The following is a 72,089-nucleotide window of genomic DNA, read 5'->3' as shown; positions in this document are numbered from 1 at the left end:
AACTAATTATTATTGAAATTTATTTGAAGTTTATATATATTTATACGCATGTGTTGATGCTTATGTTGTGGTTGCAGGGTTTATAAGCCTAACGAAGAACGAAGAAGTATAGTCATTGTGCACTTTAGGATCTAATCAAGGTTATGTATGATGTGTCTACATCGTGTCTACTTCGTGTCTTCATGCATCAATGTGCATGCTTTGTGTTTTCTTTGTGTCTTCATACATTCATATGTATAGTTTGCATTCAAATGCATACTACATGTGTGACTCTTTATAGAATAGAATGAAGTAATCTTATAAGTAAAAATTTGAATGGGATCTAGTAGTCAATTTTGTTATATAAGGTGAAACAAATATGAAAACAATTATTGCTTGAGGACAAGAAAATTCAAGAGGGGCGGACTTGTCATGAGCCCAAATTTAAGGATATATAAATATTTGAATAACATATTATACAATGATAATAATTAAGAATAATAAAGAATAAATAATAATATATTATTGATATAATTATAATAATATGTTACTAAGATAATAAGGTAATATAAAAGGTCAAATCATTATTAATAAATGAAATAATAATGTTGTTATCATACACTACGATATTATATTATAATTATAATATGATAATAGCATTAAAATATAATAAATTAAAGATTAATAATATTAGTAAAGTAATCAAGATTTGTGAATATCACACAACACAGATATATATATATATATATATATATATATATATATATATATATATATATATATATATATATATATATATATATATATATATATATATATATATATATATATATATATATATATATATATATATATATGATTTAATAATAATAAAAACAATGTTATTAATGAATTATGTGCACTATTATTAAATATTGGACATATAAATATATACTAATTATATTATTGTACATTATGGATTGAAAAAATATGTGGTAAAATATAATACAATACACATTATGATATTAAGCTTGATGGTATAAATATATAAGTTATATTACCATTAATATTAATGAAACTACAATAACATACGATTATTCATAACAGTCATATTGTTTATCCATTCACAAATAGTGGTTAATGATATTGAAGTGGCACCTTCTTATTGTGGCTCTTTGGAACATATATTTACTAAGCTGATTGGCTATCCAAAATATAGATTTGGAGAAATACATTACATGAAGCAAGATCTACTCTGGAACAAGGTAAGCCAACATTTAGAAATAAATAATCAACTGATATCTTCAGCCGTAATAAGGAGAGACCATAGCATTAGTGCAGAGATAAATGGAAACTTCAAGCAGAAGAAGATACCTCACATTCATAGACAATGCGAACATATATTGTTTGAGACCAATCGAACTATATTAGAGGAGGTGATTGGGATTCAAAAATACATAAAATGTATAGTTCAAGAGGCAACTCCGATCAATGAGAAGAAGATTATCAAAATCATCATGAGAATAATATAAATAGAAGGAAAGTTGTAGAAAATGATGGACCCCCAATTTGGGTTCATTACAGTCTTAGTTAGGGTTATCACCCCTAACTTACCTCTAAGATATTCAAATACATCTTTAGGTAATGGTTTTGTGAAGATGTCAGTAGTTTGTTCTTTTGTATTGATATATTCCATCTTCACTTGCTTGTCTTCCACCAATTCTCTTACATAGTGATACTTGATTGCAATATGCTTTGTTTTGGCATGCATCATAGGGTTCTTTGATATGTTGATAGAATTTGTGTTATCACAATAAAGTATCAAAGGTTCAGTTATTTCTTCCTTCATTCCTTTCAATACACAATATTGGTACAATTTATAGCAGCAACAACATACTTAGCTTCTGCTATGGATTGTGATGTACCAATTTTCTTATTACTAGTCCAAGTGACTAATCTTTTTCCTAAGAAAAGTGCTCCTCCATTGGTGCTTTTTCTATCATCAATGTTACCTTCCCAAACTGCATTAGTGTAGGCCTTCAAATCAAATATTTTAGTCCTCTTGTAGTACAAACCAAAATCATCTGTACCTTTTAGATACCTCATTATTCTCTTGACAACCATAAGATGATTTTCTCTTGGGTTTGCAAAAAATCTTGCCACTATTCCAATAGATAAAGCAATATTTGGTCTACTATGTACAATATATTGTAGCTTTCCAATCATGGATTTGTACACTATCTAGTTTACTTCAGCTAAATCATCATCCTTAGATAACTTATGTCATGTTTCCATTGGTGTACTCACTAGTTTTGATTCATCTAAACCAAATTTTTTGAGTATTTCCTTGATATATTTTGATTGGGTTACAAATATACCATGTTTTAATTGATGTACTTGTAATCCAACAAAAAAATTGATTTCTCCAAACATTGACATCTCAAATTCATGTTTCATCTAATCAATGAAATCTTTTCATAGAGCATCTTTTCCTCCAAATATTATATCATCAACAAAGATCTCAGATATCAAAACATCTTTACCTTTCTCTTCCTTAATATACAAATTGTTGTTGTCAACTATTTTCTCAAATCCTATCTTGACAAGATATTTGTGAAGTCTCTCATACCGTGCTCTAGGTGATTGTTTCAAACCATAGAGTGCTTTATGTAGTTTACAAACCATATCCCTATTGTTCTCATCAACAAATCCCTCTGGTTGTTCAATATAGACTTCCTGTTCCAATATACCATTCAAAAAAGAAGACTTTACATCCATCTGATAGACTTTGAAACCTTTATATACATCATATGCAAGTAAAGTTCTTACTCCTTCCATTCTAGCAATAGGGGAAAATGTTTCCCCATAGTCTAATCCTTCTTCTTGAGCATAACCCTTACATACTAGTCTGGCTTTGTTTCTAGTAATCTCACCATTCTCATCTAGCTTGTTTCTGAATACCCACTTGGTGTCAATCACATTCTTGTCAAGTGGTCTGGGAACTAAACTCCAAGTTTTGTTCTTCTTTATTTGATCAATCTCTTCTTCCATAGCTTTATACCAGTCACCATCATGTAATGCATCATACACTATCTTAGGTTCAAATTTTCTTAACAAACATGATTCATTTCTTAGTCTATTACTTATCATTGGTCTTGCATCTTTGTCACCAATTATCTATTTAGCAGGGTGATGTCTCTTCACATATTTGGATAATCTTGGTTCTATCCTTGTTTCCATGTTTGATCTTTCAGATTTAGGGTCACTATGCACATCGTTGTCAAGAAGTTCTACATCTCTTTCATGTGTACTAATTTCAGAGTTAGAATGTGCATTTTCTTCATTCTGCAACTCAGCTTCTGAATGTAGCTTGGCATTCACTGGTTGTGACTCGGCTGAAATTGAAATTTGTTGTTGAATCCCAATTTGATTGATAGCATCCTTGTCAACGGGCATTCCTTCATAAGAATAAACAAAGTTTATGTATTCATCTAATCTCTTTGCTCCTTCAACTTGGACTTCTGTATGCTCATCAAATTTTACATTTGCACTTTCCACAATTTTGTTAGTGTTAGTATTTAAACACTTATATGCTTTACTTCTAGTGGAGTAACCAAGGAATACGCCTTCATCACTTTTTGCATCAAATTTTCCATTTCTAGTATCTTTAAGGATAAAGCATTTGCAACCAAATACTTTGAAATGCTTTACATTGGGTGAGTGACCATACCATAATTCAAAAGGTGTTGCATTTGTACCTTTCTTGACTTGTACTTGGTTCAATGTGTGAATAGCTACACTTACAACTTCTCTCCAATATTTTAGAGTAATAGTCTTTTCCATCATCAATGTTCTGGCATAGTCAATCACAGATCTATTTCTTCTCTCAGCAATTCCATTTTGTGGGGGAGTTCTAGGAGCTGATGTTTGTCTCTTGATTCCTTTGTCATTGCAAAATATCTCAAATTCATTTGATGTGAATTCTCCACCTCTATCTGATCTCAGGCATTTCAAACTCTTTCATTTTTCCTTTTCAACTCTAGCCACATATCACTTAAACATTTGAAAAGAATCAAATTTTTTTTTTAAGAACATAACAGTCATCATCCTGGAATAGTCATCAACAAACAACATTATATATTTATCTCCTTTATAGCTTTGCACTTCTATTGGACCACATAAATAAGTATGGAATAACTCAAGTACTTCTTTAGATGTATAGTTTTTATTCTTGAAACTTGACTTCATCTTTCCTTGCTAACATTGTTTGCACATGATGTTGTCAAGCTTCTTCAGTTTAGGTAGACCTATGACTTTTTTTATTTTGCTGATATTGACAAGATTATCAAAATTGACATGACATAGCCTTCTATGCCATAACCACACATCATCAAATTTTGCAACAAAACAAGAAGAATTTTCCATATCAAGATAAAATAGATTACTTCTTGTTTGATCTCCTTTTCCTATCAATTTACCATTAGTATCATATATTATTGCAGTTTTGTTTCCAAATTCTACTTTGCACCCTACATTGCCTAACTATGAAACACTCAACAAATTGTAGTTTAGTCCTTCAACATAGTATGCATTATCACATGAAATTTTCTCTATAAGCTTAATGGAACCTTTTCCTTTGATTTGACATGGAGCATCATTTCCAAATCTAACACTATTTCCATCATACCGAGTAAAGTTAACAAACTTACTTTTGTCTTCAATCATGTGATGTGAGCACCCACTGTCTATGATCCATCTGTCATTCTTGTTCATACATGTTACCAGTGATATAGGATCTTCTTCATCAGACTGGTCCTTCATGGCTACATAAACAACTTCATCATCATTATCATCGGAATCCTCTTCAACAATACAACACTTCTTGCCTTTTTCTTTGTAATCTCTCTTATCATCTTCTCTTCTATTTTTGTACTTTCTGCCTTGCTTGTAATCCTTTTTCTGTGTACACCTTGCAGCAATATGTCCTACTTCATTGCAATTGAAACAAATGATAGGCAGCTTACCCTTGAATTTTCCTTTGCCTCTGTGAAATCTTCTAGCCAGTAATGCTTCCAATTGTTCCACATCTTCCTCATCAGTGCTACTATCACTAGATACATATTTCATCTTTCTTCCCTTCTTTGATTTCACTTGTATAGTATCTTTTAGTGATAGCTTGGCCTTGAAAGTAGATTCAACATTCTCAGGTCTATAGTTGTTAAAGTTAGATAACTCAAATGCAATGAGTCTACCTACTATACCTTCAAAACTTAGATTATTTCTTGGTACACATCTTAGCTCTTGTATAGCTAATACTCTAATAGCATAGATAGGGAGCAAGGTTATTAAGAACTTACTATTAATAGTATCATCATCTAATTGACTATTCAAACATCTTATTGCACTTACCACTTCCTTTATTCTAGAGGCATACTGAGCAACATTCTCACTTTCTTCCATTTTCATGTCATCAAACTTTCCTCTGAGGCTTTCTCTTTTTTCTCTTTGGATGTTTTGATCTCCTCCATAAATTTTTGACAGGGCTTTCCACATCTTGAATGCAATGTTACATCATTTGATATCATCAAATTCAGCGTAGTTGAGTGTAGAAGCAATCTCCAGCATTGTCTGATTGTGTTCTTGTTTGTTCTTCAAATCTTCTGTAGTAAGAGTACTAGTTGGATCAACATGTTCAGTAACAATTGAATTTTGGGCATAATCACCTATGGATCCAAGATGCAGCTTCATCAAACTTTTTCATGCAACAAAGTTGTCTTTGTTGAGCTTGAGAACTTCTCTCTTAGGCATTTTGATCTTTTTTGCTTCAAGTTCCTTTAAACTAAATCAGCAACAAGGCTCTGATACCAATTGTTGGAAATTTTTTAGAATAAGTGAGGGGGGGGGGTGTGGTGAATCAATTATCCGAGGTCTAAATGCCCTAATAATACTTTTTCACTAATTATAGTGAGCCCATTAAACTATTCATCCATCCAAGCTTAAAACAACCATCTTAGCAAGTTACAACAAATCAACGTGTAGGAATAAAACATGCAAGATCAACACATTACACAATGATTTACTTGGAAACCCAATTTAGGAAAAACCACTAGTAACATTCTACTCAATTTTCACTCTTTTGAAGTGATGCCCTATTAAAGGCTTACAACACACTATTAAATGTGACCTTGTTAGAGGATTTCATCATACTGTTAGGAATGGGCCTAGTCAAAGGACTTTGAAACATTCACTTGGAATGTCACCCTGTTAAAGGATTTACAACATGGCTATTAAACCAACCTAAGTCCATAGGATTTATAGTAACTGTTACAATTGCTAGAGAGTAACAATAAGGGCTTTTGATCTGATACAACTCACAAGATATCTTGCAAATTTTAGATCATACTTCAATTCAATCCTTTTCTTGGCTTTAATCACTGTAGCTTTGATAGCTTGTCTTCCTCTCAAGCTTCATCTCCTTAAGTCTTCTTGCTCATCATACCAATGCAATCATCTCTGTGGTCACCTATCAAAATAGAGTTTTTGTGCTCTCTTCCTCCTTAGTATCTTCTTCAGCACTTCATGCTTTCATACTTGACCAACCTTTTTCTTTGTGACCTTATGACTCCTTAAATAGAAATCTAGAATAATTTTCCCACTTGATTCTCCTTCTCCAATTTTAGGGTTTCAATAGATTAGGTAGGATACAATGTATCTATCCCATATCTCATTTTTATCTAGAAACTTCATCTAGAATCTAGTTGTATTCACTCAAAAATATTTTACATAGAGTTATGTGCTACCAGATCATCATTCTTATCTTCTATCTGATTCACAAACTTCTAGATAACAACCATGTTGGCTCAAATCTGGTGAATCTTTGACTTTTCAAATAATGTAATAGCTTGGCACTTATTAGCTTTTTGATGCTCAGCACATAAACATAACTCGGTACTTGATCTTTACTCGGCACTTGATCTTCACTCGGCACTTGATCTTCACTCGGCTCCTATTGAAAATTTGGTTAGCTTGAACTAGCTTTCTTAGCTCCCTCTGATGAATTTAATCAAGCTTTACAGATAGTCATATTATGACTTCTTCTTCTACAGTTTCTAAGTGTAGCCAACCTCTTCATCTTCAAGTATATTGTCATTGATACATCACTTTATCATTGTCTTAACTGATCTTTGCACTTCCTTACAAAACCATAACTCAACCTTTCCCTTAGGTTCTTTTGTTACATCTTATTGATTCTTCATCAATCAACTAAGTGATAGTGCTTGAATCTTATAAGCAATTGCCATTCTAGCAAATAGCAGGTTTGACATCAGTGACAAAATAATGATTGAACACATTCTATAGAAACAATATCTTTCATACAATGATCTTTTTCATTCAGATTAAAACAAACTCTTCTAGAAATAATAACATCTCTATTAAGGGAGGGATCTCCCCTCATAAATCTTCTTCTATAGGAGGAAATAGTTACACTCTTTTTACTTAATATTCTTTTATCATTTTGTCTAAGGTTAAATTTCATCCCATTACTTGTGTCAAGATGTCACATGTAATTGTTTATGTCCCTAAAGTGGTATAAAATATGGAGTTCTACTAACAACATGGTTTTTTGGTAGGTTTATATACATGGTTGGATTTCTAGTGCATGAAAACCTCTTGCCTCACATGATATAGAGATCTACCCATGTTGCAAAGTTTTTTATTGCTTCATTTTCTTCTCTTGAAGATCTTGAATTAATTCTAAATAAGTTGTGGGTTTGGGGAAAACACCCCCTTTCTGCGAAACCTTGGATAATGTTTTTCAACCCTCCCATTCATTTTTGGAAGATTTCTTGTTTTGAGGTTTATGGTAACTTCCTTAGTTAGTTCCTTAAGGTAGATGTACATATAGAGACCTTAGGCCATACTAATTTTTTCTACATTTTTGTTGATATAGATAATTCTCACCCACTTTCTCATAATATGGTGCTCATTTTTAGGTATTGGCCATGGACCCAAGCACTAGATTATGAGTGTCTCCCTTTATGTTATTGTTGTTATTTTTTCTACTAGTCGCATGACCACTAATTATTCTCTTCTATGTCACAAAAGTGATGCAACTTGGTGGAAGGTTACAAGTAATGACCACCTAACAATTTGTATTGTTGACACTTTTTCTAGGTCCTCATCTAAAGACTCATATACTAGTGATGAAGTTGATACCCTTGAGGAGAATCATGTTGAAGCTTGTACTATTGATAATTTTTAGTCTCTTAAGGCTAGTGTACAATTTGATCATGCTATGTCCCAAGTGATTTTCCCTCGTAATGTTTCTTTGTCCTATTTCCTAGGGATATATCTTCTCCTAGTACCTCTACCACTACTTTGGAATATGATCCTATCATTCATTGGTGTAGGAAAAACTCTCACCTTCCATCTATTACAACATGATTTTGGCACATCATGTTTATCTTAAAGTCTTTGTTCTTTCTTTTGTTTTGTTTTATGCTCTTGTTAGCACTTATTCACCTATTAACTTCTTGATGAGCTTTAGTTTGTACTGAGTCAACCCACTTATTCTTGTCTACTTTACTAATAAAAAATAGTAATGCATCCATTTCCTCAAAACTTGAACTATAGTATAAAATATTGATCATATGTAGAATACATTTTCTTGGTGACATTAAAATTCTCACTAAAATAGGCATTGATCTTACCTTTTTGACTTAAATACTGCATCTTATGTTTTTCCTAGCATTATAATCTAGCTAAAATATCTAATTGAAATTTGGGATTTCTATAAAATATTTCTCTATGATTTTATTCTTTAACATGCCAAACATTTTGTAGCTCCTATAGTCCACTTCAACTCCTTTCTCACTCTTCTTATTGTCTTCATTTCATGTACATATGCAGTACTAAAAACCTTAATAAGTTTTATATAAAAATAATTGCTAAACCATGAAATGATCTTACTTCTATAATACTCCTTGTTTTAGGTCATTCAATAATAACATTCAATTTCTCTAGATTCATCTTAAGACTCTCATATAAGATATAAAATCATATATACACCTACATTTCTTCAAATTAGTCAACAAATTCTCCTAAAGCTTCTTAAAAGATCTCCAAAATATGCATCAAGTGTTGCTTAATTATATTTCTAAAAAATAAAATTTAATCTAAATAAACAAAAATAAAGTCACACAAAATTTATATTAATACCTCATTCACTTGTCACATAATGCACTCAGTATTGTTAGAACGATTAGAATAACTAAGACATGGGATGAATCAGTTATTTGAAGGTCTAGATGTACCAATTCAATATTTAACAACTTCAAACAACCTATTCAAACTTGTAATTACACTTGGCCAATATATAAACATAACTTTTTCTTTATTATTAGCTATATGTTCAATATATACCAACTCACAGAAATATAAAATAGTAAATAGCATGCATTATGAAAATAAGATTCACACAATTGTAACACCAGGATTTAACATGGAAACCCAATTTGGAAAAAACCACCAAGTAAAATGCTACCACTTTTCACTCTTCTAAAGTGAGCTTGATTAAGAGCCAACCCTGTTAAAGGTTAAAAAACACATTGTTAGGTGTGACCCTATTAAAGAATTTAATAACACTATTAGGAGTGGCCTTGTTAGAGAAATTTGGGTCATTCCATTAGAATGGCACCTTGATTAAAGGATTGCAAATGACAGTTAGGTCAACCTTGATTAAAGGATTTTACTACCAAAATGATTAGAAAGTAACAACTAGGTTTGATATGTTAAGATACAACTCACTTTGTAATTTTAGATCTCCATTTGGCTCATTTATGGTTTATTGATTGGACTTCATTATATTCTTCATCTCTGATCTACTTGACAACCCTTTAAGAAGTCACACTTCACTAACTTTCTTAAATTTCCTCTTCTACTCTATTCTTCACATGTCCTCAAATTTTCCAATCAGAAACCATAAAACATCTCTTGTCCCTCCTTAAATATGTATCTTTGGTATTTTTCCTCTTAAACATCACCGTCAATCTTAGGATTTGATCAGATTCATTAAATATGTTCTTCATTTTTTCCTTCTTCTCCTTGAATCCTCACCTTAGATTTCTAAACAAACACAAATCTTGCACTAAATATGCCATCTCATCATTCCTTAGTATCCACTTATTTTGACCAATCTAAACGTTCAACTTTGTCAGCCTTAAAACTTAGTTCTTTCACAAACTATTTTTTTTTGACACTCGATCATCACTATGTTCTTTCATGTGGTCATCATTTTGTAGCTCAATATCTATTTTTTCATCATGTTTAGCTTATACTATCTCACTCAATCTTCACTATGCTCACTCACTACATTTTCTTGTTCATATTGCTTAGCCATAACTATCACTCAGCTAATACTTTTTTCTCAACTATCTCTTAAGTTCCTTAATCATTCACTTCAACTTCTTCATTGACCTTGTAAATTGGTACTTGGTAAAGCTTAGTGTTGTACTCAATAGCTCCACTATACTTCAACTCAACTATCATCTTCATTTCATAAGATTAGTAAACAACACACTATCTTGTCAAAGAATAACTGGTCAAGTGTGAATTGTAGTTCCATCATGCTTAACTCTTGTTTTCTCAACAACTTGACTATCTCACCTTACTATCTCTTCTTTTCAAATCCTCTTTAGCAATCAGCTAATACGAGAGTCTAAATTGTTAGTAAATGGCTTACCAGTAAGGTTTGACATCAATAACAACATAACAATTGTTCCAATTATAGTTTCCAACAATCTCCCTCTTTTTCATTGATGGTAACACCTTTAGTTACCATGAAAATGCAAAATAATTTCTCATTATTTTCACTCTATCAGCTCCCTCTATAATTTTTATAAGATCTTGATTAATGTCCTTAGTTTCATTCTTATCCTCATCCATACAACCTTCAATATGCTTCCTCTTTGTATCCTTCATAGTGCTCCCTCTTTGACATCACTCCTTGTAATTTTTGTGGTAACTGTCATACATATTCTTTCTCTTTAGATATTGGACAGTAATTATGATACATAACTACTTCATTGACAACAATTCCAAATATATCATCTATTTTATACACATTATCTTCTCTTTGTCACTTTTTCACTGATCTTTAAATAATCACTCCCTCTATCATCTTGACTTACAATCTCATCTTCTCATGATTTTCTTCATATGTTCACAACCTTAGTAAAATCCTAAATTATGACCTCCTACATCAATGTGTAAGGTATTCTGATCATAACAATTGATGATCCTCCACTTGTACTCTTTTTATTGTCAATATTTCCATCCTAATCAGAATCTGTATAAACTTTTATCTCAAACTTCTCATTCTTCTTGTACCATAATCCATAGTCCTATGTTCCTTTTAGATATCACAATATCCTTTTCATAAACATTAGGTGATTCTCCTTAGGATTTTCAAAATATATTACAACAATACCAATAGCTAATGTAATATCAGGTCTGTTGTGAACAACATATTGTAATTTTCCAATCATTGATCTATACAATGTTTGATTTACTTTAGTAGACTCATCATTCTTTGAAATTTTATGTCTAGTATCCATAGGTATTCCAACTAGTCTTGAATCTTCTATTCTAAAGATCTATAAGATCTCCTTGATAGACTTTGATTATGTAATTTAGATACCTTTCTTTATTTGATAAACTTACAAACCAAAAAAGAATTTAATCTTTTGGAACATAGACATCTCAAATTCTATCTTCGTCTAATTATAAAATAATTTGCACAAAAATATGATATCAATAAAAAATATTTTAGCTAACAATATATTGATTTTAGATTCACATTTCAAATACAGATTGCTATTATTATTAGTTCTTGAAATTTTTTTTTCCACCAAATAAGTATGTAAACTTTCATACCATGCTCTAGGGGCTTGTTTCAAACCATATAATACTTTGTGTCATTTATATACCATGATTTTCTTCTTAGAGTCAGCAAATCCTTTAGGTTGTTCAATGTAGACTTCTTCTAAGATTCCATTAAGAAATGCATATTTTACATCCATTTGATATACCTTAAATCCTTTGTAAGAAGCATATGGAAGAAAATTTCTTACTCCTAATATTGCAACTAGGGAAAAAATTTCTCCACAATAAATTCCTCCCTCTTGTTCATATCCCTTACAAACTAGTCTTTCATTGTTCCTTGTGATTTCACCTTTCTCTTTCAACTCATTTTTGAATACCCACTTTGTTCTAGTCACATTCTTATCCTTTGGCCTTGGTACCAATGTCCATGTTTTGTTCTTCTTTATTTGATCAATTTCCTCATTCATTTGTTTAATCTAATTTTCATTCTCCAAAGCATATTTGACTATTCTTGGCTCAAACTCACATAGTAAACATGTATCTTTATTCAACTTATTCCTTTTCATGATTCCTAAATCTTTGTATGGTGTATGGTGTCTTCTTCCATATTTTGCTAAGATAGGTTTAGATCTTCTCACTTCTTGAGGTAATTTTCTCAACTCACATTTCTCATTCTCTTCAAGTATCTTTGGTTGTAAGTCATCATTCTCTATCTAGTGATTGACTTCTTCACTATGCAACTTAGCTCCTATAATCGATGTTTGCATCATGTTGAGACTTGGCAAAGCCTGTCTCTTGATTCTCAGTAGTGCTATTCTGTTGATGTTCAATAGTTACTATCTATTCATAAATCACTCTACCATAATTCTAGTCCATGTAATGTACTTGGTTCTCCTTCATATATGTAAATAGAGTTTCATTTATATTTAGGTTCTTTCTTGCATTCATCTTCATTCTTTTCTACAAATTCATCAACTCTAACATTTGTACTTTCCATAATTTTGTTAGTGTTAAATTTCAAACACTTGTATGCCTTTCATTTAGTGGAATATCCTAGGAATATAACTTCATCACTCTTTGCATCAAATTTTCCTCTTCTTGCATCTATTAGTATGTAACACTCTCTTATTAAACTTTAAAATATTTGACATTAGGTGCATAAGGCCATACCATAGTTCAAAGGGGGTTTTGTTTGTACCTTTCTTGACATGAACTTAGTCCAATGTATAGACTACAGTACTTATAGCTTCTCTCCAATATTTTTTTGAAACATTCTTTTCCATCTTCAATCTCCTTGCACAATCCATGATTGCCATATTCCTTGTTTCAACTATCCCATTCTATTGTGGAGTCCTTGGTGTTGACATTTGTCTCTTTATTCCTTTGCCATTATAGAATATGTTGAACTCATTTGATATGAATTCACCTCCTTTATCTAATTACAAGCACTTTAGAGTCTTTCATGTTTCCTTTTTAACTTTAGCCAAGTACCACTTAAACATTTGAAAAAAATAACATTTTTCTTCAAGAAACATTAGATTCATCATTCTAGATAAATCATCAACAAATAAGATAAATTACTTGTCACCAAAATAAATTTTCACTCTAGTAGGACCAAATAGACCAATATGGACCAACTCAAAAATATCATTAGAAGAGTAGGTCTTTCTCTTGAAACTAGACCTATTCATTTTTCCCATTTGACATTGTTTGCACATCTCTTTATCAATTTTTCTCAATCTTGGTAATCCTATAACTCTTTTCATTTTACTAATGCTTACCAAATTATCAAAGTTCACATGACATAGCAACTTATTCCATAACCAAACATCTTCAAATTTTGAAAATAAAAAAGTATTGTTAGATAGGTCTAGATAGAACAAGTGACCTCTTGTTTGTTCTCCACTTCCAATTAGTTAACTAGTAACATCATAGATCTTTTCTTTCTTGTTTTGGAATTTTTAACTTAGTAGCCTAAGATTTTCAACAATGTCACACTCATCAAATTGTATTTCAAGCCATCAACTCAATATAGAATTGTCACATTTGATCTTATCATTCAATATAATTGATCCTTTACCTTTCACATAACATGGTGCATCATTTCCAAACTCAACACTACTTCCATTATAATGTTCTAGATTTTTAAACTTACTTATATCACCATCATATGATGTGAGAAACCACTATCAATTATCTATCTTTCATTCTTATTCACATGTGAGATTAGAGAAGTTTTCTCATCTTCATTAGATTCGTCTTTCATTGCAACATAAACAACTTCATCATCATTTTCATCAAAATCACTATTAAAACCATCCTCTTCAACAATGTAAGAATATTTCTTACCTTTCCCTTGTAGTCTTTGTTACCTTAGTTGTCTCTACTCTCTCTTCTTCCTCGATATTTTATTTCTTTCCTTTCCTCCTTCTCATCTATGTTGAGACATCTTGCAGAAATATGACCAACTTTTTTACATGTAAAATAGATTATAGGAAGTTTGCCTTTATATTTTCCTTTTCCTACTGGTAACCTTATTTTCAATAATGCTTGATCTTTGATTCACTATCACTATCCACAAGTTTAGTCTTTTTATTTATTTTAGATCCATCAAGGGTTAGTTGAGATTTGAAAGAAGATTCAATAGTAGCAGGTGTATAATTATCAAAATTTAACAATTCAAATGTAGTGAGTCTAAAAATTAGACTATCCAAGGTCAGATCATTACTAGGTGTACATCTCAGGTCTTAAATTTCAAAGATAGGAAGTGAAGTCCTCAATACCTTTCTTATCATAGTTGATGAGAGCCATTTTATAATCTATTTTTATGCCACATTTGAATCCATTTCATGTACCTTCATGTTCACTTGCATGTTATATATATATATATATATATTCATCTCATACGACCACTTTATGTTGTATGTGATTTAATATATGTAAGTACTATTTAATATATTTTTGGGATTAAAATATAAAAAATATATTATTTATTATTTTTCTATTAACAGTTATACTCAGCCTTGGAAAATCAAGCTTGCAACATAGAAAATATGAGAACTTTTTGCTACAGGAACATTCTACTATAGGAACATTCTTCTCTTCCCATCTTCTTCTTCACTAGAATCTTCTATCTAAACAATTGTTCCTGTCATCTACCAACTCAGTCCCTTTTACAACCATGTGCATTTATTTAATTGTCCACTCCAACATTTCATATATTATTATTTCTATAGACCTCATGCATAGAGTGATTTGATTATCGAATTATTTCAAAAACTTTATTGAGGATTATGGAAAAGAATGCATTTATTACCTTTGTGGAGGATCTAAACATATTCTAATATCCTATTGTTATTTTCTGTTATAAAAAATGTCTTTAGTAGATGCCTGGTATCCAAGATGTTGTGTAGATTATTAAGACATATATTTTCTTATTAATAGCCATAGTTATAAAAAAAATATTTTATTATGTGACCAACAAACAATATATTATGTAAACCAATTATTTTCAGCTTGTTGGCCGTGTTTAGAAATAAATTATCTATTTTCATATTATTTTTTATAAGATGCAATAATATAAGAAGCATATGTAAACATTTGAATGTAATTCCTTTGTATCAAATTGCTCAGAAATAAAATCATTGTGTTGATTGGTTCTAACATAGTTCTGTGAGTTTTATCTCTATCAATTGATTGGCAAGAAGGGCACCTTCTCTCCAACAATTGATGGACAATAAATACTCTGTAAACTATACTTGTGTGTTTTGGTTTTAATTCATTATGTTCTATATTATTTTATTTATATGCTTGGCATGTGTTAATAATTGATATTAGTTTATTGAGTTTTATGATATTATATTTCTATGCTTGTTGTTTGTTAATGATTTGTGTTTCATAGATCTAGATAATATGGCTTTCACATTTGACTATTATTTCAAAAACTACCATAATTTTTGTCTACAGAATCTTAATCATTGAATAGAGAGTTAAACAAATTGTGCATTAAGGAATTATTTTATCACATTAACCATTCATACCTTACAGACATTTATGGTCTATAAATTAGTTTTATTTGGATTTTTTAGTTTTAGTTTCTGAATTATAAGATCTATTAAAAGTATCATTGCCAAAAAATGATAGTTCATGTCACCAAGAAGTGACAGTTCCTATCATCGGAATTGCTTTAGTTTGCTGCAAGTTTATTTTTGTGTATTTTAGATATATTCATAATCACTTAGTTCACAACCTCCACCCCTTTATTTTATATTACCCAGATACCTTTTGCAAACTTACACCATGGATTGACACAAATATACTAGGCTGAAAATCATTCTAAGTATTAAATATTTCTAATTATTTTTTGCAGTGTTGGCCTACAATTTTGCCACTATTATTGGAGAAAGGTGTCAAAGACATTGCATGAGTTGAGTTATGAATGGTGTACCTTAGGGAGTGTCTAATCAAGTGTTGACCTTCCTCGATCTTGTACTTAAGGTTTGGCTTACAATAGTAAATCATATAGATGCATTGTTTTAGAGTTTACAAGTAGGGCTTTAGAAGTCAGATTTAATTTTATGTTATCATTTATTGTTGTGAGTAATTTGTAAAACATAAAAGGTAAATTCAAAGAAAAATGTTTAAAATGATGCATTTTCAAGGTAGCTCCAACACATCACATTTTGGTGAAAAATGCTCCAAAAATGAAAAGTTCAAAGGGAACACAAGAAGCAAAATCAAAAAAATGATTTTTTACCCCTTGACCCCACTTTCAAATTAAAAAACATAAGAATAAATTGATGGAGGAATTGTGCCAACCAAAGGTGATGTTTTATACCCATTCTACTTAATAAATGCAACTTAGATGATCTCCATTATCATATGTACGTACAACCTCTATATTGAACTAGAGAAAATCATTGATGAATTTTTAGGACAATGTAAGTTTGAGAATGATTTTTCAACTTCATTTTATTCTTTTTATTATAGGAAAGATGATAAATGCATATTCCTAAACAACCAAGAGAGCATGGTGAGTGAAGTACAAGATATCTATGAGCTTCACCATGATAATTATGTAAGTGAACATGTCTTCCTTGTAACTAATGAATCACCAACTCAAGAAGATCAAGGTGTAAATTATGATGGTAACACACTTACATTACAAAGATACCATTTTCCTTCAAATAGTATGTGCAATGCATAGAATCATACTACTCACAACAACCACTATATCCATCATTGTTGTCTTTATTTTATCCATCTTACGTATTCATGCCCACTTTATATCCTCAAAAATTCTTGACATTATCTCATTCACATCCTATATTACACACTATGTCATATAAATCAAGGGAATCTTTATTTTCCCCTAATACATTTAATAATAAGGTGTTTATAACTACATATAATATTGGATCTTCAAGAATCCCTTTAGCATTTGATAATGTGCTTGTAATTGTCATCATTGGAATGTTTTGATGCACTTAAAGGATATTATTTTGGTTTAATTGACTTAGAAGAAAAATATAATTTATTGAATGATTATCAATTATGTTCTTCTTTTCTACTTAGTGAATAAAAAATGCACACAACTAAGCTCATACTTCAAATTGAGTCAATTTTAAAAGTAGAACTCATAAATATGTGCATTAACATTACTCATACACTAAGTAATATTAAATCATATGCATTCCTCATTCTAAAAATATTTTGTCAGATCCTCCAAGACATATATTTTATTACTTTTATCCATATCCATATCAATATTTGGAGGCTTATGGTTAAAATGTGTATTCCTCATATCCTTGTTGATTTGGGACCATTGATAATTGATTAAGCACAATTCTAAGGGATTATGTGTATTAAGGGAAAATAAAATATGTGTCGAGAGATTTTTGGAAGCATAAATATTGATGATATTCCTATGGAGGAGTATTTTAGAGATGTTACTATGATGATATGTAACATTCATGACTAAGTTTGTCATTGATGTCAACAGAGTAGTTTTTTGTGGCATCTGATAGAAGAACAATGAAAAGATCAAGTTGGTACAGAAGGCTATTTGAGTATTCAAACTATATGAGGTTGTGAGAGGTACATCTAAATATCTACTATATGTAGTTAATGTTGGAAGAAGAAATGATTAGTCAAGAAGAAGTTATGTAATTTTTGGTAATGTATGTTCTAAGATAGAGTTTACAGAGGCATGTTTTGGTAAACTTGTTATATCTATTACCAGAGTTGTTATTTTGTGAAGCAAGGTTGAGGATATGTAGAAAACATGTTGGTGATCACATGGCTAAGTTTTTTCATCATAATATTGTGTGTACAAAAATTTATTCAAGTTGCAACATGAAAGATTGATGTTATAACTAATTGTAATGTGTTCCTAATGTGGTCCTATAATGATTAATTGAGAAGGTCTAATAGCTGACTTTGGAAATTATTATATGGACTCAATATAAAGGAAGGAAATTTTCCTTTATCATGATATATGTGTGGATGAGATATATTATGTTTTGCAAGCAATAGAGTGAGCAGAATGCAAAGTTGAGCAAAGCAGAGTGGAAGTGAAGGAAACTTCATTGCCAAAATTTTGCTAAGTGATCCGAGGTTTGATATTTGGATATGAGGTTCTTGACCTAGTCTACAAGGTCTAAAAGTGTTTGGTTTGGTTGAAAAAATGAAGGAAAGGACATAATAGTAAATTTCACATTTGAGTAGTGAGCTCTTCTTGTAGTTAAAATTATATGTTTGGGTAGTGGGCTCTTCTTGCATATATTGTACTACAACTCCTAATAGGGTTGGAATATCCTAACATGAATTCAAAGTATCCTAATAAGGAATCTATGTGCTAAATGTTGTAATACACTCCTAACAAGGTCCATCCTCTGACAAGAAATATTTATATTAGTACATCATCTTGTGGGCATCATTCCCACTAGTGTTTTCCCTCTGATCGAGGGTTTCCCTAGTTAACATATCTAGTGTAATTGTCTATGTGCATCTTATTATGGTTGCTACTTACTTTGGTTGAATCATTAAGTTTGTTTAAAGAAAATAATTTTTTTAATTTTTGGATAGCCAATTCACCCACCCCCACCCCCTTTGGTTATCTTGGTGGACTATTGTTTCTAACAATTGGTATCAGAGCATCAAGTCCTTGAAGATAAAGTTTAACAACTTTGGGAAATCCATGGAAAGAATGTTTAGGAAAGATTGTTGGAAGTTTGATGGAACAAATTATGACAACTAGAAGGAAAATATGAAGACACAACTATTGTGTATGGGTCCCAGATATTGGATCTTGACAAAATTAGTGAAGACAATCATTGTTGAAAAGGATTTGGAAAATTGTACTGAGGATGAAAGAGATCTTTTTATGTGCAACATGAGAGCTAGAGAAGTCCTATTGACTACACTTCCTAAAATTGAATATAATCATGTAAAATAACTTGCTACTTCACATTTAATTTGGAAATAGTCTAAGAAGTTGAGGTTACAAAGTTGGATTTGTCCATTTCAAGATGCTAAGATGATGGAAGATGAATCTATAAGAAAATATGCAGGAAGAATATTAGAAATTACTGAAGGTATTATATCTCAAGGAGGAACCCAAGAAGAGGATGAGGTTATATGGAAGATATTGAAGACTCTAACACCATAATTTAAGTCAATAGTCCAAATGATAAAGTTGTTGATATCTTGTACCAAAGATTTCATGTAGGAGACATTGCTTGGAAGACTTGAAGTAGAAGAGAATGAGCTTAGATAGTCTAGAGAATTGACTAGAATAGAGACAACTTTTAGTGCCTTAAATATTCAACCTAGTTTATCAAGTAGCATATGTGCTAGAAGAGATTTTGCTAGCAGCAATAGATCTGAGGAAGATAGGAAGATTGAAGAAGGAGTAGCCCTTCTATTAAGAAGAGAAAAAAATAGTAAGAAAATATTTAAATGTTGGATGTGTGATGAACATGGTCATTATGCATTTAAATATTGTAAAAGAGAGAAAAAAGTATAAAGGAAATTACAAACCTAGAATAAATAGAGAATGTTCATATTCATATGAAGAAAATGATTTTGATGAACAACCAATAAGTGCTAGTGATGATGAAATTGGATTTGTGAAAATTAAATAAGAAAGTCCAAAGAAAGTAGCTTTGTGTCACAGGTTGAAAAGAAAACTAATTGGATAATTGATAGTGGTTCTTCACATCATATGACTGGTGATAGGAACAAATTTGTTGACTTCAAAGGTCAGGATGGAGGTATTGTCAAAGTTGTAAATAATGTAACATGCTAAGTTAAAGGTAGTGGATCTATAACTCTTGATGTTAAAGCTAACACTGAGAATGTATATTTTGTTGATGGTTTAAAGCACAATCTTTTGAGTGTTGGAAAACTAGTGGACATAGGTTATCAATTATAGTTCATAGAAAAGATATGCATGATTAAAGACAAAGATGGAAAGGTAATTGGAATAGGAACTAGATCTAGAGGTAATGTATTTAAGTTGATTCCTACTAAAATGACATATTTGGTTGCTAAGGTAGATGATAGTTATGGCATAAGAGATTTTGTCATATAAACTTTGACAGTATTGTGAAGACTAGTAGTATGCTTTCTGCTTGAGATTGTCCTAAGATTGTAAAGCCTACTAACACAATTTGTAAGGAATGTGTGTTGACAAAACATAATAGAACATCATTTCCTTGCAAGAAGTTTACTACTATAGAAAAGTTGGAGATTGTACACATAGATCTTAGTGGTCCTACAAACATTAAAGGATTTTATGGTGAAAGGTATTTTTATGATTCTAGTTGAGGAATTTTCTAGAATGATGTTGGTTTCATTTCTTAAAGAGAAATTTGAGGTATTTGATAAGTTTAAGATATTCAAGAATAGAGTTGAGAATGAATCTAGTAGAAAGATTAAATGTTTAAGATCAAATAGAGGAAGGAAATTTATTTTAAATAAGTTTAATATGTTTTGTGAAGAAAATGAAATCAAAAGATAGTTATCAACTCTAAGAACCCCTGAATAGAATAGCATTGGAGAGAGAAGGCACATACCAATAATAGAAGTTGCAAGAGCTATGTTATCTGATAATGATGTATCCAAGATGTTTTAGAGAGAAGCTATGAATACAATATTCTACACTATGAATAGAGTGCAAGTCATGAAAGACACAAATAAGACACCTTATGAACTATAGTTTGGCCACTCACCTATAGTTAAGCATTTTAGAATTTTTGGGAGTAAGTTCTATATCAAAAGAGATGATGATATTGGTAAGTTTGATGCTATAAGTGATGAAGGTATGTTTCTTGGTTATTCATTAAAAAGCAAGGCATATAGATGCTATAATCTAAGAACTAAGACTATTATGGAAAGTGAAAATGTGAGAATTGATGAGAAATTCAAGATACAAGAGAGAATAGTTGATTATAATTTAGATGATGAAGTTATTACTAAGCCAAAGAATGATGAAGAATTTCTTCAAACTAACAATGATTTGTAGAATGAAGGAGAGCCAAGGTAGGAAAAAATCTCAGAACCTTCAGTAGAGCCAAGAGTTGAGATAACAACTCCTACTTTGGGAAAGAATATGATAAAGAATCACCCATCTAAGTAGATCATTAGAAGCAAAGATAAAGGTGTGATGACAAGAAGAAGAGTAAATGAAGAACTATGTTTGATATCTCAAGTTGAACCTAAGAATGCAGATAAAGGATGTAAAGATGATTATTGGAAACAAGCCATGAAAGAGGAATTGGATCAAATAGTAAAGAATGAGACATGGGAATTGGTCCCTAGACCAGTAGACAAGAATGTGATAATAACTAAATGAGTATTTAGGAACAAGGCAAGGATGGTATGTAAAGGTTGCTCACAACAAGAAGGAATAGACTATGGTGAGACCTATGCTCCAGTGGCTAGAATAGAAATAATAAGATTATTCTTAGCCTATGCAACACAAAAGAAATTCAAAATATATCAGATGGATGTCAAGTCAACATTTATGAATGGAGAATTTGAAGAAGAGGTATACATTGAACGACTTGAAGGTTGTCCTTTAATAGATGATAAGGATATAGTGTGAAAAATAAATAAAGTATTTAATGGCTTGAAGCAAGCATCGAGAACCTGGTATGTGAGGTTGGACAAGCATTTGACAAAGCTTGGATATAGAAAAGTATGGAAGATAGTAATCTATACTAGAAAAAAATTGATGATGGTTTGATGATTTTGGTAATATTTGTTGATGATATCATATTTGGAGGAAATAAAAAGGAAAGTGACAATTTCACAAAAGAGATGAAGAAAAAATTTGAGATGAGTATGATACGAGAAATGAAATATTTTCTAGGATTGTAGATTGTACAAAACAAAGAAGGAATCTTTATTTCTTAGACTAAGTATTTAAAGGATTTACTAAAAAGGTTTTGTTTGGAAGCATGTAAACCCATTGGAACACCTATGGTAATTGGACATAAATTATCTACAAAGGATGAGACACCTACTATTGAGCCAAAAAAGTATAGATCTATGATTAGAGGTTTGTAATATTTGACTCACACAAGGCCAGATATAGCAAACACAATTAGAATCATTGCAAGATTTCAAGCTGATCCTAGAGAAGCACATTATGTAGCAGTCAAAAGGATATTTAGATATCTAAAAGGAACATTAGAGCTTGGATTATGGTATGACAAATCTAATGATTTTACTCTAAGTTCTTATAATGATGTTGATTGGGTAGGCAATATGGATGACAAAAAGAACACTAGTGGTTGAGCCTTCTTTCTTGGAGGAAGATTGGTTTCTTGGCTAAGAAAGAAGTAGGATTTTACATCACAAAGTACAATGGAAGCATAATATGTTGTAACAACAAAAAATTGCAATCAAGTTGTTTGGCTGAAGTAGATGTTGAAGGTTATAAGGATAAAAATTAGTGAACTTGTTGTCATACATTGTGACAAGACAAGTACAATAAATATGTCCAAGAATATAGTATTGCATTTGAAGACTAAGAAAATTTCTATTAAGTATCACATGTTAAGAGAGAAAGTTGTAGTATAATAAAATTAGATTGGAGTATGTGAGGACTAAAGAGAATATTTTAGATATATTCACTAAGCCTCTTCCCAAAGAGACTTTTGAGTATTTGCAAGGTATGCTTGGGGTTATGCCCCTTCCTACATCAAAGTAGAAATGCAAGAGTGCATCAGTCTTGTGTAATAGAGCACCATTATTGTCTAGATTGAATATTGATGCTCCCTTTATGGGAGAGTATTTGTGATGGATAGAGTCATCTAGGACTTTTTTTGGATGTTATTTTTAATAGTGTCTTTTGACACTTGAGCTAAGAAAGAATTAGCTGTTGCAGTAAAGTTGGTTGCTGAAACCTTTGACATTGATGTCAATGGTGGAGAAGTTTGGCATGAAAAATAGCATGTTCTTTAGTTTACAAAACAAAGGAAAGAAGAACATAATAGTAAATTCCATGTTTGAGTAGCTAGCTCTTCTTGTATTTGAAATTTTATATTTGGGTAGTGGGCTCTTCTTGCATACATTGTACTACAACTCCTAACACAGTTGGAATCTCTTAATAGGGATTCAAAATCTCCTACTAGGGACTCTATGTACTAAATATTGTAATAGAATTCTAACAAAGCCCATCCTCTAACAAGAATATGTATATTAATACATCATCTTGTGGGAATCATTCCCATCAGGGTTTTCCCTTTGATCAAGGGTTTCCCTAGTTAACATATCTAGTGTAATTGTCTATGTGCATCTTATTATGGTTGTTGTTTACTTTGGTTGAATGGTTAAGTTTATTTAAGAAGATAAACATTTTAATTTTTGGATAACTAATTCACTCCCCACCCCCCCAGAGTTATCTTGGTGGACTATTGTTTCTAACAATATGTTGGAAATGTATAATTATTTGGAGCAAAGTATTTATATCTATATTTGTCAATATTGATTCTTTATAGTGGAATTATATTTCTTGATTCCTTGGATTTTCCTAATAACTCCATGTTTTTTTAATGTGAAATTAAGCTAGGGGATATCCATTGAGTTTTGAAATCTTTGGCTTAATGATAGTTCAAGGTTTCCTAAATTGGCCACTCTATTTCATTGATTATCATAATGCTCTTGTAGTATGAAGTTAAGTTGAGATGAATCTCTAATTCTTGATTGATTCCTAATAAATGTTCAATGATTCTTCTGATATACCTCATTGTGTGATACTTTGACAACATCAATGTATGTATTCTTATCTTGATTGGCATTAGAATAATTCATTGTAAATCTATTCATTTATTTTTTCCAGTATTTATTCATATAAATAACTCTACCTATCATTTGTAAAAATGCATTACCCACTTAATGTTGGAAATATAGATGAAGTGACTGAGAGGGGAGGGGTGAATTAGTTAACACAAAAATAATTCCAAAAATCCCTTAGATGTCTATAATACTTACTTACTGTCGATACTCGATAAATAGTGCAAGAATATTGTAACTCTATAGGTTAACTAGTTACTACTCATCTAGTATTCATAGTTATTAATATGCATGCAAAGGTTAAATAAATGAACACAAGAGACACCAAATTTAACATGGAAACCCAATATGAAAAAAACCACCAAGTAACTAGTCACCAATTTTCACTCTTCTGAAGTGAGCCCTATTAGGAGCCAACCCTGTTAAAGGTTACAATACACACTATTAGGTGTGACCTTGTTAGAGGATTTAATCATCCTGTTAGGAGTGGCCTGGTTAGAGGTCTTTAGAGCAATTCAACTAAACTATCACCTTGTTAGAGGATTTACAAAATGGTTATCAAACCAACTCTGTAAAGATATTCTGGATTCACTGTTACAATGATTAGAAAGCAACAATGAAGTGACCTAAATGATATGCAACTTATCTTTTGTTGATTACAGATCTCTATTCTACTTTACTAGATCCTTACTAATCGAATACAACTTTGCAGGTCCTCCAAGCTATCTAATCCTTCATCAAAATTTTCTCAATATTTGCTTATTCCATCCTCATCCATATATTCACACACTCTCTTTTATTCACAACTTGAACATCTATATATATACCTTTCAGATTATCAAGTTGGCTCAAATATAAGTTACAACAACTAAAAAATCATTACATCAATCAGCTACACTTATTGCATGAAACAATTGAACTTAATATCAAAACAATAAAATTCTTCACTAGCCCACCTAGCTTGGTAACCACTGCTCCAGAATGGTTTTCTAGTTTTAACCAAGTGAAGCTTGGTAAACATTGCAAACCTTGCAAAAATCCTTTGGAGATAGAGTGAACTTGATTAATATTGACCTTCCTTTGCTGACCTTGTGAGCTCGATAGAAGCTAACTTTTTGCCACATTATCTTTGATGATCAAGTGAGCTCGTTAGACATTGACTTTTCTTTGTTAACCTTGGGAGCTCAATTAACACTAACTTTTTGCTACAAAATCTTTTGATGCTCGAGTGAACTCGGTAGACATTGACTTTACTGTGTTATGTTTAGGAATGTTTGGTAGACACTATAAATTGCTTTGCTGATCATCTAAGATTGGTAGACTTTGTCTGATGACTGATATGAAATTTGTGTAACATCAAAGACAATACACAATTAACAATTGTATCCAACAATCTCCCTCTTTGGCATTGATGGTAACACAACATGTCATAGCAGAATGAAATTTGAAAACAAGTCTAACAAGTCTTTTCTTGGTAGAACAACTTTCTTTATTAGATAGCAAACTCTCTTTTTTTCAGTAATCTCCCTTTGTGAAGGAATTACATAGAAAACTCTTCCTTTCAAACAAATTTCATAAAGATATGATAGTAAAACTCTCCCTCTTTGACAACACATGCCAAAGACAACACAACTCAAATGAATTTTAATGTACCTTTAATACTGATTCATATGTAATATTTCCTGATTATGCTGCATCAATTGATAGATCTTCAACTTGGTGTACATTGATGCATCATTAAAACTTAATTTTAGTGAACTTCAGATAGGGGAGTGACCCCTAACTTACCTCTTAGATATAAGAATGCATCCTTAGGTAATGGTTTTATGAATATGTCAACAATTTATTCCTTTGTATGGACATATTCCAATCTGATCTCCTTATCTTGCACCAATTCTCTGACAAAATGATATTTTATTGCAATGTGCTTGGTTTTGGAATGCATCATTGGATTCTTAGATATGTTGATTGCACTTGTATTATCACAGAACATAACAACTGGTTCTTTTATTTCTACCTTCATGCCTTCCAACAACTATTTAAACCAAATAATATTAGAATAATTTACTACTATAGCAACATACTCTACCTCTGTTTTAGATTGGGATGTACAATTCTAATTTTTGCTTGTCCAAGAAACCAACCTCTTTCCAAGAAAGAATTCTCCTCCACTTGTACTTTTTATGTCATCAAGGTTTCCTACCCAATCAGCATCAGTAAACAATTTTAAATCCAAATTACCTCCAAATTTGTACCATAAACCATAATCTTTAGTTCTTTTCAAATATCTCATTATTCTTTTGATTGTCATCATGTGATTTTTCTCTTGGTTTTGCTGAAAATCTTGCTACAATACCAACTGCAAGGGCAATATATGGCCTAGTATGAACCACATACTGCAACTTTCCAATCATAGATCTATACAATGTTTGATTTACTTCTTTTGATTCATCTTCCTTGGTAATTTTTAATCCAGTACACATAGGAGTCCCAACTGATTTACAATCTTCCATACCAAACTTTTTCAATATCTCCTTGATGTATTTTGATTGAGTAATGTAGATACCATTTTTATTCTATTGAATTTTAAGACCAACAAAGAATTTGATTTCACCAAACATAGACATTTCAAATTCCTTGTTCATTTTCTCTAAAAATTCTTTGCAAAGATCATCATTCCCTATGAAAATAGTATCATCTACAAATATTTCTACCAAGACAATCTTATTATTTGTTCCTTCCTTTATATACAAGCTACTATTATCATTAGTTCTTTGAAAACCAATCTGAATAAGATAGTTATGCAATTTTTCATACCATGATCTAGGGGCTTGTTTCAGACCATACAATGCCTTGTGTAATTTTTAGACCATGTTCTTCTTATTTGGATCAAAAAAACCTTCAGGCTGTTCAATGTAAACTTCTTGATCTAGTATACCATTGAGGAATGCTGACTTGACATCCATTTCCTAAACTTTAAATCCTTTGTGAGTAGCATTTGCAAGTAAGGTTCTGACTCCTTCCAATCTTGCAACAGGAGAAAAAGTTTCTCCATAGTCTATTCCTTCTTCTTGAGCATATCCTTTGCATACTAGTCTAGCTTTGTTTCTTGATGTCTTACCATCTTTAGTCAACTTGTTTCTGAATATCCACTTAGTTCCAATCACATTTTTATCTTTAGGCTTGGGTACAAGAGTCCATTTCTTATTTTTCTCTATCTATTCTATTTCTTCATTCATAGCCTCAATCCAACTATCATTTCCCAATGCATCTTTGATATTTCTAGGTTCAAAATCAGCAAGTAAACAAGTACCTTTCAACTTACTTCTTGTTATGGTTCCTTTAGATTTGTCTCCAATTATCTGATCCACTGAATGATGTCTCCTAACATATTTTGCTAATACAAGTTCCTTACCTTTTGAATGAATTTCATTATTATCCTCTTGCACTTCAACTTCAGGTTCTGGCTATTTTGGCTCAGTAGATATTGGCTTGAGTCCTTCAGACTTGATAAACACTTGCTCAATAGCATTTGAATGTAACTCATGTTGTTGTAGCTCAGTTTAAACTTCCTGTAACTGGGTTACTAATGACGTAGGAGTAGAAGATTCCTGATTGACTGGTTCTGTATCAATGAAAACAAACCTTCCATAATCTTCTGGTTCCCTTTTTCTCTCTTCTTCAATCCTTTCTGTAAACTCATCAACTTTCACATGTGCACTTTCTATGACTTTGTAAGTAGACAAGTTCAAACATCTATATGCTTTACTTTTGCAAGAGTATCCCAAAAATATTCCTTCATCACTTTTCACATCAAATTTGCCTTTTTTAGATTCTTTCAAAATGTAACATTTACTTCCAAATAATTTTAGATAACTTACATTAGGTTTATAGCCATACCATAGCTCATAGGGAGTTTTGAATGAGTCCTTTTTTAGTTGTATTCAGTTCAAGGTATGAATTGCAGTGCTGATATCTTCCTTCCAATATTTGATAGCAATGCTCTTTTCAATCATTAAGGTTCTTGCACAATCCATGATAGATCTATTCCTCCTTTCAACTATTCCATTTTTTTCAGGAGTTCTAGGGGCTGATACCTATCTTTTGATTCCTCTTTCAATGCAAAAGTTATTGAACTCATGTGAAATGAATTCTCCACATCTGTCTGACCTCAAGAATTTCAATCATTTCCTTGTTTCCTTTTCTACTCTGGCAAAATACCATTTGAATTTCTCAAATGCTTCTAATTTGTTCCTTAGATACATGACAGTCATCATTCTTGAGTAATCATCAACAAAAAAAATGAAGAACTTCTCTCTAGTATAGCTTTCAATTCCAATGGGTCCATATAAATCAGTATGCACAATTTCTAATATATATTTAGACTGATAGTTTTTACTTTTAAAACTAGTCTTTCCCATTTTACCAATTTGACAATTCTTGCATAGACTAACCTTAGGTTTCTTTATGTTAGGAATGCCTCTTACCTTCTTAAATTTGCTTATCTTCACCAAATTATCAAAATTGACATGACAGAACCTTTTATGCCATAACCAACTTTCTTCAATTTGAGCAATAAAACATGAACATTCACTAAGTTTAAGATAAAATAAGTTACCTTTTGTTTGAGTGCTTGATCCAATCAGTTTTCCTTTGCCATCCATCAGTCTTGCTTTTCCATGCATGAATTCTACTTTGAATCCATTATTGAGTAGCTATGCCACACTCAAAAAATTATGCTTTAGTCCTTCTACCCAATAGGCATTATCACATATAAGTTCTTTGGTTAGAGAGATTCGTCCTCTTCCTTTTATACAATAAGGTTCATTGTTACCAAATCTTACACTGCCACCATCATAGTCTTCAAAGTATTCAAACTTGGTTTTATCACCAGTCATGTGATGAGAACAACCACTATCTATGATCCATGTATCTTTTTTTCTCATATGAGAAATGAGAGCCATTTCCTCATCATTATTAGACTCATCTTTCATAGCAATGTAGACAATTTCATCTTCTTCTTCATCATTAGAATCTTTAGCCATAAAACATGTTTTCTTACCTTTATCTTTGAATGATTTGAAGTCTTTCTTGCCATTGTGCTTGTAACCTTTCTTCTTGTCTTTTTTTTGCTTGTTTGGGCACCTAGCAGCAATATGACCAACTTCTTCACATGAAAAATAGATTAGAGGAACCTTACCTTTATATTTTCCTCTGCCTCTAGAATATTTTCTTGCTAGTAGAGCTTCAATTACCTCAAGATCACTGTCTAAACTCTGGTCTAATTCATCTTCACTTCCTGACTGAGATTCCTTTTTCTTTCTGCTTTTCTCCTTGAGTGAAAGCTTGGCTTCAAATTTTGATTCAATGTTCTTGGAAGCTAGAACATAGTTGTCAAAGTTGTCTAGTTCAAATGCAATTAATCTTCCAACTATGGCCTCTAGATTTATCTTATGATTTGCTTCACATCTTCTTTCTTCAATTGCAGAAACTCTGATTGCATAAATGGGAAGTAGAGTTCTAAGAACTTTACTTATAACTATCTCCTCCTTGATATCTCCTCTAGATGCTTTGATTGCACTGACACATTCTTTTACTCTTTCAACATATTTTGCAATGTTTTCATCTTCTCTCATCCTCATCTGATCAAATTGTCCTCTCAGACTTTCTACTTTGGATCTTCTTACATTATCATCTCTTCCATAGATTTATTTTAGCTTTTCCCACATTTCAAAGGTAGATTTGTAGTCCTTGATGTCATCAAATTCTTCATAACTCAAAGCAGATGCTATATCTATCATCATAATGTTGTGGGTCTTCTTTTCAGCAATATCATTGACAAATAGTGTACCACCTAGTTCTGCACATTTTTCATCAAGGTATTTTAGTCCTGTATCTCCAATAGAAGCTAGATGAAGTCTCATCAACCCTTGCCATGCTGAGAAGTTGTCCTTGTTAAGTCTTGGAATTTCTCTCTTATAAGACATCCTGATCTTTGTCTTAGATCCTTAAGCACTAAAACCTCTAATACCAATTGTTGGAAATATAGATGAAGTAACTAAGAGGGGAGGGGTGAATCAGTTACCGCAAAAAAAATTCCAAAAATCCCTTAGATGTCTATAATACTTACTTACTGCTGATACTCGATAAATAGTGTAGGAATATTGTAACTCGGTAGGTTAACTAGTTACTACTCATCTAACATTCATAGTTATTAATATTCATGCAAAGGTTAAATAAATGAACACAAGAGACACCAGATTTAACGTGGAAATCCAATATGGGAAAAACCACCAAGTAACTAGTCACCAATTTTCACTCTTTTGAAGTGAGCCCTGTTAGGAGCCAAAGCTATTAAAGGTTACAATACACACTATTAGGTGTGACCTTGTTAGAGGATTTAATCACCCTATTAGGATTGGCCTGGTTAGAGGTCTTTAGAACAATTCAACTGAACTGTCACCTTGTTAGAAGATTTACAAAATGGTTGTTAAACCAACTCTGTAAAAAGATTCTGGATTCACTGTTACAATTATTAGAAAGCAACAATAAAGTGACCTAAATGATATGCAACTTATCTTTTGCTGATTACAGATCTTTGTTCTGCTTTACTGGATCCCTACTGATCAAATACAACTTTGTAGCTCCTCCAAGATATCTAATCCTTCATCAAATTTTTTTCAATATTCTCTTATTCCATCCTCATCCATATATTCACACACTCTCTTCTATTCACAACTTGAACATCTATATATATACCTTTCAGATTATCAAGTTAGCTCAAATATAAGTTACAAGAACTGAAAAATCATTACATTAGTTGGCTATACTTATTGCACAAAATAATTGAACTTAATATCAAAATAATAAAATTCTTCACTGGCCGACCCAGCTCAGTAACCACTGCTCCAGAATGGTTTTCTAGTGTTAACCAAGTGAAGCTTGGTAAACACTGCAAACCCTGCAAAAATCCTTTGGAGACTGAGTGAACTTAGTTAACACTAACCTTCCTTTTCTGACCATGTGAGCTTAGTAGAAGCTAACTTTCTACCACATTATCTTTGATGATTGAGTGAGCTCAGTAGACATTGACTTTTCTTTGTTAACCTTGGGAGCTCAGTTAATACTAACTTTCTGCTACAAAATCCTTTGATGCCCGAGTGAGCTCTATAGACATTGAATTTTCTTCATTAACCTTGGGAGCTCGGCTAACACTAACTTTCTACTACAAAATCTTTTGATGCTCAAGTGAGCTCGGTAGACATTGACTTTACTATGTAATGTTAAGAAATGTTTGGTAGACACTATAAATTACTTTGCTGATCATCTAAGCTTGGTAGACTCTATCTGATGACTGATATGACATTTTTGTAACATCAAAGACAATACACAATTATCAATTGTATCCAACACTTAATGGTAGGGTTATTGATTGGATGATATTATTTTACTATACTTGATATGCTTGGTTTTTGAGAATATGGTTACATATATCTTGTTATGGTGATATAATCTATCTTATCGCCAATAATAGTTGATGATCCTTCTTTACACAAGAATTTAATAACACACTATGTTGGGTTTGTTAATACTATGTGGGACTATTAGCTATCTAGCACATATCAATATTTGTTGTTCTTTTCTACTTTAGAAAACATGGAAAATTCTCATCTTCAATATTAGGCAACAATATACAATTTGGTCTAATATGTGATTCATGAATCATGCAATACCATTTTCTAGAGATACACCTCTAGATATAGATAACTAGAAGACTTTCAAAAATATCTTGAGAATATTGGAGATCATCAAATTCCCTCCTCAAAATGAGAATCCACCTACCTACCATGTTATGGATACATTGGTGACTCGTATTGGTCTCTCACTTCATACTTATGTCTTTGGTCATGAAGTCCTACATGAAGCTTTGTGATTCAATGACACGAGATACATGGATTGAGGTTTGTTTAGAAATGTTTCAATATTTCCAATTTTTTTGAGAATATTCTTGGTCATCATTTCAAGTTTCTTATGCAGTCAAGTTTCAATGGTGCCTTCTATGAGGTCATGGATGGAACTTAAGTTTTGGATGGTATCCTTTTTCATCATCCATGTAAGGATTTATTTTCTTGGTAATTATATGCACTTATTTATATATATATATATATTCAACAATGAAAACCTTCAAGCATTATTGGCTAGTTAATATTTGAAAATTGGTTTCTAGTAGATATTAATTACAAAATAATTCTTTGTGGTGAATTTTTTTTATAGAATTGTTAAGTGATGATTCATTGAAAATTGGCTTGCCAATGGTCACTTGTCATTATTAAAATTATATAAAAAAGAAAAAAGAAAAAAGAAAATAGAAACAAATTCAATAATTGGTTTGAGCTAGCTATTTTTTAGGGACACTTAGCTACTTCTATAGCTCTTTTTCTTTCTTAGTGTCTCTAACATCTTCTATTACTCATTTTTATGTTTGTGTATCCATTATGGTGATCACCATTGATCATCTTGGGTACATGCTACACATCCAGTTGAGGTTTTATGAAAAGTAGATTCTTCTCCCTTTAGTGTGGTCTATCATGCTTCACTTAGATGTTGGTGGCTCCTTAAGTTGAAGGATTTTTTCATAATTGTTGGTTCCTTCTAGAAAAATGTTATCTACTACTTTCAGTCATATGGTGGTCTTTTGTGGTATTGCAATTCTTGGTATCCTCATCGATTCCTTACTACAAATTCATTGTCTCTATTGCTTACATGCTTTAGCTTCCTTGGACATGCAAGTTGATAAAGTAGTCAATTTTATTTTTCATTATTTTATCTCCTAACTTTATTAATATTTCTTATTATATTGATAATTTTGTAATACTCCTAGACCTATCTCCCTCCTTGTTTTCCAAGGATAGTCAACCTTTTAAGTTGGGGGGAGGTGTATCATCCTATTACTTATCCATTTATCCATTATCACCCATTATTTCACCTTTTATTTACCATTTCATCATAAAATCCATTGCAAACCACATAACTATTTAATTTTGTTTAGAAATCCCCCTTAATATTTGTTCTTTCCTATCACCTACTTCATATGGCTATGTATGCAAACTAGATTTTTGTAATACCATGAGAATTCTTTTTTAAAAACAAGATGATTTGAGAAAAAGGGGGTAAATAAGAAACTAAATGATGAGGGCACAACCCAAGACAAAATGAACACAAAAGGGAAGGATAATTTTATTATCAAATATGATACGATATTACATTTAGTATAATATAAATAGACTCAACTACATGCCCTATAGGTTTACAATACTATCAGATTCTAGAGAGAAACCCTTCTTAGAATAACTTCTCCCAAACTCTACAAAAGATGCCTTTACAATACAAGAAATGACCTTAAGTAATCTGAATTAGATTTAGGGTTAGGAATACATTTTGGAATATTCCATTTGGCATCCACCACCAAAGGAGAAGGTTCAAGAAGACATGTTAGAAGTCGGTGCAAAATTAAAAGAATCCAAAAATGGTAGTCCAACTTCTAGGAGGCATAACTTTTGATTCAAGACTCCAATTGATGAACTGTTTACATTTTTGAAAAGCCATCCAAGTTATCTATAGCCCTATTGACTAGATTATCTTGTCCCCCACTTTTTGGGCCTATAGAAGGTTGTTTAGGACCTCAAATTTGACTTTGAAGTGTTCTTGGGGGGTCTCTAGCAACTTAAAACTACAATAACTTTCATACTATAAAGCCTTTTGACCTAATTAATTTTTCTAGGAGTTAAATTAAAAATATAATAATCTAACCAAATTACACCCTCTAACTCATCATAATTATGGCTCAATTACAAAATAACCTTTTTTTTGCACTGGTACATATCCTGAGGTGCTAAAAAATGCTAACCTAGAAAACTGATAGTGGAACTATGAGAGTTGGAATCTCCATTTGGCCTAAATGGGTATCCAGAAATATAAACACATTAAACATAAACTAACACTAAGAATTTTTTGGATGATACAAGATTTCCCTTACACCACTAGATGCTCCTACATTAGACACTCAGGGTAAATTGAAAAGTGACCTTTTCACTTTATAGCTAGTAGAGGAAAACCCAAATTCAAAACCTCCATTAGGGATTTCCAAGTTGAATCTTCCACTAGTCATCCCCTCCACCTCACTAGATACTCCTCATACTATACATTTTTGGTACTTTGACCCACATAACTATCTAGAGTTTCTTTAATCTCTTCCTCCTCAGAAGTGGGAATGGGACATGGCTCTAGCATAAAATCCTCCACTACACCATCATCATGATATTTTGTTAAGTCCATAATATTGAAAATAGGGAAAATATGGATCCCATCTAGAATCTCCACTTCATATACATTTCTTGAATCATGTTTCTTCAAAATATTGTATAGGCCAAATCTCTTCATCTTCAGCTTGTTGTAGGTACCCATTGGAAATCATTCCTTCCTCAAGTACACCATAACTAGATCCCCAACTTGGTTTACCTTATATCTCCTCTTTTGATCCACTCTAGCCTTAGATATATAGGTTCATCTTGGTAATATGTGCACGTACCTCCTCATATAGGTTCTTGACATGTTTAGCAAAGTCTTCTACCTCAACACTAGTCCTCTCTCCTTGCTTCATCTTCCTCAACTCTAGTTTAGTCCTTGGACTATTCCAATAGACAATTTGGAATTGTGATCTACCAGTGCTCCTATTCATATAACTATTGTAAGTGAATTCTAATTGTGGTAGAATCAAATCCCATCCCTTGGGCTTAACTCCTTCTACACACTTGGGAAAATTTCCTAGGATTTTATTCATCACTTCTATTTGTCCATTACTTTGTGAATGATGTGTAGAACTGAACTTCAATTCTATCTTCAACTTCTTCCACAAAGTCCTCTAGAAATACCCAAAAAATGTAGTATCTCTTTCAAAAACAATACTTTTTGGGAGACCATGTAGCCTCACCACCTCTTTAAAAAAATCAGCAAATGCACTATATCATGAGTCTTGTGGCATGGATGAAATGTGCCATCTTGGATAACCTATCAACCACCACAAATATTGGTTTGTTACCCCTCTCTTTCCTCAACACTCCAAGAACAAAACACATACTTACGTCCTCCCAAAGATTTGGTGGAATAGACAATGGTTGATAAAGTCCAATATTTTGACTAACTCCTTTGGTTGTCTGACATACTCAACAACTTTGCACAAAATTATTCACATCATGTGACAATTGAGGTCAAAAATAATATTCACTAATAATGGCAATGGTCTTATCATGACCAAAGTGTCCTGCCATCCCTCCAGTATGTTTCTCCAGTGTGTCATTCTGTTGATTTGTGTCTTGTCACCCTTTGTACTTTGTTTTCTCTCTCTTCAACCTAGCTCCCCCCCCCCTCTCTCTTGTGCCTTTTTAAGGGTCTGCTAGATCTGCATCTTATCATTTTTTTTTTCTTCATGTTCTCTTGCATCCTGATGATGGATCATGCAGTATGATCCGAAAAGTTGATGATAAAAAACTACACACAATCAAATCCAAAAACTAAAACTCATTTTTCTCCTTGATCAAGTTTTCCCTCATGGAACTTCTTGGAATAGACAATTGAATTCCCTTGAGCAACATACCATCATGGATCATGTAATCCAACCATGTGGTGCTTTCTAGAGTAAAAAAATATTTATGTCCCTTCCATGCCTTTGCAAAGTTAGGATCCTTAGGGTACATATTTTTGAGTTCATTAAACCCAACCACTTCAAACTATAGTTTTGTTAGAAATAATTATCTCCTAGTTAATACATCTGCAACCCTATTAAACCTACCACTTCAATGTTTCAATACAAATTTATAACTTTGCATGAACTCTACCCATTTCAAACATCTTTGATTCAATTTACCTTGGCTATTTAGGTATTGTAATTCCCAATGATTATTATACAAGACAAGCTATTTTGGAAACAAATAATGTCTCCATTTCTTTAAGGCCTGAACTATTGCATAGGACTCCTAATCATAAATAAAATATTTCTTCTTTGCATCATTCATTTTTTCACAAAAATAGGCAACAGGCTTACCTTCCTTGCTCAACAAAGCCCCAATATCATTGCCACTAGCATCATAATCTAGCTGCAACACTTTGTCAAAATTAAGAAGTGCCAACCTAGGTTTCTTTGTCACCTTCTTCTTTAGAAGCTAAAAACTCCTTGTAGCCCCTGTAATACACTTGAACTCTTTTCTATCCCCTCTCATTTTTTTAGTTGGGGGTGCACATATACTACTAAAATACCTAATGAACTTCCTATAAAAAATCCAAACCATGGAATAACCTCACCTCAATGATAGACCTTGGAGTAGGCCATTCTAGGATGACTTTCACCTTCTTTGGGTCCATTTTGAGACCAACTAATACAACAAACCCCAAATATACCAACTCCTTTTTGAGAAAGCTACACTTCTTCAAATTAATCAACAATTTCTCTTCCCTCAACCTTTCAAGGACACTGTAAATGTGAAACAAACATTCATCTAGAGATTTAATAAAAATTAAAATATCATCCAAATAGACAATAACAAAATTTCTCAAATATTCTTTAGTACCTCATTCATAAGCCACATAAAGGTGCTTGATGCATTGGTCATTCCAAAGGGCATGAATAACCACTCATATAGACCCTCCATGGTCTTTAAAGTATTCTTCCACTCATCTCCTTCTCTTATTCATATCTAGTGATAACCACACTTAAAATCTATCTTTGGGAAGTACTAAGTTTCACTCAAGCCATCCATAAGATCATGCATCCTTTGCAAAGTAAATTAGTACTTGATGGTTATCTTGTTTATAGTTTGAGAGTATATGCACATCCTCCACTCTCCATTCTTCTTTTGTTTGAGTACTATATGTGCTACACATGGACTCAAGTTCTCTTAAATCAAACCTTTCCTCCAAAGATCATAAACTTGTTTCTATAGCTGCTCAATCTTAGTAGGAGTCATCCTATGAGAAAGCTTGATAAAAAAACTAGCTCCAGGGACTAAATCTATTTGATTAATGATTTTTCTTACTAGGGCCAACCCTTCTGGGACATTATTAGATATGACATCTCCATACTCACTTAATAGACCCAAAACTTCAACTACAACCAAACTACTACCTTCCTTTTTCTTTCTAAGAATTAAAGCATAACACATATGTTGGTGTTTCATGCTATCCAAAAAATTTATTCCATCAACAAGAAATACCTTAGTACTACTACATACATTTCCACCCTCCTTTATCAAGGGATTCAACTTGTGATTAACTCCATCCTTCATAAGAGAGTATGTATTTTCATGACCATCCTATATAGCACACCTATCAAACTATCATGGCCTTCCCAACAATAAATGACATAAATCCATTGGGATGATGTCACAAAGAACCTCATCATGGTAACTCCAAATATTGAACTTTACCAAACATTTTTTGCTAACAAGGACCTTATGATCATCTTGCACCCAAGAAATCCAATATGGATGTAGGTGTTTCTCCCTCTTCAGCCTTAGCTTTGGAACCATCTCCTCTAACACCAAATTGTCAGTGCTCCCACCATCAACAATCACATAACAACATGTACCCTCACACTTGCACTTGGTACAAAATAGACTCCTCCTTTGTCTAGGTTTAGTATCACCACTCAGCAAGATGCTTTTATTAAACAAAACTTCTCCTCTTTCTACATCCTTTGAATGTGATGAATTAGCATCATTATCCATGTGAGTAACCCTTTCTTGACCACTAGCTCTCCTACATGTCCTTCCTTGGTGTTGAGGACACTCATAGGTGCGATGAATTTCTTCATTCCAATGGAAGTAGGTGTCATGGAAGCCTCTTTTGTATACAAAGTTTTGATCTTGAGTGCTGTTGAAACCCCCATTCCTCTAGTTTTGGCTAGTACCCACATCTTCATTTTTCTTCTAGTCCTCATGTTGGCCTCTAAATGACTTACCACCTCCCCTTCCTCTATGGCTGTACCCTCTTTGCCTTCCATAATTTTTTTTAATCTTCTCCTCAACTCACAAGGAAAACTTATATGTCTCTTCAATGTTGTTCATTCTAACTAGACTTAGCTCCTCTTGAATGTTGGGTCTTAACCCATTAAGGTAATGGGAAACATTCTCCTTTTTTTCTTCCACATGCCCTATCCTAATAAGGACTTGGTAAAAATCATCTATATAATCCTAGATAGATTTTTCTACTTTCTTTAACCCTTGCATCTTCTTGAAAAAATCAAGCTCATAGTCAATAGGAATGAACCAATTCTTTAGTTTGTCCACCATGCAATCCCATCTTGTGATTTTATCCTTCCCTCTTCTATTCCTTTCTAATTGGATCTCTTTCCAACACATTTTGGCATAGTCTTTTAGTCTAGCCTTCATAAACATAATTCTCTTAGGGTCCTCTATATCCTCATACTTAAAATATTCCTCCATTTCATTGATCCAGTCAATCAACTAATCTAGGTTTAGATTCCCCAAAAACATTCCAACTTAAAATTTAGGTATTTTTCCTAGCTTGGAAATGACTCTAAAAATCTTCTCCACTACCTAGTTTAGAAGTTCTCCTTCTTCTTCTCCTTCTTCCACAACATTTTATTCTTCTTTATTCTCCTCCTCACTTTCATCCCTTATAGCAAGATTCATTCCTCTATGGATCTCCTCTTGTAATGTGCCAAAGCCACCACTTCACATGATACACTACTAAGACAGCTTGAACTATATATCTTATGGGCTATAACATGAATACCAAAATTCAACTCTGCATCTATGAAACTAATTATTTTCATACCTCTACCATCCCACTTAGCAAGGGTTTTCTTCTCCAACTCTGCTTGACCTAGGGTTTTAGTTGTTTTAGCTTTAGCAAGCATGGGAAGGCCAGTGATTTGATGAATCATTTTCTTGGTTATCCAAATTGGCTAGTCTATCCACAATTGTCCATTATGCACCTAGCTAAGAATATATCTAATCCATTTAATTTGAAACTTTCAGGGTATGTGGGGGATATGTGTTAACCCTTTTGTTTCCAAATGTTGATACTCATGTTTCAGGGTTCTATCAACACATAACTGACCTAGGGCATCATCCATCTCTAGAGTACCAATTTCTTGAATTTCACATTTAAAATGAGTTTAGATTTTGTTAAGAAGAAGTACCTTGGGAGGGATTTGTGATTGAGATCCACTGGGGTCTAGGGTTTTAGCAATTGTGGGCATGAGCTTGAAATCTAGTGCTTTCCATTCAACACCTTGAACCAACATATCAGAACCTTTCTTGACCTTGCTACTACTGGATGCCATTTTTCTTAGTAGCTTGAGAGAACTTTGAAAAATTTTGTAGAAAATTTTCTCAAGTCACTTGATCTCATAGAAAATAGCTCTTCACAATAGTAGTAAAAATTTTACAACAAGAAATGAATTATCTTCCATGCCTTTTGTCAAAAATTTTCCATAAATTCTTGGTACAAAGGTAGATGAGTTGATATTATGCTTGATAGACTATCATCCGCTATTCTATCTTGATCACTTAGTGAAGTCTTCATGACTTGGTAACCATAAGTTTCTTGTTACTCCCGACATTGATTAGTAGAGCCTATGACCCAACCTTACTTAGTAGAGAAGGTAACTTGGTAATGACTAATACCAATCTTGCTTAGTGATCCATTTGTATCTTGCATATGAATTTAGATTTTTGTTACCTTTCAATTAGAACTTATTTTGATGTCTTCTTTGATAGCCTAGTTCTAATTCTTCCTTAAGAACTTAATTAGAAATGGTAGAGTCACCCAATTCTTGAGTGACTTGACCATCATTACTCAAACCAGTATCCTTGGTAGACTTAGGAATCCATTTCTATCTCATTTTCTTTTGAATGCTATCAACTTTTTCCTTCTTTTCATCTTCAATTTTACTAGTGTTCATACAATTCTTTGCAAGATGACCAAGTTTTGTATAAATGAAACATCTTATAGTGGTATTTCTTTTCATCATATGATGTTTAACACAATTCATACCAATGTATCCAAATTATCCATAGTAATGGCATCTACACCAAGTATTGTAATCCCACCCAAATATTGCTTTCACAATTTTTTCTATAGGATTTAATGTCTTTGTTTTGCATTCTAATGCCTTGTGTCCATGTTTCTTGAATTTATGACAGTTGCCTTCAAATTTTGGTTTCTCTTTGCATTCATAAGCCCTATGACAATGCTGACTACAATTGTATCATTTTCTATTTAATTTTTCTTTTCCATTACTCCAACATTTATTTGATGTATGACCTATCTTACCACAATGATTGCAAGTAGGTCTTTTCTTTTTAGCACCTTACTTGGAGGATTCACCTTGTTCCTTATATCCAATTCTCTCTTTTCCTTTTCACCTATAGAGATTTTTTTGATTCAGTTGATCCATGTCTGCTTGAGATTTTATCATTCTTTCATTGATTTTCTTCTTAGTGTTTAAGTCATTTATTAATCTTTCACTAATTTTATTTTCAATGTTTTGGTCATTTCTCAATCTTTCACTGATTTTCTTTTCAACTCTCAACTCATTTCTTATTCTTTCATTGATTTGTCTTTCAAAATTTAGATCATTCCTTATTCTTTCATTGATTTGTCTTTGGCTAATGATTTTCTCATTTGAATTGGAGAGCTAATCAATAAGGTCTTCATGATGAAGGGATTAGTTCTAGATCTCATTGTTCCTTCCATCCATCTCCTCTTTCATCTTGTTTCTTTGTTCCAAGACCTCACATAACCTTACTGACTAAATTTCTTGTTCTCTTTTCAGCTTTCTTACTTCTTGCAAGGAACCATTCTTCTCTAGGAGTTCTTTGATTGCATCATTTGCTTCACCTAAACTACTTTAAGTACAAAGGTCTTCAATTCTTTCTTTAATGTAGAGATGATCATTCATTTGATTTTCAAGTTCCTTTCTTCTTTTTAGGGATTGGTAAAGTTGCTCCTTAGCTTTCTTGAGTTGGGCAATGGCCATTTCTAGATCTAACTTTTCATTGTCAATGGCTTTGTCAAGTTTGAATATATCCATATCCTTGATCTTTTCTTAAGTTGTTAAATGTTTTCCTAAGAACCACAAAGCTTTGATGCCAATTGTTGGAAATATTCAAGACTATGCTAAGTTATTGAGAGGGGAGGGGCGAATTAGTAACTTCTAAAACTTCTACCAATTTCAATTCTTAATCCAATAAACTAATTAGCATTTATTTCATCACATCTAATCTAATTGCATGCATGAGAAACTAAAAATATGAAAGCATCTAAAATACTTGAACACAAAGATTTGGTGACCCAGTAGCCTTCCAAATAGAAAGTAGAACTGGGGTGGGGATGATACCCACAAACTTTAGTACTACAACATAAAGTTGGCTTGTTAAGGCTTACATTGATTGCTTCTGATGATCTAACCTCTTAGGAGCAAATAGGACTGCTAGGTCCACCTTTTGAGAGCATTTACAAACATACTATGAAGTATGCACTTGGTAAAGAGATTTAGAAAAGACTGTTAGGTCTACCTTGTTAAAGGATTTTGACTCGTTCACCTATTAGGATGAAGTAGTTGATCTTTGACTTGCAACTAGGTTTGCTAATAGAGATTCCTTAGTGTATTGATCACCTTTCTATGATAGATTTGTCATTGTTGCTCCTTGTGCTAATATGGCCTTTACAATTCTTTATCTACTATATATGCTTTTACATTTTCATTCTTGTACCTTCTTGCTCTTTCTTTTATTTCATTACTCTAGATATGATACAATACATCACACATACACACACACACACACACACACACACACACACACACACACACACACACACACCAATCTAATTTATAAAATTACAAAGGCTGTCATGACACAAGTTAACAAAAATATTACAAAGTCGACCCACATGAAGATACTTAGGTTGTAATACTCAACATCCACTGTCACTACTTGGCATCGCCATGCTCTTAGTAGACATAGAAGCTTGGTCCATACTGATCACTTTCAAGTAGTCTTGAACTCAGTCTACACTAGTGACTTGGTAGATATTATGTAACTTGGAAAACACTGAATCACTTGGTTACCATGAAGTGGCTTGGTTAACACTAGCTTTACATCACCAAAACTATGAACTTAGTAGATACTACAATGCTTGGTAACCACTTTTCTTTGCATCACATGAATTGTGAACTCGGTAAACACTAATAAACTTGGTATACACTGAAATACTTAGTTTGAGCTGCTAGACTTCACACTGTTTGAATTTACTTGGTAACCACTAGGATTAGTCCAAAAGACTTGGTAGCAATTGTAAAGCTTGGTGGATACTAAATTTCATGGAAAACACTATAAACTATTAAATGAGCTCAGTAGCTATACAAAATCTAAATAAGTGTGTGTCACTAATAACAAACTTGACTAATATGTCAACAAAGAAAATGATTGATGAATTTTTAGAGCAATATAAGTTTGAGAATGATTATTCAACCATATTTTGTTCTATTTATTACAAGAAAGATGATAAGTACATATGCCTAAAAAACCAAGGGAGTATAATGAGTAAAGTACAAGATATATGTGAGCCTCACTATGATAATGATGTAAGTGAACACATCTTCCTTGTAATTAATGAAGCACCAACTCAAGAAGATCAAAGTATGAATTATGATGGTAACACATTTACATTACAAAGACACCATTTTTCTTCAAATAATATGTGCAATGCATAGAATCATACTACTCACAACAACCACTAAATCAATCCTTGTTGTCTTTATTCTACCCATCCTACTTATTCATGCCCACTTTATATCCTAAAAAATTCTTAACATTATCCCATTCACGTCCTATATTACACACTATGTCATATGCACCAAGGGAAAGCATATTTCCTCCTAATACATTTAATAATAAGGTGGTTGGAACTACATATAATATTGAATCTTCAAGGATCCCTTTACCATATAATGATGTGCTTATAATTGTTAAATCATCATTGGAATGTTTTGATTCACTTAAAGGATGTGATTTTGGTTTAATTGACTTAGAAGAACAATATAATATATTGAATTATTATCAACTTTGATATTTTCTACTTAGTGAATCACAAATATGCACAACTATGCTCATACTTCAAATTGATTCAATTTTAAAAATAGGACTCATAAATATGTGTGTTGACATTACTCATACACTAAGTAATATTAAATCTTTCCAATTATTTTCCATAGTCTTGGCTTATCAACAATCTCATCATATTTGTCTCCTCTAGCTCCTTTGATAGAATTGAAAACCTCTTTGATTTAGTCACAATAGTATGAAATATCTCCCCCTTCTTTTATTCTCCTATCATCAAACTTGCCTCTCAAACTTTCAACTTTATCCATCAACACATATTTGTCTCCTCTAGGAATTTTTTCTAGCTTGTACCATATTGTCTTAGCATAAGTGCACTCCTTCACATCATAAAATTTAACATAACTTAGTAAAGATGCCAAATCTATCATCATTATTATGTTCATGCTTCTCTTTGATTTGTTCGATTGTCATGGGTCTAGGAACCTCAATATATTTAGTATCCAAGTAGTATAGTACAAAATCTCCAACTCCTTAAATATGCAATCTCATTAGTCATTTCTGTGCTAGGAAGTTCTCTTTATTTGGGTTAGGTACCTCTCTCTTGTATAGCTCAATCTTTAGCTTAATCCCTTCAAACTCTCCTTTAGAAGAACCAAAATCTTTGACACCAATTATCATAATGATTATAATAACTAAGGGTGGGGTGGATAAGTTATCCTCAAGTTTAGATGTACCAATTCAACATTTACCAACTTACAAAAAACTTATTCAAACTCATAAATCCACTTGGCAAATGTAGCAACATAACTTATCCATTCATGACTAGCTCTTTGTTTAGTATATGCTGACTCATAGAAATATAAAATAGGAAATAACATGCATCATGTAAATAAAACTCACACAATTTTGACACTAAGATTTAATGTGGAAACCCAAATTGGGAAAAACTACCAAGTAATATGCTACCACTTTTTACTCTTTTGAAGAGAGCTCAGTTAAGAGACAACCTTGTTAAAGGTTACAAAACACACTGTTAGGTGTGACCTTGTTAAAGGATTTAATTAGCCTATTACAAGTGGCCTTGTTAAAGGACTTTGGATCATTCCATTAGAATGTCACATTAATTAACAATTTTACAAATAATTTTAAGGTCAACCTTGATTAAAGGATTTTACTACTAGAATGATTAGAAAGTAATAGTTAAGTTTGATTTGTTAAGATACAAATCACTTTACAAATTTAGATCCCCATTTAGCTCATTTTTAGTTCATTAATGATTGGACTTCATCATATTCTCCATATCTTGTCTGCTTGGTAGCCCTTCAAGCAATCAAACTTCACTACCTTTCTCACTTTTCCTCTATTACTCTTTTCTTCACAATTCCTTTACTAATTTTCTAATCAATAGCCATAAAACATCTCTTATGCCTCCTTAAATAGGCAGCTTGGATATTTTTCAAGTTAAACATCACCATAGATCATAAGAATTGATCAAATTCATTGAATTTGTTCATCATTTTCTCCTTCTTCTCCTTTCTTGAAACTTCTAGAAAATTATTCTTGAACCCTCACGTTTGATATCTTAACAAAATTAATTCTTGGATTAAATATGCAAGCTCATCAATCCTTATCATCCACACATTTTGATCAATCCAAAAATTCAACTATGTTGGCCTCAAAACTCAATTCTTTCACAAACTATTATTTTTCTAACATTGGGTCATTACTATGTTCTTCCTCTTGGTCATCGATTTTGTATTGTAGTCTTAGCAATTTTGTCTCATTAAGCTTCCACAATCTTTCTTGGTCTTCACTATGCTCAATTGATACTACATTTTCCTCTTCATCTTTCTCAACCATAACAATCACTTGGCTAATACTATTAGCTCAACTATCCCTTAAGGTCCCTAATCTTCTACTTCAACTTCGTCATTAACCTTAAAAATTTGTACTCGGCCAAGATTAGTGTTGTACTCAATATCTCCACTACACTTCAATTCGAAAATTACCTTAATTTTATAAGATGAGTAAAAAACACATTATCTTGTCAAAGACTAACAGATGAAGTTCCCATTTTAGTTCTATCATACTTAACTCTTCTCTTCTCAACAACTTGACTAGCTCACCTTGTTGTCTCTTCTTTTCAAATCTTTGTCATCAATCAATTGATATGGCACTCTAAACTATTAGTAAATGTCTTACCATTATGGTTTGACATTAATGACCAAATAAAAATTGTTCCAATTATCTTTTCCAATAAATATGTATGACTTACTCAAGTTACTTAACTAACTCATCAAGTATACCCTCTCTAGATTTGAAATGTGTCTTCCATTTCCCTCCTCTAATCCATTTCTACTTATATCAAATCTTAACTCTATTTGCATGAAGTTCTTTGTTGCACTAAAAAATCTATAATATCATACAACCTTCATAATGAGAATTATATTTGATTTTATTTATCTTAATAGATAAAGACCCTATACACATATTCATTCTCCATTTTTTTTTTGTGTTATCATTGTAGGTGATGCACATTGATTGAAGATTTGTTGAATTAATATTTTCTTTGATAATTATTAAAATTCTTTTCTCAAATCTTCATCTTCTATCACAATTAAACTATGAGATACATATTTGTAAAATCCATTAGATGACTAATCATCATCACCAGTGACATAATCTTAGATACATTATCTAACATAAAACATAATAAAACTACTCCAAAAATTTTGGTACTTTAGTATCTTCATATTATTCTTTGTTAACTCTATAGATAAATGAATTTAATATGTGTCCATGATTCATACTATTAATAAAAAATTACCATCAACTAAACAATTTTTTTCTGATACTACATACATTTTCTTCTACTTTATATTCATGGGATTCAATGGGTGGTGAACTCAATCCTTTATTTTGAAGGCATGCCCATAATGCAGTATATTTTAAATCAAATCCTATGACCTTGAAATAATATATGAGAAGTTTCCATAGACATTATTTCATGCACTACTTCATAATGGAAATTCCCTATCTTAAACTTCATTAAACTTTTTCATTGTTAAAATATTTATGGTCCTTTTGTAACCATGCAATTTGATTATCTCTACCTCTTCAACTATAACCATCTTCTTTAAAATATGATTATTAATGTGATGTTGGTAAAATTATGGTAAAATCTCAAAATGGTTTCAATAACTAGTTTAATCACTCAACCATCCAATGGTTTGAGCCCAAGGGGCCTTCCCAAGGTCACCTTGAGGTCTTGTCTTACCTTCCCAAGGTTTCTTGATGATGATTCTAACAATGGCCTCACATTTTATTACTAGTATTGGAAAATTTCATCTTCTAATTGAAAACTAAAAAAGTCACTCTACAAGATTAGGAACTATTCTCTAAACTTGTCATGAACTTCAAATAAGTGTGCATATTACTACTCATTCATTTTAATCCTAGATTTGTTCAACTTCCTGGGTTTTTGAAATCCCTGTAAGTGACCTAGTTAGGCCTAATTGAATTATTCCTCCTAATAAGATGTTTTTCCTTACATTACCAATCATCTAAATGTTGGAATTAACAATGGGAAAGTAAATTTTGAGGGGGGGAGTGTTGAATCAACACTTAAAATTTTTACCTCTAAAACATTTCACCATACATCCATCTCATAACTTAAAATTTAAACTTAAATATGTAACCATTAATCATCTAGAACATGAAATAAATAAACACATAACACATGAGATTTTGGTTACCTAGAAACCCTCCAAGGAGAAGGTAAAATTGGGGTGGGGATGACACCCAAAAATCTTCAATACTCTAGTTGTATATGTTGGATACAATTGATTAATTATGTGTTGTCTTTGATGTTACAAAAATGTCATAATCATTATCAATCAGTATATGCCAAGCTCACTCAAGTAGTGAAAATAATTCTCAATGTCTACCAAGTATCCTTGTGCTTACCTATTTTAGAAGGCAATGTCTACCAAGTTCACTTTGGTGTCAAAGGAATGTTGTAGAAAGAGAGTGTTAATTGAGCTCACTCGGGTAACAAAGGAAAGTTGGATGGAACTAGTGCTAATCAAGCTCACTTGGTTGTCAAAGAATTTTTGTATGATTGTAGTGTTAACTAAGCATCTATTGGTTAATGAAGGAAATCACTTCAGAGTTAGTTTCTAGTGAGTAGGGTCGTCTAGTAAAGGATTTTCCTATTTTTCTATTTATTGATTCCAACTGACTGAGGTGACAAATATTGATTATTGTAAGTTGTATTTGAGCTGACTTGAAAAAGTTAAATGTATAAGTATAAGGTCAAGTTGTGATTTCAAAATGTGAAAAAAAGTGTGCAAGTGAGTGCAAGAGAATGTGTGAATTATGGTGATGTGATTGAAGATCTATTGGTAAGTAGAACAAGTGAATTTGAAGGATATGTAGAATATCCTTGTGGTGTAGCAAAGCCACATTCGATCAGAAAGGATCAAGTACAAGCCTAAAAAGAGATCTAAAATTAGCAATCAAGTTGCATCCAAATCAGGTCAACTCATTGTTACTCTCTAACCATTGTAGAAGTGATCTAAATCTTTGAACAGAGCTAGCGTAATAGCTATTTGCAAATCCTCTAAAAAGGTGGCAATTCCATTGAATTCTTCTCAAGACCTCTAACCAAGCCACTCCTAATAGGGTGATTAAATCCTTTAATAGGGTCACACCTAATAGTGTTTTTTGCAACCTTTAATATGGTTGGATCCTAACAGGGCTCACTTTAGAAGAATGAAAATCAATAACTAGTTGCTATTGCAAGTTTTTCCCAAATTGGGTTTCCATGTTAAATCTTGGTGTCAAATGTATTCAATTTATTTATGTGATTACAACTAAGTTAAAGTAATGATAATCATAGATAACATCTAATGGTTTATAAGTTAATCTTTACTAAGCTAATCTACTTACTATCGAGTAACAATATTTTGTGTGTTTACTGAGCTTTAGTAGTATTCAGTTATTTGTTTGCATTTTTTACTAACATCAAATAGGATCTGGGATTTATTTTTGTAGTAACTAATTCACCCCTCCCCTCTCAATTACTCCTCTTATATTTCCAACAATTGGTATTAGAGCTTTTGGTGCTTGTAGAGAAGGTTTCAAGGACCTAAGTTAAAGATCAAGATGTCTTACAAAAGAGAGATTCCCAAGCTGAACATAGACAACTTTGCAGCATGGCAAGGACTAATAAAATTGCATCTAGCTACCATTAGTGATTCAAGTTGTAAGTATCTTGATTTTGAATATAAGACTCCCACTAGAAAATTATCAGTTGAAGATATTGCTAAAATTAAGAATCATAATATTGTGATGATTGATATTGCATCTACTCTCAGTAATGCTGAATTTGATGAGGTAAATGATTACAAAACTACTTTTGCAATGTGGAAAAAATTAAAATATATCTATGGAGGAGATGAAAATGTGAGAAGAGCCAAAGAAAAAAGCCTTAAAGGACATTTTGATCAAATGAGAATGAGAGACAATGAAAATATTCAAAAATATGTGGAAAAAATCAAGGCCAGTGTTAGTGCAATCAAAGCATCCGGAGGAGACATCAAAGAGGAAACTATTGTAAATAAAGTGCTTAGAACTCTTCTAGTTTATCTAATTAGAGTATCTACTATTCAAGAAAGGAGATGTGATCCAACTAATAAGATAGGGTTGGATGTTCTAGTTGGAGGATTAATAGCTTTTGAGTTAGACAATTATGATAACTATGTTCTTGCTTCAAAGAATATTGAATCTGCATTCAAAGCTAAACTCTCACTTAAAGAAAAGTGTAAAATTTCAAAATCCAGTCAATCAAGAAGTGAAGAAGATGGATCATCAGAAGAAAGTTTAGACAGTGATCTTGAAGTTGTTGAAGCCTTGCCTACAAGAAAGTATTCTAAAGGAAGAGGGAAGTACAAAGGTAATGTTCCACTTATCTGCTTTTCTTGTGAATAAATTGGTCATATCGTTGCTAGGTGTCTAAGGAAGGAAATGAAGGATGAAAAGAAAAGAAACAAGCATAAAGGAAAGAAGGACTCCAAGAAATACAAGAACTTCAAGGACACAGATAAGAAATCTTGCTTCATAGCTAAAAATTCTGATAACAATGAAGATGAATTTGATGATGAAGGAGATAAGATGGCACTTATCTCTCATGTTATAAAAAATGATATATGGATTATTGATAGTGGCTAATCACATCATATGACTGGTGACAAAACAAAATTTAAGCATATGGAATATTATGATGGGGGTAGTGTAAGATTTGGAAACAATGAACCTTGTAATATAAAAGGAAAAGGATGTATCTTGTTAACTAAAAAACTTGTGTGTGATAATGCATATTGGGTTGAAGGACTAAAGAATAATATACTAAGTGTGGAACAATTGAATAACATTAGATTCAAGGTAGAATTCATGAATGGATAGGCCAAACTACTAGATGGGAAAGAAAATTTGGTTGGTTCTGGCAAGAAAATAAAAGGTAATCTATTTTATCTTGATCTTAGTAATTGTACATGCTTTATTGCTTGAGTAGAAGAAAGCTGTTTATGACACAAAAGACTATGTCATGTGAACTTTGATAATATAGTTAAGATAAGTAAACATAAAAGAGTAAGAGGTATTCCTAGTTTGAAGAAGCCTGACATGAATCTATGCAAGAATTTCCAAATTGGTAAGATGGGAAAGACAAGCTTCAAAAGCAAAGACTATCAGTCAAAAGAAGTCTAGGAAATTGTTCATACAGACTTATGTGGACCTATTGGAATAGAGAGTTATAATGGTATCTGGCAAGAGTAGAAAAAGAAACTGGAAAGAAGTTGAAATGCCTAAGATCACATAGAGGTGGTGAATTCATTTCCCATGAATTCAAAAATTTATGCATTGAAAGAAGAATCAAAATAAAAGTATCTACTCCTGGTACACCACAACAGAATGGTATAGTAGAAGAAGAAATAGATCTATCATGAATTGTGCAAGAACCCTGATGATTGAAAAGAACATTGCTCTCAAATACTAGAAGGAAGCTATTGGCATTGTAGTTCATACCTTGAATGGAGTATAGTTAAAGAAAGATTCAAACAAGACACCTTATCACCTATGGTATGGCTACAAGCCTCATGTAAGTTACTTGAAGGCATTTGGCAACAAATGTTACATATTGAAGAAATCTAGAAAAGGAAAATTTGATGTAAAAGGTGATGAAGGCATATTTGTAGGATACTCCTACAAAAGCAAAGCATAAAGATGTTTGAACTTATCTACTCATAAAATTATAGAGAGTTCACATGTTAGAATTGATGAATATGCTGAAAAGAGTGAAGAAGAAAGCAGCAAGGAACCTGAAGACTAAGAAAGATTCATTTACTATGAACCTGATACCCTTCCTAATCTATCTGAAAGAAAAAATGCTTCAACTCCAAAGTCCTCAGAAACTCTAGTAGCTACCAAGTTGCAGAAAATGCAACACGGGTTGCAAGGACTTGAGCCACAAACAAAAGCTACTAAGTTAGTTCAAACCAAACCTAATGGATCTAAGTCATAGACAGAAGGACCCAAGCTTGAATTTGAAATTCAAAAAGAAGATGATGGAAATCATTCAAAGACCAAGGAACCTGTATTAGTGAGATATGTCAAAAGACATCATGCACCTGATCAAACCATTGGAGATAAATTTGATGGAACAATGATAAGAAAAAAATTAAAAGGTACATGTTTACTTGCTGAATTTGAACCTATAGGTGTTAAAGATGCTCTAGACAATGAAAGTTGGATTCAAGAAATGAATGAAGAGATAGAACAAATAGAGAAGAACAAAACATGGACTCTTGTTCCCAGAATCAAGGATAAAAATGTGATTGGTAAAAAATGGGTATTTAGAAATAAGTTGAATGAAGATGAAAAAGTATCAAGAAATAAGGCAAGACTAGTATTCAAAGGCTACTCTCAAGAACAAGGTATTAATTATGGTGAAACTTTTTCTCCTATAGCAAGACTTGAAGGTGTTAGAACTTTACTAGCATATGCAATAGATAGAGGATTTATGGTGTATCAAATGGATGTTCAATCTACATCCTTGAATAGAATCCTTGGTGAGGAAGTTTACGTTGAGAAACTAGAAGGTTTTGTAGATCCTAGCAAAGGATACTTGGTTTATAAACTACACATATCATTATACGGTCTCAAGCAAGATCCTAGAGCTTGGTATGAAAGACTCAATAATTACTTGGTACAGATTGGTTTTCAAAGGACTAATAATAAAAATAGTTTTTATATCAAGGAAGGAACAAATAAGAAGATTGTGTTAGCAAAAATATTTGTTGATGATACTTTATTTTCAAGAAATGATGATGTATGCAAAGAATTCTTAGAAGAAATGAGCAAATAATTTGATATTTCCATGTTTGGTGAAATAAAACTCTTTGTTGGATTACAAATACAAAAAAACAAGAATGGTATCTACATCACTCAATCTAAGTATATCAAGGAGATACTAAAGAAATTTGGAATGGAAGATTCAAAACTAATTGGAAGACCTATGTCTACTGGACATAAGCTTTCCAAAAATGATGATTCCAAAGAAGTAGATAAGACTACTTATAGATCAATGATTGGAATATTGCAGTATGTAATTCACACAAGGCTTGATATTGCTCTAGTAGTTGGAACAGTGGCAAGATTCTCAGAAAATCTCAAATAAAATCACATGATGGCAATCAAAAGAATTGTGAGGTATTTGAAAGGTATTGAAGACTATGATTTATGGTACAAACTTGAAGGCAGTTTGGACTTAAAATTATTTACTGATGGTGATTGCGTAGGAAGTCTTGATGATAGAAAAAGCACTAGTGGTGGAGCATTCTTTCTTCGTAAAAGACTAGTATCTTGGATAGGCAAGAAGTATAATTGTACTTCTCATTCCATAATAGAGGTAGAACATGTAGTAGCAACAATAAATTGTTTTGACATTGTTTGGCTCAAACAACTATTGGGAGGAATGAAGGTAGAAATCAAAGATCCAGTTGTCATATTGTGACAACACCAGTGCAATCAACATATCAAATAATCTAGTGATGCATTCCAAAAAAAAGCATATTACTTTAAAATATCACTTTTTAGGAGAATTGGTGCAAGATAAAGAAGTCAAATTGGAATATGTGAACACAAAGGAATAGATTGTGGACATATTCACCAAGCCATTACCTAAGGATGCATTTTTGTATCTAAGAGGTAAGCTAGGGGTCATTACCCTATCTAAAATTCACTAAATAAATTTTAGTGAATGAATCAATCAGAATCTATTAAAGATCAATCACTTGGTGCAGAACTGGCAAGAGCATATTGCAGATGAATTAGTACTTAAGGTACATTGGAATGTCTAGAGTTATTTTCTTTGGCATGTGTTGTCAAAGAGGGAGAAGTTTACTATCATATCATAAAGAAATATTTGGAACTAGAATAAAGTAAAAAACTAGAGAGGGAGAAGTTCTCTAAAAAGATGAAGTATACTAATAGATAGAGTTCTCGAATCCAAATTTTCATTGTGCTATGACATGTTATATTGCCATCAATGCCAAAGAGGGAGATTTTTGGATACAATTGATTAATTGTGTGTTGTCTTTGATTTTACAAAAATTTCATAATCATTATTAGTCAGTATATGCCAAGCTCACTTTGGCAGTGAAGATAGTTCTCAGTGTCTACCAAGTATCCCTATGTTTTCCTTGTTCATAAGGCAATGTCTACCAAGTTCACTCGGGCATTAAAGAAAAGTTGGATGGAACCACTGCTAACTAAGTTCACTTAGTTACTAAATAATTTTCATAAGATTGTAGTGTTAACAAAGCATCTATTGGTTAATGAAGGAAATCACTTTAGAGTTAGTTCCTATTGAGCAGGGTCAACTAGCAAAGGATTTTCCTATTTTGTTATCTATTGATTCCAACTAAGTGAGGTGATGAATATTGATTATTATAAGTTGTATTTTACCCAACTTGACAAAGTGAAATGTATAATTATAAGTTCAAGTTGTGATTTGAAAATGTGAAAAAAAAAGTGTGCAAATTATGGTGATGTGATTGAAGATCTATTGATAAGCAGAAGAAGTGAATTTGAAGGATAATTAGAATATCTTTGCAGTGTAGCAAAGCCATGTTAAATTAGGAAGGATCAAGTACAAGCCTAAATACAGATCTAAAATCAGCAATCAAGTTGCATTCAAATTAGGTCAACTCATTGTTACTCTCTAACCATTATAGCAGTGATCTAAATCTCTTAATAGAGTTAGCTTAATAGCTATTTGCAAATCCTCTAACAAGGTGGCAATTCCATTGAATTGTTCTCAAGACCTCTAACCAGGCCACTCCTTACCGGGTGATTAAATCCTTTAATTGGGTCACACCTAACAATATGTTTTTTAACCTTTAACAAGGTTGGGTCCTAACATGGCTCACTTTAGAAAAGTGAAAATCATTAACTAGTTACAATTTTTGGTTTTTCCCAAATTGGGTTTCCATGTTAAATCTTGGTGTGAAATGTGTTCATTTTCTTTATGTGATTGCAACCAAGTTAAAGTAATGATAATCATAGATAACATCTAATGGTTTATAAGTTAATCTTTACCCAGCTAATCCAGTTACTACCAAGTTACAACATTTTGTGTTTTTACTGAGCTTTAGCAGTATTCAATTATTTGTTTAGATTTTGTACTAACATCAAAAGGGATTTGGGATTTATTTTTGTAGTAACTAATTCACCCCTTGCCTCTCATTTAATCCTCTTATATTTTCAATAGTAAAGTGTACCCCTATTATGGCTATAATGTTTTGACCATAAACTATGATCTACCTTATGAGAGGTCTTCTCTATTAAAGACTTACAAAGATTGTTAGGTCTCACCTTGCTAAAGGATTTAAACTCACAATTAAGTAAGAACTTGGTAAGACATCTAGAAATGTCTTTTAAGACTACTCTATTAAGAGACTTACTTTGTATCATCTATTAAAATGATTTAATTCTTGATCCTTTGGTTAGCACCTGACTTCTTGATGTTAGATCTTCTCTTTATTGGTTATATCTTGATCCTCCTAATTAGATCTATCTTCTCTAACCTTTCACTACTTTTCTCTGTTCCTCTCAAAGTAATTCTTCATTGCAAAACTTTGTCTTAGCCATCTTCTCCATGCTTCCTTTGCACTAGATACTCTCCCCAATATTCTCCTTTTCAATCTATGTTACCCTTAGGGTTTCCTTCTTTTATAAACATTATGTAGATGAGTTAGGTTAGACTCAAAGGTTGTGGTTGATCCATATTGATGCCTAATGCTTCCCTCAATCTGATTAGATGCATTTATCACAAGGGATGTGTAATATGACTCCCTCCTTATTCATTATAAACAAAAATTCATATTTATGTCATCCAAAAATGGTTTACATAGAAGTTTGTGCCATTACATATATCTATGACATAAATTTTTCACTTGGCATCCATAGGCTCTAACGTTCGGCCTTCACTATTATCTATATATTAATACTTGGTTTCTAAATAGGTCAACACACTTCTTTTTCTTGACACCTGAATCACTTAGAACACTCTAACTAGTTGGTATCTAAGTGACTCAACATGCACTATTTTCTTGACATATATTGTAATATTACTCAGCATGTATTGTCTAGATACTTATGCTCAACATGCTTTGTTCATTTGACTCACATTGATCACTCAACTCACATTGTTCACTCAGCATGTACTATGCATTCATCTTGCATTATTCTCTATTGAATAATGACTAAGTGTTTTGTCACTACTTTTTCAAAACCACAATGAGATTAACTATCTCCCCCTTTGACATGAATGGAAAAAACACTTTCTCATGACATATACATTCCTTCATGCATAAGTCAAAGAATGTATCTTCTTTGCTCGAGTTGTATGCAAAAATTCAAAATCTCAAAATTTGCAAAAATGTTGAAGTTACCTTAACATATTACTTCTTGTGAGTAAGTACTTCACTTTATTTCTGTAACTCCTCCTAAGTAGATATCATCCTTGACAAAATCTTTAGAATTTTCAAAATTGATATAATCCCCCTTTTTCACTCTTATGTCATTTGGGTGGTACACTTATAGTGTGTTTGTCCAAAAATGGCTTGTGAACTTGCATGGTGATTCCCAATATAGAATCCCAATTATCTCTTGCTGCATCTAGTATTTGAATTTGGATTTCTAGTCTAGCAGTCATATCAATAAAGCCTTTATGAGTAGAAAGATGTGGATCTTTCTAAATCAATGCTTCTGCTTGAGCTTGTTCCTTTAGTAGAACTTCCATGTGTGGAGTCAACATGGACTGTATGCTGATCAGAGTTGATATTATATTTGCATCTTTTGCTTGCATCTTAATGAGCCTACTCCATGACAACATTAATCTCTGAAAATATAATTGGCTAGTTGCAAGAGATACTTGTAATGAATTTCTAGTTGATTTAAACTCTCCTTACAACTTGTCAATTATCTATTGAGTCTCTTCCAGGATAAATAGTTTTGTGTATAGAGAGTAAATGTATCCCAAAACTATCTTCACACCCTCTATCTTAGTTACTAAATTAGCTTGACTAAGTGCAATGTCACTAGATATATTGATCTGAATTAAGAATTCAAATTACGATACCTGGTGTAGAACTTGTGATATTGTGAATTAATTGAAAAACCATTAAAATGCCACAATAGGTGATTTGTAAGCCAAAAGTGATCCATTCCATTTGAAAATAGAGTTTATACAAGTATCCATTGAAAATGAAAATGAAGAGTCCACAAGATAATTAATTACAAAAATAAATCCAAACAACTATCGAAAACTACAAAATCTATATTAAAAATTACATCTACTTGTAATAGTCATAAATTTCTAGTCATAGGTCGAAAACACAAACTGTTTGAATTTTTTGAAAGATATTCTAAAGTTCTCCATTTTGTGTCTAAAATATTAAGTTTAGCACTAAGACTTCTTGGTCCTGCTGAAGCCCAAAAATGCCCTGGAGACCTCCGAAAATGCAAAATACTAGAACATAGAAACTACCAAAAAAATAGATTTTAATATTTTCTCATTTTTGCTCATGCCAACATCTTCTGCATCTTCTTGGACTGTGTTTTGATTATTCCTTCCCCCTTGAGATAAAATGGGGCCCATTTCATTTAGACTCTGCATCAGATGTGGAAAATGAAGCTAGATTTGTTCATGTGTAAGCCACTTTCCCCGTTGAACAAATTGTCCTGCTTTCACCACACAATATAACTTTGTATAATTGATTTCTTTAGCAACATCTGCAATGTCTAGTAAAGGAGGGAAATATGGCTTCAATAGTTCTACATTGAAAACTAGATGGACACCCAAAAATGGAGGCAGGTTGAGTTCAAATGCTTTTTCACTAACTTTATTGATGATCTTATAGGGACCATAATGAAGAGGATGAATTTCTCTATGAGGGCCTTGTAAATGTTCCTTCTGTAAATGTAACCATACCTTATCCCCAACTTGAAAATTGTGAGGAGTTTGATGTTGATCATGCCTCTATTTATACTTCTTAGTAGTTTGCTCCAAAATTTCATGAACTTGCTGCTACAAATGATGAATTTTATGAATGCACTTCATATATTTTTTCTTCTCCTTATCCAAGCATGGTACCAAGTTAGGTTGCATAACTGGGATAGAAACATTTATTAGTGCTAGGGGTTGATATCCAAGACAAGCTTTAAATGGCCTATGGCCAGTTGAGCTATGAATTTCCCTATTGTAGCTATGTTGCACATATGGAAGGCTCTCATCCCATGTGCAAGGATGTTTGGAGTGATATATATATAGAATTTGAATAATCATTCAATTTAAAACCTCTATTTGACCATCTATTTGAGGATGGAATGTAGTAGACTTTGTTAGTTTTGTATGCATCATTGCCCATAATGAAGACCAAAATTTATTGAGAAAACAACTATCCCTATCTGAAATAATGGTTTTTGGTAGCCCAAAATGAACCCAAACATGCTCAAAAAAGAGTTTTGCAGTTTCTTATGTAGATATTTCCTTTCTATAGGCCACCAAGATTGACATTTTTGAAAATCTATCTACTACAACATATACATAATCATGCCCATGTTTAGTGGTAGGAAGACTAGACATAAAATCCATTGAAATTGAATGCCAAGGTTTATCTAGAATAGGAAGTGGTAAATATAAACCAAACTTATGATTTGTAGGCTTTGCAATAGCACATGATGTACATGCTTGAATGTATTCTATCACATCATTTTTCAATCTTGGCCAGTTAAAATATTTTTGTACTATAGCAGTAGTCTTACCTATTCCAAAATGACCAACAACCTTACTATAGTGAGCTTCCCATATTAACTTCTTAAATTCTTCCTCAAGAACTCAAATCTAGCCAAAGTGGCAAAGCATTCCATCTTGTAAGTAATAATCATTCATATGTTTACCTTCCACAAGCTGAGTATAAACATTAGAAAATTTATTATCCTATCCATACAAGTGGGCCCAATTTTCTATTTGGTGACCACATGATTCTAATACCATACTTATTCTTGCAATTGGCATCCTACTCAAACAATTTGCTACCTTATTGGTGCTTCTTTATTATGATGAATGTTGAGATGAAATTATTGAAGATAAGATGACCATCTTTGGTGCCTATCATTCTGTAATTTTCCTTGTGTTTGCAAAAATTGAAGGGGTTTGTGATTTGTGTGAATGATAGTCTCCTTTTCCAATATATAATGTTTCCACTCCTTGCAAGCTTGAACAATAGCATATAATTCTTTATCATAGGTAGGATATCTATGCACTGTATCAGAAAAAGTCTATGGTAGGCAACTAGATTTCCATCTTGCATGAGGACTTTGTTTCAACTCCTCAAATGCTTGTTGTTGAGCACTTGTCTACTTGAATTTTTATTTCATATCTCCTTGTAATGATTGATTCAAAGGACAAGAAAAATGTGAAAATCCAAACACAAATCTGCGATAAAAGTTAGTTAAGCACAAGAAGCTACACAACTCTATGAGATTCCTTGGAGTAGGCCAATCTTTAATTACTTGGATCTTTTCAAGTTCAACATGAAAACCTTCACTATCAATAACATATCCTAAGTACTTAATACATTTCATACCAAAATAACATTTTTCCTTATTCACATAGAGTCCATGGTCTTGCAATGTAGACAATGTCTGCTCCACATGTTGCAGATGCTCTTCCCATATTTTGCTGAAAATTAGAATATCATCTAGATACACAACTACAAAAGAGTGAGTGAATGGCCTAAGCACATCATTCATCATCTTCATAAATGTGGCTAGGGAATTTGTGAGGCCAAAAGGAATCACCAACCATTCAAATAATCCCTCTTTGGATTTAAAAGCAGTTTTCCATACATCTATTGGATCAATTGGTACTTGATGGTTTCTAGATTTCAAGTCAATTTTAGTGAATAATTTTTTCCCTCTAAGCTGGTCTATGAGATCATCTATCCGAGGAATTGGATATCTATTTTTTATAGTTATCTTATTCAATGATCTATAATCAATATAGAGCCTCCATGTACCATCCTTTTTCTTTTCAAAAATAATTGGGCTACCATAGGTAGATGCACTTGGGTGGATATGTCCTTTTTGAATCAATTCTTGTATCTACCTTTTTATCTCATCATTTTCTATAATTGACCTCCTATATACTAGCTCATTAGGCAATGGGGTTCTTGGTATGAAATCAATAGAGTGTCTAACTTGGCAATGTGAGGGTACCCCTATTGGTAACTCAAACACATTCTGAAATTTTGTTAAAATATGATTCATTAATCTTTGTTGTTTTGTTATGATAGACACCATGAAATGATAATTACACACACTTTTCTTTTGTTCCTTAGAACGAATCATCAATAACACAAATTTACTAGTTTGGGCTATTAACCTTCTAAATTGTTTTGCACTAATCAAAGATGCAAAGTGTGTAGGACTTACCTTTGGAATCCTATACTTCTGTCCACCTAATTTTATTGTCACACTTCATGGTCTAGACTCATACATCCTATGATGTTGATACATGTACGGTTGTCCTAGAAAAATATCACAGACATCAAGAGGAGCTAAATCATATATCACCTCATCTTTGAATGGTTTAGTGGTATATGATAGATGACATTGCTTGTTTACTTGAATATCTCTCCCTTGGCTCATCCATCCCATAGAATATGGTTATGGGTGTGATGTTGTTCTCAGATTCAATCTTTTTATAGTCTTAGCGGATATCAAATTCTTTTGACTACCACTATCAACAGCAAAATGCCAAGCTTTTCCTCCTACCCACATTTGTAAATGGAATAATCTTTCTTCATCATCACAAACAAATACCTTTACAGTGGCCACTTTGGCATATGGGTCAACCTCAATGATTTGTTCATCCTCCTTTTTTTTTTCCAAAAATTTTCACCTTGGATGCAATAGCTTCTTCATGGGTTTCCATAATTAAATTCTTTATAGTTCTACAATCTTTGGTGTTATGAGATGGACTTATATGGACATCAGACCACATACTTGAGTCTTGCCTTGTTTTCTTTATGCCCCATGTCTTCTTTGTTGGTGCATTTGGAGATGACTCCATTGTTGTTTGTTTTCCCATTGCCCTATTACCTTCACCTTTCCAATTTTTGTTCATTGGATTTTCCCTCCTCAATTCTTGATGCATATTTGAAAGCACTAGACAATGTTTCTATATTCAAGAAAGCTATTTTAGTCTGAATATATCTATGATTACCACTCTTATACTTCAGAACTTGATGTTTCTCTGAGTCTTTGATGCCAAGTTTTACAGAGAGAGCATGAAATATGTTGGTGTACTCCTAAACTAATTGGTCTTTATTTTGTCAAAGTAATTTCCATTGCATTTATTTCTATTCATAGGTATCCTTGGGGTAATATTCTTCTTTTATATGCTCTACAAATTCTTCCCATGTGGGTTTTCTATTAAGCATCATAGAAAATTCATGTTCATCCTAAGTCTCTTGGTTTTCTTTAGTTTTTAAGTGAACCTCCCATGCCAACTTCACATGATTCTCAGCTTTGAGGAGGGAAAAGGTTATCTTTTCAATATCTAAGAAATTATTAACACAAAAGTACCTCTCCAATTTGGACATCCAGCCATCAACAACATCTACATCAATTTCTCCTTGAAAATTTGGAATATCAAAATTTACTTGCACCTTGAGTGGGGTCTTCCCACCAAATTTTGGATTGCTCAGATTGGCTTGTGCCTCTCATTTTCCAAGCATCTTTGAAAATTGTTTCATCATTTCTTCATGTTGCTTATTTAATGCCTTTTCCACTACTATTTTGAAGGATTCATCCATCCCACCAATTTGTTGTTTTTCCATCTGTGACTATGTGCATCTCAAAGGAAGATAATTTGAGAGATCTCTTGTGCCCAATCCCAACGTAGGATAAGTTGGTTGTGTATGATGGGACATACAAGAGTGAACAAGGTCTAATGCCACTGATTTGAATTAAGAATTTAGATTACAATACCTAGTGTAGAACCTGCAGTATTGTGAATTAATTGATAAACCATCAAAATACCACAATAGATGATTTGCAACCCAAAAGTGATCCATTCCATTTAAAATAGAGTTTATACAAGTATGATGGATCCCAAGGATCATCATTATCCCTTGGAAATGAAAATGAAGAATCCACAATATAATTAATTACAAAATAAATCCAAACAACTATAAAAAACTACAAAAAATTATTTAAAAATTATGTCTACTTGTAGAAGTCATAACTTTCTACTCGTAGCTCAAAAACACAAACTGTTAGAATTTTTGGAAAGATCTTCTAAATTTCTCCATTTTGTGTTTGCAATATTAAGCATAGCGCTTTGACTTCTTGGCCTTTCCAAAGCCCAAAAATGCCTCGAAGGCCTCTAAAAATGCAAAATACTAGAACATAGAAAATATCAAAAAAATAGATTTCTGTATTTTCTCATTTTTGCTCATGCCAACATCTTCCTAGACTATGTTTTGATCATATATTATCCATGACTTTGGTGTGGAATTTTCACTCAAACCATTGCAATAACTTAACACTAGTATATATATATATATATATATATATATATATATATATATATATATATATATATATATATATATATATATATATATATATATATATATATATATATATATATATATATTCATCTTTTATCTTGTCAACTATATAGACAAGTTTCTCTATAATAGGCTTATCAGTTAATGAATCTGAGAGACTAAAAGCATAAATGAAAATGCCTTTGATTTCAAACAAAACTTGCTTTTTCTTGTGCTCTCTCCTTAAAATTTCTTTCCTTTTATTCCTTTATAGAACCTCTTGAAGAATATTCATTTATTCAAGTGTGATTGTTGTTAGATCAAACATTAGTAATATAATCACCTCATCCAAACTTACATACTTAAATGATGTAGCATCAACACTCTGTGGCCCTGAAATCTACAATAGAGTATCTTGTGTACCCAACCTCTAAAGAGTCTAATTGTTGGAAGGAGTTGTAGTGGCTAATAAGGTAACCAGTTTCTAAATTGCTACCTATTCCTCACTCTCAATAGCCATCTTATCCTATTTAGTCTTCGCATCCTCTTGTTGTTCTGTACCTTGTTGACCTTCACTAAGTTTTAGTGGGGCTACTATTGAATTTTGACGCAGGAGCATCATAGGGTAGTTATCTATCTTGCATGATCAAGGATTTTTGTGGAGTTTAGTGGACCTATTTGGGTCTTGGTTAATTAATTTTGATGTATTTAATAAGTATTATAAGCCTTGAAAGGCATTTGGTATTTAATTTCTATTAGAGGCTTACTTGTGGCTCTTCAAGTAGTTAATGTAAGGTTTATTTAGTTTTTATCTTATTGGGCTGACGCTTAGTTGGGTATAAGTGGGGAGTTTTGTGGAGTCTTTAGTCATTATTGATTCCAAGGAGGAGTGAGTATGGAGAGTAGCTGAAGAGCATTTTTTTCTTGAGTCTATAGAAAAAGCACTAAATGTGAGGTAGTTTACAAAATGATTGTGATTGTTCATCCATCTTGGAGAAGAGGAGGTGATAGAGGAGATAATTATGAGGAAGGCTAGTAGATGAGGCTTGGGAAACAAGGAGATTTCTTGGTGGACTTGTAAGTACCAATTAGATCTTTCTTGTAAGTTCTACCAGAGTATAGATATGGACTAGCTAGGGTTTGGATTGGATTTTTACGGATCTTGAAGAACTATTACTTACTTTGTATTTTGCCATAATCGGGAAGGGCTTACAACTTGACACATTAAGTGTAATCACTTATATCTATGAATAAATTATTGTGATTTGGTATATGATCCTACATTATTATTGTGCTTTCATTGTATGGTTATTTGCTGGGGCTAGGACATCTCCTTTTGGGATTCTCTTACCTTGCACTTCATTAAGTGGTATCAGAGCAATAGTTGTTCCTAATTGTATAGACAGATTGCAAAAGCTGAGGTGGTTTGCACTAGGACCTTGGGAGGATGTACAAATGGATTGATGGTTGCAAAGATGGAAGGTTGATCTTGTTCACAAAGATTGATTTTTTGGTTATTTGTTGTTGAGGGTTTATGGAGATCTTAGAAGATGGCTTTGAGAAGATTAGACACTAGGATGATTGTTAATCTCTGTGATGTGGTGGAGAGGAGGTTTCCTAAGATGTCTTCTTAGTTTGAAGCTAACTTAGTTGATCAAATTAAGAACAGGGTGAGGAAGGAATTCTATAGATGCTTGTGGAGCTAGAGTGTACCAATTTGAAAGAGAGTTGTCTAGATAGTTAAAAGACTTGTTTGAGAGAAAAAATGGCATTACAAGGTTGAGGTGGAAGAGTTTGGTTTTTTTGATCAGTTTTTGGAGCTTGATATAGAACCTATAGAGAAATTGGAGGCTATTGTTGAGGATATTATTGATGTTGGGATGGAGATTGATTTTCATGATCATTTGGTTGAGTTTTACATAGAGATTATAGAGCAATTGGTTGTGGATGATCTAGTTTTTGTTGGTGGTGACTTCTATGTTGCAAAGCATCTTGTTACGAGCAATGAGACTACTAGTGTTGTGAGTTTGAAATTTTTTGATGGAGATCTTCATATTGATACTGATATGGATTTTATTGTTGTTGGTGTTGATTCACTAGTTACTAACATCAATGAGGGTTTTTTGATGAATTATTATGTTTACTTTATTCTTTGGAGTGAGTATGCTAATTGTGTTAGAGTAATTAATTAATTAATTATTAATTAATTATTCTACTTACTTAAGCTTACTTAGGTTAATGCATTTATTTAATATTTAGTAGTTATTAGTTGTAGTGATGAGTTGTTGACAACATGGGAGTTTTTTCCTTTCTAGCATGTTTTACTTTTTTGTCGAAGAGTGCTTAGTTGTCAACCTTATCTTCTACCTCCTTCCATCTTGTTCTACAAGCTTCCTTGAGGCCTTTATAAGTGGTCTCTCTCTCATTATAAATTCATCCATTCACATAGTAATTTCATTTTTCCTATTGTGAAATATTTTCTCTTGCTTTGTTTCCTTCAAGCTCTTGCTCCTTAAGTTTCTCTTTGGCAAGCTATTTGCACTGTAGGTGATCTTGGAAACTATAGAGTTGGATTTCATCAACTCCTACATGGTATCAGAGTCTCCCTACTACTTCTTGTTCAAAGGATTTTTTTGAAGTCGTGATTTGGAGACACAAACCCTAGTTTGTTTGTGATTTTTTTTTCAATCAGGAGGAAGAGCATTTTTTTCAGTATTTGGAGAAAAATGAGAAAGAGGGTTTGGCATAATAGATTTTATATTTCTTGGGCTTTTTTCTTTATTTTTTGGAGGTGAGATGGTAGTGATTCAGAAAAAATAACTACAGAGGTGGTTTGACATCTCTATTCTTGAATTTTTCTGCAACTCACAAATTCCAATTTGTGCCACTTTAAATGCTTTGTACGGGCTCATCTGGACACATAATTAGATTCCATTTTTTTTTGAAAGTGCATATTTTTTTGTCTACTTTCTAGATCTAGAATTAGATTATAGGTTCTATGGATAGAAATATTACTTTTAGAAATGGGCCCTAAATTGGCTATTGTAATCGCACTAAGTAAAGAGTATCCAATTTATACATTGTGAGGGGGAAGCATTTTCTTTTCTATAATTTTCTTCAGAATAAGACCATTCTACTTCTATCTTCTTCTTTCTATCAATGGTGGATCCATCTATGACCCATCTCACACCACACAACTATCACACTTGGAAGGCACAAATGACATAGCTTCTCATGTCAAGGGGCTTATGGTCATGTCTAGATGGGAATCGACCTATTCTTACATGAGCTTTTGATATTTTTCAACATAGGAACAAAATGGATGAGGCCATGGAATTGATTGCACTTAACATTTTAGACAATCTACTATTACACTTAGATGGTTTAACTACTCCACAAGCTTATTGGCTCAAATTTCAAACTTTTTTTGGCCAAGTGAATGAGTTTTGAGCACTTCAGCTAGATGCAAAGTTGACTTCTTTGATACCTAAAATATTTCCCACCATTGATGACTTCTTGATGAAGTTCAAATCTTTGCGTACACTTTTGCAAGGATGTGGGAAAACCAAGATAGATGATGAGTGTATCTTTCTGATACTCTCAAAGTTGAGGGGATAGTATCAAATCTTCTCTTCCACTTTCTAATCCACTATGGATGCCTTGGGTGATAGACATAGGATGCCTTCATTTGAGATATTTTGTGATTGGTTAACCCATGAACAGTCCAAGATCACTCAAATGGATTCACTTTCAGGTTCACGATCACAAGCATTGCTTGCCAAGGATACACAGGAGCAGAAGTCGAAGCAGATATCAGATCCCTCTTTTACTGGTTTATCATCTTCTAAGAAGAAGGATAACAAGAAGACTAAGACTCCTACCTATTCCTATTATGGGAAATGATCTCATGATGAGGCACATTATTTTCAAAAGAGATTTGATGGCTATGAGAAACAAATTGCATATTTGCAAGTTCTTCTTCAGAAGAACATCATTTCTTCTCCATCCTCTTCTACCTCACAGGGGTCTACCTTTCATTCTTCTTACACATCTTCACCATCTACATTGGATCTTTGAAAGGGTCATGCATTACAAGCTACCATTACATCTCCTTCATAGGTTCCTTGGATACTGGATTTAGGTGCTTCTTACCATATGACATCTTCTCAAGGTGTTTTCTCTACTCTTGAGGCTTCTCCTATTCCTCATATTCTCATGGGAAATAACACTACACTACTAGTCTATGGGAAAGGTTTAGTTCACATCTAGGATGGTATATTCAATGATGTATTATATGTTCCATCTTTGTTTGTCAACCTTCTCTCAATTTCTCAGATTATACACAGTGGATCAGGGAAGACATTTGAGTTCACTACTGATTCAGTCTTCATTTAGGATCATGTAACAGGAGGTCTTATTGCTATAAGGTTTAGTTGATCCTTCCACTCATCTCTACACTTTCTCGCACTTTGGTCCACCATCTCTATTATTGGAGCATGGTTCTTCTCTTTCACAGGAGTATCATGTGGTGCAGTCAGGATACTTGAACCTTTGTATTGTTCCTGAGATTCTTGTTTTGACTGCCACACCACATCTAGTTAATGGCTTTTCTCCTCTATAGGATTGTTCTTTTTCTTTACTTGATCCTCCAGCTTCATTCATTAAGACTCCAGGAGCACTTGTCATAGATACTACAGTGGACATTCATGATAGTGTCATCACACTTGCATTGGGGATTCCCTTTCCAATTCCTCATATATTCTACTTTGGGAATCAAATAGGCTTTCTAGTTTTTCCTCTCATTCAGGGATTCCCTTGTTATGTACCCTTGTTTCTTCCACATTGGAGTTGCATTGGTTCGATCCCTCCTTCAAGGGCTCCTTTATTCTAGGGAGGCTTTAATATCTCTCATGGGGGGCTAGTTGTACTTATGGTTTTGAGTGGGTCTCTTGACTCTTTTTTAGCAAAAATTTTCCTTAGGGGGATTGGTTGAGGCCTTCCTTCCTTCACTTTCCTTCCTTCACTTCATTTTTTTTTCTGCATTTTATTTTTACCTCTTTTTGGGGGAGGGTTTTTCTCATGTGGTTTTCTCTCTTTCCCCATTTACATTGGAGTTGCATTGTTTCAATCCCTCCTTCAGGGACTCCTTTATTTTGGGGAGGCTTTAGTATATCTCATGGGGGGCTAGTTGTACTTCTGGTTTTGAGTGAGTCTCTTGACTCTTTTTTAGTAGAAATTGTCCTTGGGGGGATTGGTTGAGACCTTCCTTCCTTCACTTTCCTTCCTTCACTTCATGTTTTTTTCTGCATGTTATTTTTACCTCTTTTTGGGGGAGGGATTTTCCCACATGGTTTTCTCTATTTCCCCATTTATAGAGGTTGCATTTTTTTACATTTTACATGGGTACCTAACATGGCCTCATTACTGGGACCCATTCTATATTTTCATCTTAGCTTTGGGATCTTAAGGCATTCCCCTAAGTTGCACTTAAGGGGGGGTTTTAGAGTAAATAATTAATTAATTATTAATTATTTATTCTATTCACTTAAGCTTACTTAGGTTAATGCATTTATTTGATATTTAGTAGTTATTAGTTGTAGTGATGAGTAGTTGACAACACGGGAGTTTGTTCCTTTCTAGCATGTTTCACTTTTTTGTGGAAGAGTGCTTAGTTGTCAACCTTATCTTCTACCTCCTTCCAGTTTTTTCTACAAGCTTCCTTGAGGCCTTTATAAGTAGTCTCTCTCTCATTGTAAATTCATCCATTCACATAGTAATTTTATTTTTTCTATTGTGAAATATTTTCTCTTGCTTTGTTTCCTTCAAGCTCCTGCTCCTTAAGTTTCTCTTCGGCAAGCTATTTGCACTATAAGTGATCTTGGCAACTGTGGAGTTGGATTTCATCAACTCCTACAAATTGGATGGTTCAGATTCTATTATTTGAAAGAGTGATACAAATGTGGATGATTTGCATGTTGGTTTTCTTGTAGCTATTATAGTGGAAGCCTTTGGTAAAGATGAAGATGGTTGTGGATTTTTCATCATGCATTAAAGTGTGGGACACATTTTTCTTTTTTCACCTATGGAATCTAATGTAGGAGCATCCTAGGATTAGTTATCCTACATGATTAAGGGATTCTTTTGGAGTTTAAAGGACCTATTTGGGTCTTGGTTAAGTAATTTTGATGTATTTGATAAGTATTGTGATCATTTAAAGGCATTTGGTATTTATATTCTGTTAGAGGCCGACTTGTGGCTCTTCAAGTAGTTAATGTAAGATTTATTTAGTTTTTATCTTATTGGGCCAACTTGTAGCTTATTTGGGTATAAGTAGGGAGTCTTTTGAAGTATTTGGTCATTATTCATTCATTTGAAGGAGGAGAGAGTGTGGAGAGTAGATGAAGAGCATTTTTTTCCTAAGTTTGTGGATAGAGTGTTGAATGTGAGGTAGTTTATAATAGGATTGTGATTATTCATCCATCTTGGAGAAGAAGAGGTGGTAGAGGAAAAAATTTTGAGGAAGGCTAGTAGCTAAGGCTTGGGAAATAAGGAAATTTCTTGGTGGACATGCAAGTACTAGTTGGATCTTCCTTGGAGGTTTCTACCAGATTATGGATCTGGCCTAGCTAGGGTTTGGATTAGATCTTGAGGGATCTTGCAAAACTATACATGCTTTATATTTGACCATAACTAATAAGGCCTTACAACTTGTCACATTGCATATAATTAGTTATATGTATGAATAAATTATTATGATTTGGTATATTATCTTGCATTATTATTGTGTTTCCATTGTATGGTTATTTTCTATGGGCTAATACATGTCCTTTAGGGACTCTCCTACCTTGCACTACATTAAATTTTCTTCCTCATCATTTCTCTTCTCATTTCCCTCTACATCAACTTCCATAATAGCTAGTAATCTTGAACTTAATAGATCTGGAAGTGATGTATCTTGGGTATCTACCTCCTCTTTCATCTCAATGACAACTGTTTGCCTTAAAGATGGTTCTTTATTTAGCTCTTCTTTATGTTCAATAGATACATTTTTATCTATGGTCTATTCTTGTGGCTCATTTTCTTTCACTTCTGCAATACTTGATGATACTAAAGATGCATCATTCTATTTCTAATTCTTAGTGGATGCAACCTAAAACTATTGAGATTCATCAATCCTTACCAATACAGGATTTGTGTATGCTAGAATAATATTGATGGATTCCTATAGTATTAACTTTATGTCATCCTCACTCAGTGGATAAAAATTCTTAGTGAAGTTATTAGGTATGTCTTCAATAGTTACAAACTCTTTCTCTGCATGTGGAGGACTAGTTCTTGACACTTGAGCATCTTGTACATCTTGTACATTTTGCTCAGCTATTTCATCCCTTTCTTCTATTGTACCCTCCTTTTCTCTTGTTGCTACTATGTTTTCCTTTTTTTGGTCTTCCTTCTCTTCCACATCTTTGGTGGATAACCCATAGATAGCTTTCTATGGAAACTTTCTCTTTGTTACCACCTCTTCTACTTTATTTCACAAAATGTTAAATGCTTGGTACTTGGGAGGAAATATCCCTTTTTTTTTTCTCTACAACCTTTGTAATCATTCTTCTATCGAGTTTAGGCATGACTGTGGCTAAAGTATCCTCTCTAATATATTTTTTTTGCCTCTAAATAAAACTTCTACTTTTACTCAACTCTCTCATATAGACTTTTAGGCATAGATTTAGTAATTTATAATGGAGTGGTCTTAAATGTGGTCATCATATCATAAATATCCTCTTCTAAATTATGCTCATCCTCACTCCCTAACTTATCAAAATCAATAGGTGAAAAACCTAATAAATCTATATTGGTCTTTACATTTTCACATTAATTGTCAATGTCATATGAGAGATTGTGTCTTACCACTTTGAATTGACTTATGTCTTCTCATCATATGACTCATCTTTAAATTTTTATTTCCTCTTCATCTTCTTAGTAGGATGACTTGGCTCTATTGTGACGCTTTCTCTTTTTCCTTTAGCCTTTGTCTCTTTGGTTTTTTTAGTGGCAACCATTGTGTTTGACCTTGTCACAGGTGCAACTGACTTCTTTATAGTTTTCTTTTCTATTTTGTTTGGTTTCTAGACTATCTTCTATTGTTCTTTCTTCTTCTTGCTAGTTTCCTTAGTTTCCTCCTCAACATCCTCATCATCAGCATCCTTGTCGTCACCTAATCCTTGAATCATTTCCAATGGTTCTTGGCCTTCTTCTCCTTCTTCTTCTATTTCTCCTTCACCAAATTTTTCTTTAAGATTCTTCACCATCTTGTTTTTCTTTCTAATGAATGTGGCAGTTTTAAAGTCTACAGTGATCCTTGACTTGGCTTCATCATAATTCCCAAATTGTGTAGCATCCTTATAAACCTCTTCTACTAATAATGAAGTAATAGCTACTAAAGTTTCATCAACATTAATTTCATATGGTAAAGGTCTTAACCATCTTACCCTTGGAATTTTTGCCCATACATATGTATAGTCAAAATCAACTAGAAAATAGACATCATTATAATGTTTTTCAACTAGTGACATAGGAATTCTTGACCTCTTCTTCGTAGATTTCTTAAAGAATTCAAAATAATTGGCCATTAATGATTCAAAATTATCACCTAATTTCTCAATTAACTCTCCTATCTATTGAGTGAGAGATTTGTTTGTCTTCCATGTAATCTTGCCAAATGTAGGAAAATTATTTTGCACATAAAAGAATATACAAATGATAAGTGATCCAAACTTACATGAAGCACTCTTAGATTTCTTGATACCTTCCATATTTTCTAATAGTTGTTGAAGTATTAACTCAGCTAAGTCATAATTGTGATCTCTCTTCACAATCTTATATCCTAGGTCAATTGCAATCTATAACACACTGTTGAGTCAACTCAATTAGTAGAATCTATGTATAACCACTCTTACTAAAAATTATATAATATGGTATGTGATGGTGTCAATTGATATTCCACATTTTTTCTGCATGGCTCTAGTGTTCTTCTTAATAATCTCTTTTGCATTACTCTTTAATGTCTTTGACCTATCTAGGGTAGGATACCATGTGAATCTATGAACTATCCTCTTAGATATTTTGGTTGGTCCACCTTCTAACCAAATCTAGTTATCATGAATCTCACTCAATATAATATTAATCCATTAAGTCTTAAACATTTTTAGGAAATCTAGGGCATACATTAATCCTTTCCTTTCTACAATCTTGTTTTCTTCCCTCAACACACCATTCTCACACAACTTCTAATAAGTTTCTCTTATTTTCAAATCTCCAACCTCACCTACCTTGTAGGTATAACAACATCATACATCCTAGATTATTAAAAACTTTAGTGGTATCATAGATTACACACTAGATGGATCTTCTTTATACACAATCTTAGGAATGGCATGTAATGGAGGTTGTCTCACATCATTACTAATTAATAGCACATTAAAGACTTCCTTTCCCTCTTTCCTAGGTGCTTCTGAAGAACTTGCTACCATCTTAACTTCCTAGGGTTTTCAAAACACAAAATAGTGTAACTCAATACAAGTTAAATACCTTTGAAATCCATTGTATGATGTCAAGTTGTAGTAGAATCTAGTTTGCAAATGCTTGGATCTCCTTTTGAAAATCACCTTCATGCTCTTCAAATTTTGGTAAGTGCAAACGACTTATATATCCTCTAAAATATTGCATTTAATGCTTACTATGTATACAATTGTTAGCTCAGTCACTATAGGGATTTCTAATATGCTTGGCTATCATAGTGAACTGAACTATCACTACCATACCTTCATTACTTGACAATAACTACAAAAATTCCAATGCTCATTAATAACAAAGAGAATAACAAAATGATAGATTTTCTCTTTATTCTAATAACTTTATTGCATCTTAATACATGCTGATAGATCCTTTACATTACTTGAATACTAGGAACTAATGAAAAATATATCATTTAAGATGTCAGTTCTAGACATACCTTAGATTTCCTAACTGGGGTTGATGTGATCACCTGATCCATTGGATGAAGTGACCTCATTTTGACTTGATGTGCTATAATCCTCTTTCTTTTTCCATGTATTTTTCATCTATATATTTTTATTTTCAACATCTACCTTTTCTTTACTTTTTTTGAATTCATTGCTCAATGCAGGTGACCGAGTTGGGAAATTTTTTCTCACATGATTAGTCTTAAGAAAACTAAAGCATACAACTGTGTTGACCCACTTTTCATCCTATATCCATTTTGAAAAGTGGAAAAGATTTTGTGTTTTAGTTTGGTCTAGGTATGTCTTAGTCTAGTCTTTCCTCCTCAAGTGAAAAGTTTCTCCATTGGATTTCCCATCTTTCCCTTCTTTCCCTTTTTCCTCGATGTCGTGAGTTGGTGCATAGTCTAGAACCTAATTTGATTGAAATTCTTGTGTTTCATAATGATTTTCACAAATTTATTTTTGAGGATGGACTCATTCATAGCTTATCATGATTTACACATAAAGAAAAATGAAGCTTGCAGAGAATCCAACATTGCGTTCTCCTCTGCAGGTTTTTAACCCATGAAGGTGATTTTTCGCAAAGGTTAATAAAT

The sequence above is a fragment of the Cupressus sempervirens genome, chromosome 4 (assembly GCF_028749045.1).
Source record: "Cupressus sempervirens isolate cs-2001-9-10 chromosome 4, ASM2874904v1, whole genome shotgun sequence".
Classification (NCBI taxonomy): domain Eukaryota; kingdom Viridiplantae; phylum Streptophyta; class Pinopsida; order Cupressales; family Cupressaceae; genus Cupressus; species Cupressus sempervirens.
Note: the sequence above shows the minus strand (reverse complement) of the source record.